This window comes from Petaurus breviceps, unplaced genomic scaffold (genome assembly GCF_028583685.1).
Source record: "Petaurus breviceps papuanus isolate PSGF00001 unplaced genomic scaffold, PetGlider_PUasm1.0 214, whole genome shotgun sequence".
Classification (NCBI taxonomy): Eukaryota; Metazoa; Chordata; class Mammalia; order Diprotodontia; family Petauridae; genus Petaurus; species Petaurus breviceps.
In genome coordinates, this window is record NW_027185863.1 from 8,784,566 (window position 1) to 8,856,654 (window position 72,089).

Sequence of the window (72,089 nt, forward strand, 5' to 3'; positions counted from 1 at the left end):
AATTATTGTTCTTCCATGTAGGAATGTTAATAGTTCAACTTTGATCAGTGGCTTATGATTTCTTTTCCCTGTTTACCTTCTCATGCTTCTCTTGCTTCTTGTATCTGAATGTCAAATTTTATATTCAACTCTGTTTTTTTCATCAAGATGTATATATTTTTTACGTACAAAAATGTTTTGCGTTATGTTCTGCTGCCCTCTCCCTACCTTCACTCCATACAATGTAAAATCCTTAAAAGCAGGGACTGTGTATTTTCCTTTCTTAGTATCCCCCAGAGCTTAGCACAGTACCTGGAACATAGATCTTATAAATTCTTTTGACTGACTAATATACACAAGTAAATCTACAGGATATACCAACCAACACAAAGTAATTTCAATGAGGGTAAAGAACGCTAACAATTGTGTATTGGAGAGGGGTACAATCAAGAAAGATCTCAAGTCCTGAGTGGAGCTTTGGAGGAAGGCAGGGATCCTCAGACCTTTGTTCCCTTGTCCTATTCTCATGTCTTTCTCCTCCTTGGACACTCCCATCCCCTACAGTCTCTACTCCTACTTACCCCCTGATAAACAGCTCTAAATTATGCTGCTTGAATCACTAGAAATATATCTAATTTTCAATGGGGTCTCACTGTTAGAAAGTCAATCATTTTATTCTTAATTGACTCTTTGAATCAGAATTGACTCTCCATCACACTTTCCAAAGCAGCTATTCTAAACTTTTCATTCTCTCTTTAAGCCTCCTATACCCTCCCTTTTTTCCCCCTTCAGCAGAGGACCTTTGTCATACCCCTGAGAAAAAAGATGCCATTTCATCATGAATTCCCTCTGCTCTGATGGAGATTTATTTGAGCTTTATCCCTCTGAGGGAGCTATGTTTCTTACATAGTATTCTCTTTCATGCTTGCTGTACTCTAATCAAACTAGTTTATTTCTTCCTTTTTTTTTTTTTTTTGCTTTTTGAAGGGCAATTGGGGTTAAGTGACTTGCCCCAGGTCACACAGCTAGTTTTTGTGTTAAGTGTCTGAGGCTGGATTTGAACTCAGGTCCTCCTGACTCCAGGCCAGTGTTCTATTCACTGTGCCACCTAGGCACCCCTTATTTATTTCTTGTATGTGATATTTTCATCTTCCATCTCTATACCTCTAAAGAGGCTATCCCCCATGCCTAGAATGTACCCTCTTCCCTTCTTAGAAGTCCTGGCCTGTTCTGAAACTCAGCTCAAGTACTATCCCTTGCATGAAGCCTTTCCTGATCCCTCTATCTGTGTTTCTCCTTCCTAATTATTTTATAACACAATACACACACATGAACTCATACAGACGTATATAAACACACATGCATATATTCATGTGTATACATGTATGTCCATATGCACACATACATACATGTGCATGTGTAACTATCTCTGCATGGAGATAGATATATAGAATGTAAGTTGCTTGAAGTGCCTGGTACATAGCTGATGCTAAAGGAACACTTGCTGAATGGATGGATAAGGAGGAGGAAGAGCCTTCCAGACATAGGGTATGGCCTGTACAAATAGAAGCAGAAAATGGAATGTTGTGAATAAGGACTATTTATTACAGTGAATGGTGTATATAGTTTAGCTAGAGTAGAAAGGAAAATTATTCTTATAAGATTTGAAAAGTGGGTGGGAGTCAATATGGAGAACTTTAAATACCAGGCTGAGGATTTTGTATTATTACATAGAGACAGAGGGAACACTGATGATTTTTGAGTAGGGGAGTGATGTTATTAGGTCTATAGATTTTTTTAATATTTATTTTTTCCAATTACATGTAAAAATTTTTAACATTTGTTTTTTTTAATTTCTAGTTCAAAATTCTCTACCTCATTTCCCCCAATCCCTCTTCATTGGGAAGGCAAGTAATTTTGTATAGGTTATACATGCTCAGTCATGAAAAATATGTTTTTATATTAGTCATGCTATGAAAGAAAATATGGACAAAAAAGGAGAAAAATAAAGAAGTTAAAAAAAACCCTATGCTTTGATATTCATTCAGATTCCATTGGTTCTTTCTCTGGAGAAGGATGGCATTTTAAATTATGAATCGTTTAGAATTGTCTTGGATCATTGTTGCTGAGAATAGCTAAATAATTCACAGCTGATCATTGTAGAATATTACTGTTATTGTGTATAATGCTCTCCTGGTTCTTCTCATTTCACTTTGCATTTTTTTCAAAGTTTTTCTAAGTTTTTTTTTAGCATCCTGCTTGTCATTTCTTATAGCACAGTAATATTCCATCACAATCATAGACCATGACTTGTTCAGTCATTTCCCAATTAATGGACAACCCCTCAGTTTTCCAATTCTTTGCCACTATAAAAAGAGCTGCTATAAATATTTTTGCGCAGATAGGTCCTTTCCCTTTTTATTTGTTTTTTTTTTAATCTCCAAGTCTATATTTTAAGACTATCAACTTGCCAGCTTTGTGGAGTCTAAATTGGAGAGAGAAGAGCCTGAAAGCTAGTAAATTAGAATGAGGGATAGTGGGCAGACAATTCATATCTTCTAGCGGTATCCTCCCAATGTCAAAAGAATACAAAGAAGGCACCTAGCACATCGTGTGGGCCCATTGTGGAGAACTTATGGGAGGACTTGAATGTGAGTAACAAAGGTTTGGCAGACAGAAGGATGAGCTGAGATCAGCACAGGTGGAGAGACTACCCACACATGTAGATCACAAATGTACTGGAGGACTGAAGTATGGATTGGACTAGAGATGACTCCTGAAGTATTATGCATTTCTAAGAGCATGATTTTGTGATTTCTCAACTCTTGCTTTGAGAATTTTCTTTCTTTAGGATTTCTTCCTCTTCCCTTCCTATCCTCCCTGCTCTCCCTGACACAAGCCTCTTTCTGCTCCTCTACGTTTGTTCCAATCATTTTTGTTCTTCTGGCAGATTATCTGGAAGTCATGGAGCATAACTTTACGAACCGGACCAGGAGCAGCCTTCCCTCGAGAAACAAGGAGGTTGCATGCAGAATTTGTGCTGAATGAGAAGCAACACAGCAAGTATCGCAGTCTCCCTCCATGTTCTAGCACCTGTGCCCCATGGCACCTGTTTCTCTCCCCGGCTAGTCGGGAACCTGTCAACCTGCTGGCCAGGAATGGCCTTGGCTACTTTATTTCTCCTTCTTCTTCAAGGAAAACCTTTGGGTTCTGAATGATCAGGAGTATAAAGATGGTTTTATGGGAGGCCATCCAGAGGCCACAATCAGCTTTGTTTCAGTGCTGCCCAGCCTGAGGCTACCTGTCATTTTGTTATTGTTTTTGTTGTTCAGTCATATCCAACTCTTTGTGACCCCATAAATCATACTGTCCATGGGATTTTCTTGGCAAATATACTGAAGTGCATTGCTCTCATTCCCCAGGGGATTAAGGCAAACAAAGGTTGAGTCACTTGCCCGGGGTCATACAGCTAGTAAGTACCTGAAGCATTTGAACTCAGGTCTTCCTGACCCCAGGCTCAGTGCTCTATTCACTAAGCCACCTAGTTGCCTCCAAGGCAAACAGAGGTTAAGTGACTTGTCCAGGGTCACACAGCTAGTAAGTGTCTGAGGCTGGATTTAAACTCAGGTCTTCCTGACCCCAGGCTCAGTGCTCTATTCACTAAGCCACCTAGTTATTCCTCTTATTATTAACCATAATTATGCTTCCTCTGTTATTAACCATGACTGAGAGAAGCGGGATGGCTAGAGAGCTGGCCACTGGCCAGGAAGGTCTAGGTTCCAGTTGCACCTATGACACTTTGGTGTTGGCTATATGATCCTGATATCTCAGTGCCACAGCTGCTGTCTAGGACTGTAACATGCAGATCTGCATTGGCAGAGGAAATTCCTTCCCTGGAGGCCCCTATATCCATTCCAAAGGTGGGGAAAAAAGAGATGGCAAGAAGGACTGAGCCTAACCCCAGATTATGATACTTCCTAAAAATCTGGTCTGCGTCTTCACATGTATTTTTGTCTAGTGCCTGCAATTAGTACTTCCTCCATCTTCTCTAAGAATGAGAAATGCATTTCTTTTTCACACTTTCACCAATAACCAGTCTAGGAAGCCTGACAAGGTCCACTGGATAGTGTCTTTGGTTAGCTGCTTTCTTCCCAAGGCTATTTTCATTCTGCTATCAACTCCTTGGGATCAAATTAGGTGTGAGCCATCCTAGTTTTCCAGAGGCAAGGAGATTGTTTCCTTCAATATAGTTCTCAATGGAGCTTCAGAGGATGCTGGGAGATAAACTCTTTCTTCCTAGGTGGGATTAATTTTATTGCTTATTTCTCAAATGATCCTTCTGGGTTCTAGACAAATCCAAAATCCCCCACCCCTCAAATGACCAAAATTCTTATATGTGTGACTTTTTCCCCCTGGAGAGAAGTAGGGAGTAAAAGGTAAGTAAATGACCTACCATGCAATCATCCCTTATAGGGAGAAGAAAAGGAAGGAGGGGAAAAAGGTCATAAGTTTGTTTTTCCATCCTGAACTAGATTATCTTAGCAATACCCTGTGGACTTGTATCTGCCACAGTTCATAAGTACACATAACTGCTCTCTACTCTCTATAGTATCTACTTTCTCTCCCTGCTTCCTGTTTGCTTCTCCCATCCTGCTTACTTGACTCCTTCATTTTCTACTCATAAGCACTCTCCTCCAAGGTCAGAATGAGTGGCACTGAGTAATTTTCCCTCATGTCAAGAATCAAAGTCCATTCATAGCTTAGAGAATGCTGATGAGGGGAGACCACCTGCCAAAAACCAGACCTACCTGCCTCCCCTTGTTCTTTGTTCAAGTCTTTTGGGTGAGCTCCAAGGTTTGGTTTACCCAACAATGACAATTCCAAACAAGTCTTGTGCTTGCTCATACCATAACAATTCAAACAAATGAAAGGACCTTGGCTTATGGCAGTTACTGTCATGCTTATTGGCATTAAAATATAAATTCTGGGGGTGGCCAGGTGGCACAGTGAATAGAGCACCGGCCCTGGAGTCAGGAGGACCTGAGTTCAAATCCAGCCTCAGACAGTTGACACACTTACTTAGCCATGTGACTTTGGGCAAATCACTTAACCCCAATTACCCTCCAAAAAAGTGAAAAAAAATATATATATAATATAAATTCTGGCTCTAAGTTTTATCCTTTAACTCTCCTAAGTGAGAAGATAATTCTTTTCAAGACCAAATTTGTGTCTTTTCATGACCTAATGGAGATTGCTTCAAAGCTGGGAAGTTCAGTGTTACTTCTGTGTTATTCTGAAATTAAATGACTCTCATTATGAGACTCCTATGACTCTCCTGATGAGTTTATCCAAGGTTGCAGGTTGGGCAGCTAGGTGGTGCAGTGGATAGAGCGGTAGGCCTGGAGTCAGGAAGATCTGAGTTCAAATTTGGCCTTAGATCTTTACTAGCTGTGTGACTCTGGGCAAATCCCTTAACTCCGTTTGCCTTAGTTTCCTCATCTGTAAAATGAGCTGAAGAAGGAAATGGCAAACCACTCCGGTATCTTTGCCAAGAAAACCCTTAAATGGGATCACGTAGAGTCAGATGTGACTGAACAAGAACAACATTAGGTGTGTAGAATTTTTTTTAAGCAATTGGGGTTAAGTAACTTGCTCAAGGTTACACGGCCAGTTATTTCTGGGTGTGGTACTAAGTGTCTGAGCCATATTCGATCCCAGGTCATCCCGACCCTGGAGCCGGTGCTCTTACTCGCTTGCTACCTGGCCGCCCCAGGTGTGTAGATTTTAATCAAGCATTTGACAGAATCTTTCATGGTGTTCTTGTGGAAAGCATGGAGCAATGAGGATCATTTAACAATATAAAGAGGTGGATTAGGAACTAGTAGACTAGCCAGAATTGTAGTAGTATTTACTAGTTTAATGTTACCATGGAAGGAGGGATCCAATGGAATGAACCAGGAATTTCCACTTGACTTCATGCTGTAGATGGTATATTTATCAGATTTACAGATGACAGAAAGTTAGAAGAGAAGCTAACACTTTTGATTGCAGTCATAATTTAAAAAGATTTTGATGGGCAAGAATATTGGGCAGATCTAACTAATCAGTCAATTAATTAATAGAATGCATTGTGTTTAATTTATTAATTAATAGAAGTTATTAAGTGTTTCCTATGGGCCAGCCATCATATTAGATGCAGGGGAGGGGGTAGAAGAATACAGCACAGGGTCAAGCATAGATTGTTGGATAATTCCATTAGAGTGACTGTGGCTCAGGTGAGAAAGTAGGGCTGGATAGATAGATCTGGGAGTCATCTGAACAGAGGTAATCATTGAAACCATGGGAGAGCCAAGGACAGAGTCTTAGCATGTACCCCATATTTAGGAAGCAGGATACAGGTGATAATACTGCCAAGAAGACTGAGAAGAGGTCCAAGTGTCACAAAAGGCCAGAGGCAAGAGTATATAGGAGGAGAGGATGGCTAACAGGGTCAAGTGCTACAGAGAAAACTATGAAGACTGAGAAGAGACCATCAGATGTGGCAATTAAAGTGAGATCACTGGTAACCTTGGAGAGAGCAATTTCAGTTGAGTGATAAAGTCAGAACCCTAGAATTACCAAATATTTGAGTAGAGGGTATCTTAGTGGACATTTCCTTCAATCTTCTCATTTTACAGATGAAGAAAATGAAACTTGGAGAAAAAAAGTGACCATTGGGAGATAACCCAGTTTATTAATGACAGAACCTAGAATCAAACTTGTCATCAGAGCTATGACCTTCTTGCTGTGACCAAGCCTTAAGCCAATGATAAAGACGTTCTATGAAGGGTTAGAAACACTTTTTCTGAAGAAGGATGTGGGGAGGGTACTCAGAGATTCCTTTTAGTACAGACAAGGTGGTGTTTCCCATGATCAAAAGGAGAAAAAAAGGGCCTATCAGAAACCTCCCATTATCCTTTAAAGAATCATTGTATTTTAATATGGCCATTTTCTAAGCTGGTTCTAATTCCAGGTCTACATTGTATTACTTTGTTCTTGAATGTGACATATTAGACCTGAGTGTTTAGTCTCTGTTTTATTTTTCAGTGCATATATACACACATGCATGTATAGCTATGTATCTTTGTACATGCACATAACTATATATATAACATACAACACAACAGATGTATATGTACATTCGTACTTTAATGTGCTCACATATATGCATCCATACACAAAGACAACACACACAAGTATGTTCATGTTTATATACACATGTGCAAACACATCATGCACACATGCATACATACATATCTGTGTATCTCACTATTTTTATGACTTCATTGGCATAGGAGGCTACCAGTAGGAAAACTCCTTTTACCGATGTAGGTCTGCTAGCCCCTGTTCTGCATCTTCTCATCTTAGTGATTTGCTGAGAGCACTGAAGGGTTAAGTGATTTGATCAGATTCACGCATCCATGTGTTAGCTTAGATTTAGGGAGTGTGGCTTGTATGGGAGGGTAGGCTATATTTGGGCCAAGACAATAAACAAACCATTCCATATGGTATTATAAACACAGAGAAATATATCAACTCCTCCTCTTGGTATTACTTAAAATCCCAAACTATGATGGTTTGGGTTTTTGTTGGGGTTTTTTTTTTTTTGAGATTAAAAAAAAAGTAATTGGATTTTGAAGTGACGCATCTGGTGCTTCTATATAAAAAATGAAAAGCTTTTAGTATTCAGGTCTATACTTTGTTTCTGCCTCAGCAAGACAGGCTTTAAGAATAAAATGAAATATATTCATTCATCTGAAAGATGTTATTTTCCATCTGATGTGCCTGAGCAAATTGCATTCACTGGGCCATTAAGTGTTACTGTGGAAACTTGCCGGATCTTCATGCAAATTATCAGTTAATTTTGTTAACTATTTCAAATGATCCAAACTTGTGATTGTTGGTGTGGGAGAGACAGGAGGGAAGCAAACCACTAAGTAATGTTTTGAAAGAAAAAGAATGAATATTTCTGTTATTAGGTACTGCATGGAACACTATAATCAATGGTCTAGCTTTTCTTACAACCAAATGGATGCTTCTTTATATCTTTAATGTTGCAAAGTCAATGAGACAAAGTAGAAAAAGCAGTGAACCTGAAATAAGTAGATGATTAGGTTTTGATTTTAGTTCTACAGTTAACTAGCAATGTGAGCAGAGACAAGTCACTAATTCTGAGCCTCAAATTTCTCATCAGTAAAATGGGGATTACAATACTTGATATGATATCACAGATTTTATAAGGAAAATGCTTCATAAATCTTACAGTGCTTTATGTATAATAATAATAATATTGGCTATTATTATTATATAAAACCATCATTTGGCACAATGCTAATTTAGGTACTCATCACCTTCCTCGGTGGCCTCCTTGAGTCAGGTGTCTTCCCTTTTCCTAAAGAATAGGTCTGACCATGCCATTCCTCTGCTCAAAAATTTTCAGTGGCTCCCTACTGCCTCTAGAATAAAATAAAAACTCTTCATCATGATATTTAATGTCTTTTAGAATCTGACTCCATCCTAACTTTCCAGTCGCATTTTATTTTACTGTCTTTCATGTACCCTATATAATCTAACTTCCATCCTAGCTGCATGGTATGGGGCAGCCTTGTGTTGCATTATTATCGACAGAATACCATCGACAGAATGTGATTTTGCACTGGTGAAGAAAATGCTAACAAAGCCCTGTTTGACTACAGGAAAGGCAGAGCTGATGGGGAAGTTTTGGAGAGGAGAGATTCACGATTCCAGACTCTTTTGGGGAGTGACTCTAGATCCACAGAGAGACAAAGACAGAGAAACAGAGACAAATACAGAAACACAGAGAGGGAGAGAGAGAAACAGAGAGAAATTTTAGAAACTCCAGACATATCAGGGTAGCTGACTTTTTAATATATCCCCGATTTCCACTTTGCTTCCCCAGAGACTCTGGAGAATTTCCCGTTGGCTGAGATTGAGGCTTTTTTCTTGGTTGAGCTGAGATCTCACTCTCACTCTCATATAAAGAGCTCATTCATTCTTGTGTATTTTCTGGCATATTTTAATCCATAGAACTTCAATTTTTGTTTGCTATTTGTTTGGATAAATGGGTTTAATTGCTATTCACTATTTGTGATGATCTTTTGTGTAACTAGCATCTGATGAGGAATCCAACCTGTACGTATAAGTTTGGGTTACCCTTTCCATATAAAGAATAGCTACTAGGCAACCTAAATTTTTTTTGTTTTAAACCTAAAAAAATTACATCCCCAGAAGAGAAATATTTAGGGAGACTAATAAAATTCTAGTCTGGTATCCATATCACTCCGAGGAAAACAAAATAATAGTGTCTTGTGGCATGTTTGAATACCCTTAAGACAGGAACCACACAGTCCTCTTTGCAGAGGAGTGGGTAAGATTTCTGAGATACCTATCCATGCCTAACCATGAGCCATTTCGACAACCCATGTGGCCATTCACAAATGACATGGACAACACATACTTTACATGCCATTACAACCAAACTGAACTGTTAACTGTTTCTTTAACTCAGAGTCCATCTCCAGCATCTGTGAATTCACACAAACCATCCTTCATCCCTGGAATACACTCCTTCCATATCCCTTGCCTTTTAGAATTGTCGGCTTCTGCTAAAGCTCAGTTCAGGTGCTACCTTGAAACTTTCTGTTGTGTCCCCAGTTTTTAATTCCCTATCCTGGTGTAGAGGTGACCCAGGATATTCAAAGGTTATGCCAGCCAGCTCCAGCTGGTCTAGAAAGGTCAGAAAGCCTTGGAAAGCCTGCTGGTGGTTGGTATATCTTTTCAGATGAGATCATAAGATTGTAGATCTAGAGCCAGAAGGAAATCCAGACCTCCTTCACTCTTTTTTTTGGCAGTTGAAGAAACTGAGGTGCAGAGAAGAGTAAATGATCTAAGGGGGTGGCTAGGTGGTACAGTGAATAGAGCACTAGCCCTGGAGTCAGGAGCATCTGAGTTCAAATCCAGCCTCAGACACTTGATGCACTTACTGTGTGACCTTGGGCTAGTCACTTAACCCCAATTGCCTTGCTTTCCCCCCTCCAAAAAGCAAAAAAAAAAAGAGTAAATGATTTGTCCAAAGCTATATGGGTAGAATCTGAAGCCGGATTTGAACCTGGGTCCCCTGATTGTAAAGCCAGTATTTTATCTACTGAACAACACTGCTATTGAAGGTCCCTTCACCAATCCCCCCCTCTTTTTTTTACTCAGTCAATCCTGAGATTTCTTTAACATAAGGAAGTCTCCAGAGGACTCTCTGCCTTAATGCTAAACTCCCTCCTCTGATGTGGATGGACAACTCCTCTGTAACTTGGGGAGCACCGAGGGCCTTTGGTTTGCCCACGGACACACCATTGGTGTGTGTCTGAGGGGGAACTTGACTGCAGGTCTTCTTGTCTCTGACCCCAGCACCTCATATCCACTGTGTTATGCTGCCTCTCTGAGGACTTGAAGGTTCCTAAAATTTAGAGCTGAAGCTGAAACAGACCTTAGAGATCTAATCCAACTCCCTCACTTTGCAGATAAGGAACCTGGGACCAAGAGAGGGAAAGTGACTTGTCCAAGATCACATCACTAGCAAGTGGCAGAAGGGGACTAGATCCCAGAACTTCTGACTTGTGGTGTATTGCTCTTTGACCTTTACCCTTTTGCCTGAGTATAGAAAGAGTTATTGCCAGGGGCAGCCAGGTGGCGCAGTGAGTAAAGTGCCAGCCCCAGAGTCAGGAGGACCCGAGTTCAGTTCCAGCTTCAGACACTTAACACCCACACACAAAAACTAGCCGTGTAACCTGGGGTAAGTTACTTAACCCCAACTGCCCTCCAAAAAGCAAAAGAAAAAAGAATCAGCAATTCTAATATCGGGGCGGCTAGGTGGCACAGTGAATAGAGCACCAGCCCTGGAGTGGGGTTCAGATCCAACCTCAAATACTTATCACAAAAAATAGCTGTGTGACCTTGGGCAAGTCATTTAACCCCAATTGCCCTCCAAAAGGCAAAACAAAAAAAAAACCCACAATTTTTTTTTTTTAAGAAAGAGTCATTGCCAAAGGGTTGGTCATCAGGTGATGAGGTGTATGAAGTGTATGTGAATAGATACACAAACTAATGAATAAATGAATATTGGTCATGGCAAGCCATCTGTTATTGAACTAACAGAGTTATTCAGTGGAATTAGAGATACTAGGTTATAATCTAAAGACCCATTGTGATTACAGTGAGAGTAGAGGAAAAACTTCATATCTTTATGACTTACAAAACAAAGCAACATGTCTCAATGAGATAGCAGCAGTGCATTTAAATACTGACCAAGCTGTGCAACTTTCACTTTAATACACATGGAGTATTGCGCCAATCACTCAAACTGCAATTCCTTTATTAATACTTCCCCTGTTAGTTGTCTTTTAAAAATGCTCGTTCCATTCTGAGACCAGTGTAGCAGTACCCCTCCCTATAATGTTTGTGGGTTTTTTTTTTTAAAGAAAGGTGTTTTGGGTCTTGATATGTCTCATTTTGATTTCTCTCTTTGCTTTTCAGAACAATTGCAGAATGTGTTTGGCAAGAAGGTTCTAGAATATGCTTTGAATTTATGCCGTGGGCATTATGATTTTTTAGTTCGAATGCCTGACCACCTACTCATACACATCTTCTCTTTTTTGGATTTGTATGACATTGGACAGTTGTCAAAAACCTGCAAAAAATTCCAAAAGGTAACCTCTTGTAGTATTTTGAAGCTAAAAAAAAAAGTTCATTTAGGAAACATTAAGGAGCTCCATGCAATGAAATTTTTTACTAGGGTAGTAATTACACCACCTCTTTCTTTTGATGTAGGCCTCTGCTGGAGGAATTGGTTCCCCTAGCTAAATAGAGTCTTCCATTTTGGGGTTACCAGCTGCTTTATATATATATCTTGTATCTTATTAGGAGTCAAACAGCTTCCACATTCCTCAGTTCTATACATACTCAGGTATTTCCATGTACTTAACAATGCCAGAGACTTCAACACTTTATAGACTTTTAGTTTCTTCTTGAAGGCATGGACTGGTTTGACCAGACCCTTTGGAACCTCCATCTCAGCTTTGTTTCTTGCTCTCTACACTTTGCCCCCATTCCCCATCTGGTCATCTTTTCTACTCATTACCCCCACCTTCAGACCTCTTATTTCATCCTCACCTATGAGAATGTAAGTTCCTTGAGGGCAGGGATTTAAAAAAAAATTTTATTTGTATCTCCAACATTTAGCACAGCACCTGGCCCAGTAAGTACCTGATAAATGCTTATTACCAGCAAAGGGGAGCTCATTATTTCCTGAGGAAATCTATTATATACTTCTGGTCTGTTCAAAGTATTAGCAAGTTTTTTCCTTATATGGAGCCCATCTATTTTTCTACAATTTCAACCCATTGCTCTCATTTTTTTTTCTTTTTTTGTCCATTGGCACCAGGCAGAGCAAGTATTATCATGGGAGCCCTTTAATGACTTGATGACATCTATCACTGCCTTCTCATGGATTCTCTTCTCAAGGCTAAACATTCAAGTTTTGGGGTGATTCTTTTTTTCAGAAATTTAATCCTTACATGGCATGTTCTTCAAGCCCCTCATCATCTTAGTCATGCTCTTCTGTACCCATTCAATTTGTGAATGTCTTTCCTAAACTGTGATGCCTAGAATTGGAAACCATATGCCACATGTCAGTTAATGAGTATAGAGTATGATGGGATTATGCCCTATCTTATCAGAGACACTGAACATACTCTCTTTTTTGTTGCTATCACAAAAACTGCTGGGAAAACTGGAAAATAGTATTAGTGCTATCACACTGATTTTTTTTCTTTTAAATTTATTTATTTTTAATTTACAACATTCAGTTCCACAAGCTTTTGAGTTCTAAATTTTCTCTCCCTCTCTCTACTCCCCCCTCCAAGGCAGCATGCAATCTGATATAGGTTCTACATATACCTTCACATTAAACAGTAGTCAAGTTGTAAAGAAGAATTATAACCAATGGAATGAACAACAAGAAAGAAGAAACAAAAGAAAACAAAGCAAAAAAAGAAAGAGAACAAGTAGTTTGCTTCAGTCTGCATTCAGACTCTGTGATTCTTTCTCTGGATGTGAATAGCCTTTTTCATCATAAGCCTTTTGTAATCGTTTTATAACCTTGCATTGCTGAGAAGAGCCCAGTCTATCAAAGTTAGTCATCACAAATACAATGTGTCTGTGATCGTGTACAGTGTTTTCCTGTTTCTGATCCTCTCACTCAGCATCAGTTTATATAAGTCTTTCCAGGTCATTATGAAGTCCATCTGCTCCTCATTTCTTATAGCACAATAGTATTCCATTACATTCATATACCACAACTTGTTTAGCCATTCCCCAATTGATGGACATCCCCTTGATTTCCAGTTCTTTGCCACCTCAAAAAGAGCTGCTACAAATATTTTTTGTACATAGGGTCCTTTTCCCACTTGTATGATCTCTTTGAGATACAATCCTATAAGCTGTATTGCTGTGTGACAGGGTATGCACATTTTTATAGCCCTTTGGGCATAATTCCAAATTGCTCTCCAGAATGGGTGGATCAGTTCACAACTCCACCAACAAAGAATTTGTGTTCCAATTTTCCCACATCTTCTTCAGCATTTATAATTTTCCTGTTTTGTCATCTTAGCCAATCTTACAGGTGAGATGGGGTACCTCAGAGTTGTTTTCATTTGCATTTGTCTAATCAGTAGTGATTTAGAGCATTTTTTCATATGATTATAGATATCTTTAATTTCTTCCTCTGAAAACTACCTGTTCATATCCCTTGACCATTTATCAATTGGGCAAAGACTTGTATTCTTATAAATTTGACTCAGCTCTCTGTATATTTTAGAAATGAGGTCTTTATCCTAGACATTGGTTGTAAAGATTCTTTCCCAATTTTCTGCTTCCCTTGTAATCTTGGTTGCATTGACTTTGTACAAAAACTTTTCAATTTTGGGGTGGCCAGGTAGCGCAGCGAGTAAAAACACCGGCTCCAGTGTTGGGATGACCTGGGGATTGAATCCTGGGCTCAGACACTTAGCACCCACCCAGAAACACCTAGCTGTGTAACCTTGAGCAAGTTACTTAATCCCAATTGCTTAGGGGTGGCCAGATGGCTGACATGAGGATCAAATCTGGGCTCAGATACTCAGCACCAAACCAGAAATAACTGGCCGTGTAACCTTGAACAAGTTACTTAACCCCGATTGCTTTAAAAAAAAAAAAAAGAAAAAAACTTTTCAATTTAATGTAATCAAAGTTATCCATTTTGCATTTTGTAACACTTTCTATCTCTGGCTACAAAGTCTTCCCTTCTCCATAAATCTTACAGGTAAACTATCCCTTGCTCTCCCAGATTGCATATAATATCAGCCTTTATATCTAAATCATGAACCCATTTTGACTTTATTTTGGTATATGGTATAAGATATTGGTCTGTGCCCACTTTCTGCTATACTATTTTCCAGTTTTCTTCAGCAGGTTTTGTCAAATACTGAGTTATCTCAGAAGCTAGAGTCTTTGGGTCTATCAAACAATGGATTACTAATAGTCATTGACTACTGTGTCTTGTGTATTTAATGTATTCCACTGATCCACCACTCTATTTCTTATCCAGTACCAAGTAGTGTTGATGACTGCTGCTTTATAATACAATTTAAGATCTGGTATGGCTAGGCCACCTTCACTAGCATTTCTTTTCATGAATTCCCTTGTTATTCTGGATCTTTTGTTCTTCCAGATCATATCACACTATTGACTCAGATTGAGCTCCCAGTCCACCAAAATGGGCCACATCTTTTTTTTTAATTAAATTTAATGTTTGTTTTTAGTTTACATCATTCATTTCCACAAGATTTTGAGTTACAAATTTTCTCCACATATTTCCCCTACCCACCACCCCAAAACAGCAATCCCACTGAATACTCCCTCCCCCAATCTGTTCTCTCCTATATCTTCCCCCATACCCTCTCTGACTTTCCAGTAGGGCAAGATGGATCTCTGTGCCCCAGTACCTATATAACTTATTTTACAGTTGCATGTAAAAATAATAATAATAATATGTATATTTTTTAAACATTTGATTTTAAAACTTTGAATCCAGATTCTTTCCCTTCCTCCCTAGTCAGTCACCCTTACTGGGAAGATAAGGGAATCAATATAGGTTGTACATGTGAAGCTATTCAAAACATTACCATAGTGAATATATTGTGAAAGATTGACTATATTTCCCTCCATCCTATCCCACCCCCCACTTGTTCTATTCTCTACTACCTGTCCCTTTTCAAAAGTGTGTGCTTCTAACTTTCCTCCCCCACAACCTGCCCTCCCCTCCATTATTTCCCCTCTCATCCCCTCCCTCCTACTCTCCTGTAGGGTGAGATACTCTATTTAGTGTATATGTCATTCCTTCCCTAAGCCATTCGCTTTTGCCTTCCTGTGCTTCCCCTCCATTGTAAGTTTTCCCTTGCCTCTTCTATATAAGATAATTTACCCCATTCTGTTTCTCCCCATCTCCTCTCATTTTATTCCTCTCTCACCTCTCAATTTCACCTTTTAAGCATTATCCCTTCCGATTCAATTGGTCCTTTGCCCTCTGTCTATGTATACTTGCACACACATATATATACACACACTCACATATGTATTCATATGCCCATATACCCTCCTATATAGACATATATGTATGTATACATACATACATTATAGACATTTATATTCCCTTCAACTATTCTCATACTGAGAAAAGTTTCATAACTTACAATTATCATTTTTCCATGTAGGAATGTAAATAGTTCAACTTTGATAAGTTCCTTATGATTTCTCTTCCCTGTTTGCCTTCTCATGCTTCTCTTGCTTCTTGTATCTGAATGTCAAATGTTCTATGCAACTCTGTTTTTGTCATCATGAATGCTTGAAAGTTCTCTATTCCATTGAATGACCATATTTTCCCCTGAAACATGATACTCAGTTTTGCTGGATAGGTGATTCTTGGTTTTAATCCCAGCTCATTTGACCTCCAGAATATCATATTCCAAGCCCTTCAATCCCTCAGTGTAGAAGCTGCCAGATCCTGGGTTATCCTGATTGTGTTTCCACAATATTCAAATTGTTTCTTCCTGGCTGCTTGTAATATTTTCTCCTTGATCTGGGAACTCTGGAACCTGGCTATGATATTCCTAGGAGTTTTCTTTTTGGGATCTTTTTCAGGAGGTGATCGGTGGATTCTTTCAACCTCTATTTTGCCCTCTGGTTCTAAAACATCAGGGCAGTTTTCTTTGAGAACTTCCTGGAGGATGATTTCTAGGTTCTTACTTTGATCATGGCTTTCAGGTAGTCCAATAATTTTTAAATTCTCTCTCCTGGATCTATTTTCCAGGTCAGTGGTTTTTCCAATGAGATCTTTCACATTGCCTTCTATTTTTTCATTTGTTTGGATCTGTTTAATAGTATCTTGATTTCTCATAAAGTCACTAGCTTCCATTTGCTCCAATCTAATTCTGAAGGAATGATTCTCTTCACTGAGCTTTTGATATTCTTTTTCCATCTGGAAAATTTGTCTCTTTAAGACATTTTTCTCCTCACTGGCTTTTTTGAGCCTCTTTTGCCATTTGAATTAGTCTATTTTTTTAAGGTGTAATTTTCTTCAGTAAGGTTGTTGACTGTCTTCATGATTTTCTTGCATCATTCTCATTTCTCTTCCCAGTTTTCCCTCCACTTCTCTTATTTGGTTTTCAAAATCCTTCTTAAGCTCCTCTATGGCCTGTAACTAGTTCATATTTTTCTTGGAAGCTTTTGGTTCAGGAGTTCTGACTCCACTGTCTTCCTCCTGCTCCGTGCCTTGATCCTTTTTGTCCCCAAAAAAGGAATCCAAAATTGGATTTCTGTGCTTGCTCTGCTTCTTTTGCTTGCTCATGTTGCCACTCAGTTACTTTGCCATAGTAGAACTCTGCTTTCAGAGAGGAGAGCTTTGTCCCAAATCTCTGGGGTTTTCTCAGCTACTGGAGGTAATTAGTTGGGTGCCCTCTCAGGAGCCTCCACTGGCTCTGGCACACTCGTCATGCACCCCAGGATGTCCACGCTAGACAGTTATCCAGATCCAAGCAGATTAAAGCAAGAGTGATTACCCCTCAGACTGGTCACTTGGTCCCCTACAATCTGCAGGCCAGGAGCTCTGAAGAGCCACGCAGTGGCTGCCACTCCTCAGCCACTTCTTGCCCATGGGGCAGAGGCCAGACTGCACTCCCAAACTCCCTCCTCCCAAAGTTCACTAACCTCTCACTTTGTCTTTGGCATTTTATGGGTTGATAATTCTGGAATCCACCACAGCTGCTGGTGGTCCATTCTTCTGATGTCCCTCCAGCCACCGGCTGGTTGGGCCACCCTGAGGCTAAAACCTCAGGCTCGTGTAGGGCTGGGCTCTGCTCCCAGAGCGCTGAGCTGGACCCTTCTTGGTTAGTTTCTCTCTGTCACTTTGTGGGTTTTGTAGCTCTAAAGTTTGTTTATATGTATTTTATGTATGTATGTATGTATTTTTGTATTTATGTATCATTTTTTACATGTATTGGAAGAGGTGAAAGCAGGAGCCCTGTGGAAGTCCTGTTTCTACTCTGCCATCTTGGCTCTGCACTCCCCTCACCCCCATCTTTTTTTATATGAACTATTTCCAGTCCCACCTCCTCCATACTGGAGCTGTTACTGGTTTCTTTTAATGGCTTATAATTATTATTAGTATAATTATATTCAAATATAAGCCATCATTTCAGTTAGACTCTTGACAGGGAAAAATAAGAAATAAATTAAGAAAACTATGGATGAGAGTTAAACAGCTTCTAGATTCCTCAGTTTCAGACTTAACTCAGGCATTTGCATGTATTCAACAATGCCAGAAACTTCATCTAGTTGAGTCAAGGTTAAAAAAAAAAGAACAGGGAATGGGGAGGAGGGAAAGAACTGCTAAAGAATTCCACAAATATTTGAAATAGCTATCATAGGTAGTAGAGGCATTGTGACAGTGGATAGCCTTAGAGACAAACTTAGAAACTGAAGTTTGGGTCTAGCCTCTGAAACATACCAGCTGTTGTAACCCTGGAATAGTCACTTAAATTTTCAGTGCCCTAGGCTAAGACCTGTACTGGCAGAGGGAGTTTTCTCACCTTGTAGGTCTCTATACCAATGAAACCAAAGGTCCTGTTCCACTTTCTACTCCCTTCAACCAAAAATGTTAATTACCATTGAAAGCTGTCACTGAAGTTTAACACCAGATGCTAGGTAGTTTGCTTGCTTTTAAATTAGGAAAAACATCAGTTGGTTTAGTTTCCATCAGATTAGTGATAATGTTTCACTGAGTCATTCAATCAACATTTATAATTATGCTATGTTTGTAACCATTTATCTTTCAAATGGTAACATTTTTCTTTTCAGATGTGCAACAGTGAAGAATTCTGGGAGAAAATTAGAATATTGCAAAACAAAAGTGCCTTCGACATAAAGAGAGTGGGGCTAATGGTTTATAAGAAGCTGATAAATTTCCATCAAAAAGCAGACCATCAGAGGCAGCCCATGCAGAGGAGACAAACTGCATTCTTCTAATCACCGAAATAAGAATTTTCTTTCAACAACCAGGATCACAATTGTACCATGTTTATGGATGTAACAGAGGTGGCACATTTGAGCAATGTGATTTACATACATAGGTGTGTGTGTATGCACACAATCTTCTGCATCTGAAATGTTTTCAAAATAAAAATGAACTTTTTCAGCGCTTAGCATGTAAGAATTTTTCATTTGTTTGATCACTTAAATTTGGGGGAATAGCAATATCCACAGCCATTATTTGACAAAACATGTCAAACATGGAAAAGTTTAATATTAAGGTATAGCACAACTTTCCTTAGATCAGTGGTCTCTAAAGCTAGTCCCCTGGGGGTGGGTTGTGAAATGACCACCCAGTGGTAGGTGGTTAATCACTCAGAGATTGGGAAGATTGGCTATATCCATCCCCATTTCCCCATAGCCAATTGTGGGCTTGTCTCCAATGCAAGTACATCATATCCTTTAATATTCCCCTACTAGAGACCCCTTCAGCTTTCCTTCCCTAGTATCAGCCTTCTCAGGATACCTAAATACAACTCAGGCACCTACAGTGGCTGAGCAGGCAAATTCTGTCCTGTTCTCTCTGCCAGCCCCACTCTACCACATCAGGGTTCTGAGTTCTGAGGTGGTGGCTGGAGAATAAGCTTCACTCCATCCACTCTGCCTTTTTTTTTAAGTGGAGAAAGATGAGTGGGCATAGATGTTTTCTTCCCCCAACCCCATCTGACTTTTGTATTTCCATGAAAATACCTTTCCATTATCTTTCCAGTCTCCTGGGTTCTCAACCAGCCCCTTATACTTGACTCCTCAGTTGAGACTTTTCTTCAAAGTTACCGGCAATCTAATGGCCAAAGCTGAAGCCTTAGTTTTCATACTTCCCTAATTCTGTAGCATTGGATCTTGTTGCACTCTCCTCCTGGACATCTACTTTCTTCTGAGTAAGACTTTATACTAGCTTGCTGGTTCTCCATCTCTCACCATTCCTTATTCACTTTTGCTGGATGATCATACCATGTCCTCTAATTACAGTTATGTACCCCATGGATCTGCCTAGGGTTTTTTCCCCTTGTACACTCACTACATGACTTCATGAGTTTCAGTGGGTTTACTCATTGGGTCTATGCAGCTGACTCTGACTTATGTCACCAATCCTAATGTCGCTTTTGCTCGTTCTACATCACAAACACCCGCTGGACATTTTGAACTGGATGTTCTATAGACATCTCAAACTCACTATGTCCAAATTAGAACCCATTCCTTTCCCCAAAAAACCCCCATTTCTACTGAACAAAACATTCTTTTCTGGTTGCCCAGGTTGACATTATCCTTGATTTCTCACTTTGTTGTATCTGACTCTTCATGACTCCATTTGGAGTTTTCTCTGCAAAGATACTCAAGTGGCTTGCCATTCCCTTCTCCAGTTCATTTTACAGACGAGGAAACCAGGATTAAGTGACTTATCCACAGTCACACAGCTAGCATCTGAGGCCTGACTTGAACTTATATAGATGAGTCTTCCTGAAGACTTTAGGCCCAGCTACCTACCTGTCCCTTGTTACACATATTCACATCAGCCACCAAAATCTTGTTTCCATTTCCACATCTTTTATAACTTTCCTTCCAGTTACCTAGTTCAGGACCCTATTACCTCTCACCTGGACTATTGCAATAGCCTCTGACAGCATACATAAGTTAGGAGACCACTGCTATAGTGAAGAAAAATGTCGTTTACATCTAGTAAATTAGAATACCATAATAAATGTAAACACACAGAAGAACACTGAAGGACTATAGGTGATTGAAGTCTTGTATTCCCTATACTGCCTTTCTTTATAACATGGCCAAATCATTTAACTTGCCAAATCCTTTCACAGGACCAGTTTTTAATAAGCTGAGAAACTGAGCAGACTGTTAAGTATTCTGAGCTAGTGAGGTGAAGGGTAGCATGACTCAGTAATTTTTAATCCCATGACCTGGGTTTTACAGTTAGATCTGGATGTAGATGTGATTTCCAAACTGCCCTACCCCCCCCCCCTTTTTGTTTAATAAAAAAACTACCCCCTCCCAATTTCCTAAAACAAACCTGGCTAGTATTTTATTAAAATATAATTGTTTTCTTGTAACAAGAGGTGAGATTTGAATCCAGTCAGCACTTTTTGATTGATCTCCAACAGTGCAAAATTCAGCACAATTTTCCTACGTTATATAATTTCCAGTAAGTATCCATTAGTTGTATTGAAATTTTACTTAGATGTGGAATTGCCCTCAATATGTTTGTCCCCCCCCAAAAAAAACTTCTCTGGCACATGCTATGTGTGCTTAATGTTCATTAAATGATTCCCTAATCAAATCTTTAACCACATCTATTATTTCATAAATGTATACAAGATAAGGCAGTTTTAGTTTCTCAGTTACTTGGTTACAAAGGTCTTCAGATGTGGGCAATTCTCTTTCCAGTAGGCTCTCTGCAAATAATCTAAAATTGCTTGTGATATCATTTGACAAGCACCACGATCATTGTTATTAACAGATACAGGAAATACCAGTTTTCTTTTATTGAATGAGACTTTTTACATTTAGCTGTTTTACAAACAACTTTTTATGATGTAAACAATCCTTTTGATTCCAAAGATAAGGTTTTGAAATTGTCTAGTTTTGCTTATGTATCTTTTCCCTCAAAAATTTCTCATCCTCTCAAGTGTTCTGCACACAAGCTTTTAAGATGCTGTTTAGTTTATTAATTTCATGCTCTTTCCAGGTAAAGCATTTATTCACACAAAGCTAACCCAGGTCATTTTCTTCTCCATCACTAAAATATTTGTGAATCTCAAAGATCAATGTAGCTGAAAACTTTTTGGATAAGGGTCCTTTACATCAGGTTTCTGTAGTTCCAGTACTTTAAACTGTCTCTGTTGTCTTAGATAGGTTTCAGTTGACCCAGTAGATTTTTTTCTCTGAACTGGTTATGTATTTATCCAACACAAATGGGTATTTTTCACTTCTTAAGTTAGAAACAACAAAAAATTTAAGAGATTTACATTTAAATGTCATTGTTGACAATTTAAAATATTTTGGATTTTTAGTTATTTCAATTAAAAACATTCTGTTTGTTATAGTTTACTCAAAATGAGTGCCATTATAAAAGTAACAGGTATTATACTTTTAATTTCCATACTGATGGTTAGCTTTCAGTCTGCACACTTTATGTCCAAAGATGATGGCAAATCAGTATCAGACAAGTGTGAACTCAAATTTCACACTGTGCTTATTATATCAAATAATCACTGCACTTCCCTCATCATTGAATTCACTGTCTCAGTCTCAAAATTGTTGACTCTGATATTTGAAGCTTGCTTTGACTCAAAATAGGCAGACATAGTTATATGGGAGTTAAACTAAAAATATTCAATAAATTTGAATATTGCTTTGTATTATTTCCCCCTTTCCTCCCCATCCCTGTTAAGAAAATTCTGCTCTAGAGAACAATCATGGGCACAATTATAAAGGGTTCAGTTTCACTGTGGCTAAGGACTCCTTAAGAAGGAGGTTAGGAAGGTGTTACTTTGGAGTTATGAGCAATTCAATTCCACCCTCTTCTTCCCCCCAGTCTCATTCTTCTGGTTATATTTATAAAATTGTGGCAACAATGTCAACTTTAAGAGATTGGGAATTGGCATCCCCAAAAAACTCATTTCAAAATGAGGGTGGGGGGCAGAGTCAAGATGGCAGAGTAGAAGCAGGACTTCCCCATTGCTCTGGCTTCCACCTTCCCCAATCCATGTAAAAAGGGGACTCTGAACAAACTTTGGAGCTGCAGAACCCACAAAATGACACAGAGAAGCTAACCTCCTGCTGAGGACAGCCCTGCAGGCCGGCAGGAATCGGCCAGCGCAGCACTCTGGGAGCCGAGCCCAGCTCCATGCCAAGGCCTTAGCTGCAGGGTGGGCCTGACCAGCTGCCGGCTAGAGGAACTCCAGATCAGCAGTAGCTGTGGCCATTTCCAGATTTATCAACACATAGATGCAAAGGACAAAGTGACAGGTTAGTGCAGTCTGGACTTTGGGACCCAGTAAGTGGGAGTGCGTGGCTTTTGCCCCCCTGGGTGAGAAGCCGCTGAGACCCCTGGCACAGCCAGCCAGCACCACGTGGCAGCTTCAGCTCCTGGACTGCAGAGTGTAGGGGGACCAAGCACCAGTCTGAGGGGTAATCGCTCCTGCTTTAACCTGCTTGGATCTGGATTGCAGTCTAGGGTGGAGGTCCTGGGGTGTGTGTCCAGCTTGCCAGAGCATGTGGAGACCTCAGAGAAGGCACCCATCTAATACCTCCAGCAGCTGAGAAGTGACGGAAAACTCTTAGGGACAAAAGCTCCCCTGTCTGGTGATAAGAGTCCTACTGTGGCAAAAAGCCCAGGGGTCAAGTGACTGAGGGGCAACATGACCAGGCAAAGGAAACAAAGCAGACAAAAGATTCCAACATTAGACTCCTATTTTGGGGACAAAAAGGAGCAAAGCATGGAACAGGAGGAAGACAGTGAAGTAAGAACTCCTGCACCAAAAGCTTCAAAGGAAAATACGAGCTGGTTACAGGCCATAGAGGACCTTAAGAAGCAGATAAGAGAAGTGGAGGAAAAACTGGGAAGGGAAATGAGAACAATGCAAGAAAATTACAAAATGAGAGTCAACAGCCTGACTGAGGAAAATCACACCTTAAAAAACAGCCTAACTCAAATGGCAAAAGAGGCTCAAAAAAGGCAATGAGGAGAAGAATGCTTTAAAAAGCCGAATTTACCAGATGGAAAAAGAATCTCAAAACCTCAATGAGGAGAATCATTGCTTCAGAATTAGATTGGAGCAAATGGAAGCTAGTGACTTTATGAGAAATCAAGATGCTATAAAATAGATCCAAACAAATGAAAGAATATAAGGCAATGTGAAATATCTCATGGTAAAAAACCACTGACCTGGAAAATAGATCCAGGAGAGAGAATTTAAAAATTATTGGACTACCTGAAAGCCATGATCAAAGTAAGAACCTAGAAATCATCCTCCAGGAAGTTCTCAAAGAAAACTGCCCTGATGTTTTAGAACGAGAGGGCAAAATAGAGGTTGAAAGAATCCACCGATCACCTCCTGAAAAAGATCCCAAAAAGAAAACTCCTAGGAATATTATAGCCAGGTTCTGGAATCCCCAGATTAAGGAGAGAACATTACAAGCAGCCATGAAGAAACAATTTGAATATTGTGGAAACACAATCAGGATAACCCAGGATCTGGCAGCTTCTACACTGAGGGATTGAAGGGCTTGGAATATGATATTCTGGAGCTCAAAGGAGCTGGGATTAAAACCAAGAGTCACCTACCCAGCAAAACTGAGTATCATGTTTCAGGGGAAAATATGGTCATTCAGTGGAATAGAGGACTTTCAAGCATTTTTGATGAAAAAAACCCAAGTTGAATAGGAAATTTGACATTCAGATACAAGAAGTAAGAGAAGCATGAGAAGGTAAACGGAAAAGAAATCATAAGGAACTTATCAAAGTTGAACTATTTACGTTCCTACATGGAAAAACAATCATTGTAACTTATGAAACTTTACTCAGTATTTGAAGGGAATAGAAATATATGTCTATATATGAGGGTATATGGGCGTATGAGAATATGTGAATGTGTGTATACATGTTTACAGGTATACATAGATAGAGGGCACAGGACCAATTTAACAGGAAGGGATGATACTTAAAAGGTGAAATTAAGAGGAGAGGAATATAGTGAGAGGAGATGGGGAGAGACAGAATGGGGTAAACCATCTCATAGAAGAAGCCAGAGAAAATGGTTACAATGGAGGGGAAGAATAGGAAGGCAAAAGGGAATGGGTCAATGTTATTCCCATTGAATTTGGCTTGAGGAGGGAATGAAATACACAGTAAATAGGGTATCTCACCCTCCAGGAGAGTAGGGGGGAAGGGGATGAGAGGGGGGATGATGGAAGGGAGGGCGGGCTGGAGGGGAGGGAAGTTGAAAGCACCCACTTTTGAAAAGGGATGGTATCAAAGTAGAGAATAGAACAAGTGGGAGATGGGATAGGAAGGAGAGAAATATAGTCAAGTCTTTTACAATATATCTACTATGTTATTGTTTTGCATTAGCCACACATGTACAACCTATACTGAACTGCTTATCTTCCCAGTAAGGGTGGGTGACAAGGAAGGAAGGGAATGAATCTGGAATTCAAAGTTTTAAAATAAAATATTCAAATATATATATGTATATATGTGTGTATATATATATTATTAATACTATTTTACATGTAATTGGGAAATAAGATATACAGGCACTGGGGCATAGAGATCCACTGGAAAAGTTGAAAGGGATATGGCAGAAAATATGAGAGTGGGCAGATTTGAGGAGGGGATATCCTGTGGGACTGCTATTTTGGGGCAGTGGGTAGGGGAAAAACGGGGAGAAAATTTGTAACTCAAAATCTGGCATAAATGAATGACGTAAATCAGAAATTAATAAAGTATTTGGAAAAAAAAAAGAAAATGAGGGTGACTAGGAACAAGAGAAAGTATCAATCAGAAGCCTTGGGTTTGAATCCAGGTTCCAACACTGTGAACCTATTTCCTCAATTGTAAAATAGAAATAACACAACCTACCTCATAGATTTGTTAAAGGGAAATAACTCTGTTGACCTTAAACTACCATATAAATGTTGACTATTCACATAATTATAAGCAAAGCTAATCACAGCAGACCTAAATACATGCCATTCTACAAGGGGCCTATCAGTATTTCAAAGGCTGAGCTGCCAACTCTCTTTTCTTTGAATATTAACCGCTTAATTCTCAGTTTTGCTCAGGCTTTTATATTTTAACAACTGTGTTAAAAATATAGTAAACTTGTTTTGAGTACAGCTGTGTAGTAATGTACCCCTCTGGATCTGCCTACTCCTCCCTGCTTCTGGGGCAGAGGTGTATGCTCAAGGTCAGCGACTCCAGGGCACAAGAAAGGCAGGAGTGGGCTCCTCTTGGCTGGAGCCGCTGATTGTGTGATTATTCAGCTGCAACCCAATGTCAGAAGTCTGGGAGACTTATGTAGTCACTGAAAATGATGGATTTGCAGATGTTCACATATTTACTATGCATTATGCTTTGGTTATTATATACTGTTTATTTGCTTGATTCTGAATAAATATGGTATTCAGCATCAAAGCAAGCTTCTGTAGAGAGCTAACATTACTATGCCAAGGTCACACACCTAGCATCCCTGAAATCTATCAAGTACCAGAAAGGAGTTTTGCAACTGGGTGGAGACTCAGAGCTAAATTTTCATTTGGTAGATCTATAAATTCACATATCTAGTGACACTGCTCCACAGAAGCAGAGCTACAGGATAAACAGATCAATGACTTTTAAAACCAAAGAGTAGATTTAAACAGGACTTCAGCCCATGAGGGCATGAGCAACCTGCCAGGGTGTGTGGAACTCTGCAATCATGTGATAAAACATTTACAGTAAGTAGCCATGTGACAGCCTTTCTGCAACAGCTCTCAGACCTAACAACAACTTGTTTGCTGTGTCTATAAGTCTATCAGTTAGGAAACTCCTTCTGCCAATAGGTATCAAAGAAAATTTGTCTTTGACTAAGATAAATCCTAGTGACACAAAGGTTAAGTGTGATTTATCCAGAACACAAAACAATTAAGTTCCTGATTAATTCCAAGCTCAGCATCTAAATTCTATCCTTTCTCTCTAAGCTACCCTTCTTATAAGACACTAAACACAAATTATTTTGTATTATGGATATGTGAGGCTCAATTAGGCTTTTACCTGGCTGAGGACAGAGACCCAAACCCAGTCTTAATCAAAATTCTCTTTCTCTCCCATCACAGTACTTTGCAAACATGTGTAGAAACAAAATGTTATTGTTGCTTCTGTAATAATGAGAAGCAATTTAGTTGCTAAGAGATCTTTAACTCATGAACCACTTAAAGACTAGGGTAGTTCTGCTTAAATAGTTTTGTAAAAAAAAAAATCTTAACTTAAGAGAAATTAGGTGATTGGTTTTTTTTTTCTTCCCTTTTTGGAGGCGGGGAAGGTAGGGCAATTGGGGTTGTGACTTGCCCAAGGTCACATGGCTAGTTTTTGTGTTGTATCTGAGGCTGGATTTGAACTCAGGTCCTCCTGACTCCAGGGCCGGTGCTCTATTCACTGCACCACCTAGCAGCCCCTAGGTGATTATTTGAATACATGTACATGCAAATTTGCCAGAGGGACACATGTATCTATGTTTACAGTCCTCTCTAGGTGCCTTTAACATTATCCAATTTATAAAATTTTACTTTAATATTTTCTTTGGAATACGCTGATTGAATTTCTTGTTAAAATTGTGAATTGTTTCTGACTTAATTTCAGTGTCTATTTGCTAATGGATACGTTAGAAATATTTTACCAAGTTTTCCAAGTAGGAACATCACTTCACCATGGGACTAACTATGCAAATTTAGTGCCAGAGTTGTTTTATCAGGAGATTCTTTGCTTATCAAGTATTTTATTATCATTATGACTATTACTATTATTATTATTGGTACTAGGCCAATTTTGAGATTTTACTGGCATAGGGGCATATTGTGATAACTCTTTCCACCATGGCAGATGAGTAGTTGATCTGTAACTTCTGGTTTTGGAGTTGCCTGATACACTGAGAGGTTAAATGCTTTGCACAGGGTCACACAGTCTGGTAACTGATCAGATAGTGTTGAGACCTCCTGCCTTTCAGGATCGTTCACTATGCACCAGCATTGTATGGAGAGAAACATATTACAAAAGAGAAGAGAAAGTCAAGGATTCTAAGCATTTCAACTTAAGCTTGAAGAATGACTCAAGTGTTTATTCATAATTTACTGGTAAGGCTCTAAGTTAATTTAATGATGATTTGAATTCTAAACATAGGGCTCAAAAGCAATGAAAAAGATTTTTTAACAAATAAATTGCCAAGTAATTAAATTAAACTAAATACTGGAATTCAAATTGAAAAAGAAAGTAAAACTTTGGGGAAAACTAAATGAAATTACCATAAAACCAACCATATCTGGTTTACTGACAAAATAGCCCTGGGGCCCCTTTGAGAATTTTGGTTCTGGCAAAACCTGATAAACTAGAATTCCCAGACTCAGAATTTTTTCTTGGGCATTTTTACTATGTGACACACAATATAAACAAAGGTTATATGAGAAGATCTTATTTAAAAATAAAGGTGTTAAAACTGAATTATATTGTCACCAATCATGTGTCCCTGAACAAGTCACTTAAAGTCTTTTCTTCCTGATCTCCTTTGATTCTCACAAAAACCCTGTGGCAAATCTAGCATTATTTTCTAGACAATGTATTCAAAAGCACATAAATGGTAAAGGGCAGTACAAAAAGGAGGCACTAAAAAGAACATTCTCGAAAATGGTTATTAATATTTGGCATGCTTCTCACTTAAAAACCATTTTGGCAGGGGGTGCTTACACTTCCTCAAGAGGAGCCAAATCAAAACGAGCTATCTGGGCATCTAGAGATAAAGGTGGAGACCAAGAATCAAGGAATTTCTCTTAGTCTTCTAAGTAGTAAAACTACAAACATCATTTCTTGTCTGGAGGATCCCTAGGTGGCCCAGTTACAGGTTTGCTACTACTGGTTTTTGTATATTCAAGAGAACACAGGATCATTGATTCAGAGCTGGAAGAAACCTTACAGGTCATCTGGTTCAATCACATTTTACAGCTAAGGAAGCCAGAAAAGTTAAGTGACTTGGCCAAGGTTACAGAGTAAGTGGCAGTCATAATTTGAACCCAGGTCCTGTGACTCCAATTGCAGCACGCTTTCCCATATGCAGACTTTCAGGACATATGTGAGTATCCTAGAAGCATGAAAGGTCCAAGAAAGATTTGTCTGAGGAATACTCTAGTTTGCTAGGGTTAGCCCTATGGTGGATCACTGGGACCTTTTTGCATCTTGAACTGTATATTATACAGTGTAACCCCAAAGTACAGGAGTTGTATATAGAGAAAAGGCAAAGGAAATGACATCCTTGTGGCTTTTCTGATATATGCTGACCACATACTTTGTAGGTCATCAATTTCTAAAATCTAACTCCCTATAGTACTTTGATTTTATAAGAATTAATACTAAAAATTTTATTAGCGGACTTAAAAAATTCTAATTGGATGAATTTAAACATAAGTAGGAGAAATAATTTTCAATCTTGATATATTACATGTCTTGAAAAATACAATAATTGGAATTTCAAATCTATAACACTAAAATGTTATATTTAATAAAACATTCAATGCACAGTGCTTAAGGTAAACTAACATTTTTAAATTTAGCTAAAAGGACAAAATACTGTAGTTCATAGTTTCAGACAATTGAAAAAGACACAGTGCATTAAAAATATCTAAAAACTGCAAAATGAATTGAGAGTAGCCATATTTAATTCCTACCCTTTCCTCCCCCCCAATTTTATTACTTTGGGTAAATCCTACTACCAAAGTGTATGTAAAACATGAACATAAGTGTTCATAAGTTTCTATCAAATCATCTCTTTAAAAGTCAGTGCCCCAAACATAAAATAAATAAAATCAGGTATCATACTGTTGAAGTGCTGAGATTTATGTTAGATTGATTTGTTTTAAAATGTAAATGTCAGAACTTAGGAAATATTTACAACATAAAAGGCAAAAGTGGCTGAATTACAAATTCCATAACAATATGAGAACTGGAAACTTTGTGCCACACTAGGGTTGTCTGAAAACTAACACAAACACAATGAGGTACTTGTATCAACGTGTCATGTTGTCACAAATGTGCAAACAATGAAGTTATTGTTATTCACAGAACAGATTTAAAGTGCCTCAGATTTCAAACTGATGCAACACTAATTTTCTTCATTTTTCTTGTCATAATATTTTCTGAAGGAGATCATTTTCTCTCTTTTAGTTAAATAAATACTAGTTTACACTAGCAGAGTAAATTTAAGAAAATGCCAGTCCAGAAGTGGACAAAAAGTACATCTTTGTCATATAGGATGATTACTAGATGCCTTTTTTATGGGTTTTGGCTTATTTCACTGGAATCACTTTTAGTACCCTTTTCTAACTATGTAAGAATGAAACTTGTTCACAACCATGACAGATCTGCCTCGCATGGTGTTTTACTCTGCCTCTTCACTCTTCTCAGAAGCAGCTCCTGCTGGATTCTCTGCCTCACTTTTTCTATCACAAGCCTCTTCAGGGGGCTTTGCAGTGCAGTCAGGAGTTTTACTTGTAGAGCCCGTACGTGTTCGAATGCGAGCTCCTGGCTGGTATAACTGCATGGCTGGACGATCCTGCGTTGAAAGAAGCGAACACAATGAATTTACATTAAAGAAATCATCACCTGAAACTAAGATTCAGAATGACCAACTTGTAGGTATATTATATCATCTTACATTTTTATGCATTGATAATAAAGACTAGTAATCATGGAAATAAAAAAAAAAATCTTGCAGCCAAAAAAATAATCTAGCCTTTAAAAAACACTTTTCTTAGAAGCCAAGCATTCTGAGAGGGACTGAAATGAACCTGTGAATATATGGGTAGATAATATTTAATTGATGCTAAATTGTTCTCTAGGAAAATGCTACTACTTAACTCAAGAATGATTTGTGGAGAACATTGGTATTATCCTAAGAATTCAGTTTGTTAAGGAGTTTTCCCACCTACTTGGAGAGGGATAAAAAACTCAACCCTTTACCTTGGTATCAATCCTTACAATTTACCCCTCAAAATTATAAATATTTGTGGGCACATGAGGCAAAATGGGACAAGGAATACCTCAAATGTGCTTCTTCCAGGGCCACAAACCAACTCATACTGACTAATGAATCAAGAACCTTTACTAAACATGAAATGTCAAAAGCTTCAATATGGACTGCTCAATTCTACTTATCTGTACCGTGCAACTTCAAAGGTTCCTTCTTACAAAAAAAACTAAGTTCAACAATTTTATTAAATAAATGAAAACAGAAGAAGGAAGCTGGTATATAAAGCTCAGTATTATGAAAAGAATGTTTTAAGGCTAGAGAATATAATTGGGATAAAGGACAGATTGCTGAAAATTGTGCATGAGACCAATTCTTACCCCTTGGACATGGAGAGATGGCTTATACAATTCCATCTGGTAATATGTACATCAAAAAAAAGGGGAAAGAGTGCCTTTCTCTCCATGCATGAGTGGAATGGCCCTGTGTTAGGGCCCTCAGCCCAAATAAAGTACAAGTAGCATGTTTTTTCTTCATACATAGGTGGGAGAAAGTACAAGGATTTTGACTTGGCTGCCATTTGCAGGTTGGCTTATCATACCTGTGTACAATCCTGGCTGGCAAAAGGCAGGCCTGAGACTGTACTAGTCTGGCCATCTCTGTACTCTTATCTTTTTGGTATGTACAGGGCTATCTATAGACCTAAAGTGTTTGACTGGGGAGAATATTCTACAGGTCACAGCACAGATCCAGTGCAATATGCAAAGTGGCCAATTTCTTCTCTCTTCCTTTGTTGTAATCCTGATCAAAAAGGACAATGTGGGGGAGAGTGGTAAAGAGGAACTTCTAATCCCCTCTGTGCTTGAGGAATGTAAATTCTTCAATGTAAGGAGGCCACTCTAGCTACTTCATGTGCTGTGGAAACTAGTTTCAATTTAAATGTAATTGCAAATAGGTCTAATCTGCCTGGGTAAATAAGAACTGTTGGTAGTTCTGCTTATTTCTTACTATTTTTATATATGGATCTGAATGCGAAATCAGATCCAAAAAATATATGATTGGTCTTGTACTTACCATTTGTAAAATGATTTCAGATCCTCATTAGAAAGGGGCTATTAAATACAAAGTACTATTATTACTATCACATTGTCATTAGATTTAATCCACAGAAGTATTTATGTGCTCCTCTAACAGAAATTGTGTAAATATCTTACTGTTATGCCATTACTAAAAATAATTGCTTAGACCAACAGTATACAAATTACATTCATATCAATTGTACAGAGAGTACACTTGTTTTCTCAATCAAGCCAATTCGAGAACTTTACATGTGGTTGAATTAGACCACCAAGACCTTTAGATTATTGTGGGCATTAGTGAGGCAAGTGTTGAAATTTTAATCTGGGGTCTATTCTTTTTTTAATGGATAAAATTTAAAGTCAACATAAGCACTATTTGGGACATTGCTCAACAGGTTATCCCACTGTAACGTCATAGTTTAGCTCTAGGTTTACTAAGCTTGCTTGTATACACTAAAGAAAAAGAAAGGTAGGGGCGGTAGGTGACGCAATGAATAGAGCACCGGCCCTGGAGTCAGGAGGACCTGAGTTCAAATCTGGCCTCAGACACTTGACACAAAAAGTAGCCGTGTGACCTTGGGCTTAACCCCAATTGCCCTCCTTTAAAAAGCGAAGGAGAAGGAGAAGAAGAAAGGTAAGATTTAGTGAGAATGAAGTTTTATGCTGAGGCTGACAGCTTGCAAATCTCAAAGAAAAATACTGATGACTCATGTATTCTCTATCAAATAATTTTTCTTTTGAGAAAACACACTCCCTTCAACTGTAACCCATTAGTAAGAAAACATATGGAGATAGTGTAGTTTTTTCCCCTGAAATTGGTATACCAGCCTTGGCACAAAACTTTAAACTTTTTCCTTTGACTTGCTATCCTTGTCAACCCTCACCTCCTATTTTTGAGAAATTTCACAACAAAAAACCGTCTTCAGCAACTTTCTCCCCCACCACACAACTAAACACCATTTATTCTTATGCTTTAACACAGGACCCCAATTTTTACTCTCCAATGCTTCTGTTTACTTTCCCTGTCACCCATCCACCTTCACCTCCAATTAACTTTCCTCTTCAACTCTACTGTTGGTCACATCAATGGAGTTTTGAAAAGAATGCAACACAAGTGACTGTGTGGTTCTATAATCCAGAGCCCGACACATGCAGAGAACAATGGAATCTTTTTTTGGGAGAGGAGAGGGAGGAAGGTGCTAGACGGAGCATGAGCCCAGTGTTCTCCCCTTTGTCATATAGCAGGCAAATATGCCTGGTTCTACTTCACAAGGCTAATTGAGAAAACAAAGTACACCAATAACTAAAATAGAGGCACCAAATACTCAACTAGAAAACAGCAGTTTCTACAAGAACAATCTAATTCCAACAGGATATGTAAGGGAAGGTACTCTCACAATAACAACTTGATAATCTTGCTGACAAGAAATATTTTTGGCCTTGTTACTATATATTCTTCAAGGCTAGTCAGTGCATATTGTAGAAATTTAGGTTGTAAAGCAGGCATGTAATACTTTCTAGTCTGGGGTTTCTTTTTGGTTTAATAAGAGTTGCATATATATTCTCTTACAGGCAACTCATTTCTTTTGGGTTTGATTTATGCAATCTTCATATGAGCTATGCCCTTGGAAATTTTTTCTTTTTTTCCTTGGCTTCTACTACCATAAAATAAGTAAGTCTGAGGAACTAAACATCATCTAATTAATTTTGCAAATTCAATAAAAAGTTTTTTGGGGGGGTGAAGAGCAAGACCATTAGCTAAAATTAACAACTACTACCAGCAGCAGACTTCTTTTAATTATCTAACTTCTATTCCATGGATAATTTAGTAATATATCCAAGAACTTTTAGATAGACATAATTTTAGAAAATGCTTTTATAAACTTTTTATGACTCTCTAGGCCCTCCTTTTTAAAGTAATCTATATGGAACCTAACATTAGATGCCCATACCCAATATGAATCATATAACAGAGCTAATTATTTGGAATAAGAGGAGAAATATTTTAATTCTATGTTTTACATTGGCTATGCAGATCTTGTTCTTGATTCTTAGTTCAATTATTCCTTAATAATCTTAACAGCAGTAATAATATGTAACATCCGTTACTAAAATGCCAATTATGCTCTCCTCATTATACTGGAGGATAATATTCTCACTGGCTATGGTTACTGAACTCCATAACTGCTGGCTCCATGCCTAATGAAACCTTTTATTAATGAATAGTTAGAACCTTATTAGAACAGATTTTGGTCGGCTTAGTTTATACTTTGACATTTACAGTTCTTTAGTGGATAATGCTGACTGCTCCAGTGACTACTACTGAAATATTCTCAGCACTCGGTTCCCGAGGATAATGTTCTAAGCTCCAGGTCTAAATTCCCACTAGATCTAATGGGCCGTGAGCCCCCACGCTCCGCCCTCCCAGAGAGCAGAGAATCACAACCAACGCTAGTTTTCTTCCTCTTCTTCTTTTAAAAGAAAGTAAACCTGGTATCGTTTTTCTAAGACACCATTTAAGCAGAGAACAATTGCTGGAAAAGATTGTTTTAGATTGCAAAAGTAACAACCATTGACCTTGAAGTATAGTTTTAGAAATGAAAGATTATCCTAAATGAATAAAAGAACCTTATTTCTTATGCGCTCCTTTTTGGATGCCATGTCATCACACTTGTCCTCTTTACCCAGTTTGTCTACTGCCTCCACAGTGAAGCTGTAGTTGTGGTTCCCTTTCTTCCCTCTGTCTTGGTTGTATCCTTTCCCCCATTTCAGCTCGTCTTCATTCCTTCTCAAAAACTTGTCAAACTCATAATGAGTTCTATGTTTTCTGCCATCGTCCAAGCGATACCTTTGTCTTTCAGGTTCTTTTTCTCGAAATCTTCTATCCATATCCCTTTGTTCTTTATCACTGTCATTTTGTGACCTGAGGTTCAGTAACAAGTTAGTAGAAGTTTAGTTTCTGCTCAGTTTGGTCAAAGACATCTGAATTTTTCATGGAACTGAAGCAAGTGCAATTTTACCATACACAGGTATAAAATTGTAGCCTGATGGTCGCTCCTTAAACCATTTCATTCCATGGATGATTTTATGCCAGGCAAAAGATACAGTGGACATTTATTCCACATACTCCTTACTTGCCCCTCTAAATTATCTCACAATGAGAAGACTTGCACTGATTTTGATTAGGCAAATGAGGGATATTATAACTAAATTATTAATTCAAACAATATGGTGGAGTCAGAGGGCCTGGGTTTAAATCTTTCCTGTGATGCTCCTTACCCTTCCTGGGCCTCAGTTTCTTCATTTGTAAAGTGAAGAGCTTGGCTAGATGACTTCTGAGGTCCCTTTCCATGTTAAATCTATGATCAATTTATTGCTATAGAATAATGCTACAAGAGCCACCCCATCATCAGCAAGTGTGAGACAGGTGCCTGGGGGTATGGTTATGTACAGACACTAGGGGATAATAGGGAAAAGGTGCTGTTACCCACCCCCCACCCCCCTCACCTGCCCCATTCCTATGCTCTCTGGTCCTTTGGGAGAAAAGAACCTAGAACCTGGGTCTCCAATGCTGTACTACTATATCATTGACTCCGAGGCCCATGATTCATCTATTCCTGGAGTTTTGTACTGATTAAGTAGCTATTGGTTTTGAATAATGGAAATAAACGATTTAGTGTGAAATCACTTCAGTCTGCTATTCTCAATGGAAAAACCATTTAAAAATGGTAATTTGTACACTGTTAATGTTATTTTCTACAACAGTGGTTCCCAAACCTTTTGAAAACTGTTAGAATCTACTGACTAAGAAAACACAGGATAAAGGGTGGCTAGGTGGTGCAGTGAATAGAGCACCAACTCTGGAGTCAGGAGGACCTGAGTTCAAATCTGGCCTCAGATACTTTAACACTTACTAGCCATGTGACCTTGGGCAAGTCACTTAACCCCAATTGCCCTGCCTTCCCCCCTCCAAAAGAAAAACAAAAACAAAACACAGGATAACAAAAAAAAATTAATTCAGTAACACTTGAGTGAATTTGTATTTGGTTACAATCTTATCTATATACATTTGAAAAACAGTAATACATTGGTATGTTTATTATTGAGTCATGCTGCATACTTTATAGGACCTAATATTGATCAAAACAGCAATGTTGACTATAGTATGGATCTGCAGGCCTCACGTAATATTTGAGCTCCCTAGGACTCCAGATGCTAGGATTTCCCAAGAACCACTATTCTAGGACACACTACTCTTATTATTTGGGGGCATAATAGTCAAGGAATTAAATGGACTACTATTCCATCAGGATTATTTTTCCCAAGGGATTTAGATGGCATATAATAAGAACATCCTGAAACGGAGGCATGAGCACACATATTAGAACTGCTCATTTTCTTGTTCTCACATAATTTGGTAAAAAAATAAACTAATGTTCATTAAACAACAACCAGAGCCTCGGGTTTCTTGTGATGGTGATTAGAACTTACTTGTCCTTGAATTCCTTCAGGGAACTTTCCAAGGCTTTGGACTTTGTGCTTCCAGAGCTGGACGATTTTTCCCATTTCCCTTCTTCACCATCAGCTTCCTCTCCTTTTTCTTTTTGCTTCTCTGCTACTGGTTCCTCTCCTTTGTCAGGTTTTTTAAGAAGCTGAAAAATCATACAGCTATTTAAACATCAACCACACATCAAAATATAAAGAAGCTACTCAGCCCTCAAGGCTTTAGATGTCAGAGAATCATTTTAATAAGGATTCTTAACTTCCGGAGTATATGTCATTTTTAAAGTCTGAGAACTTAATTTCAGTTATCAGGGGAAAATTTCCTTTCTAACTCCAATGTATTTTGTTTTCTGCCTTTAAAAACATGGTTCTGAGAAGCGTCCATGAGCTTCACCAGCCTATCATGGGGGTCCACGAAACAAAAAAGGTTAAGAATCCCTGGTTTAAAAAGACTCACTAAAACACAATTCTTTTTCTTGGTCTATATACACAGAAATAGAATTAGTTAGAGAGTAACATGAGAAACATTTCACTTGACTTTAAGTTCTATTGGACGATTTTCCTCAACATTCCCCTTGCTCTTTGTTACATAGTCTTAGAAACTTTAGTATCATAAGTAAATTCCGATTTTGAAAAAACTTTTTTGGGGGAGAGATCTGTGTAGGTTTTAAAATCCTTCAGGTCTACTACACTTTGAATTGCAATCTAGCAAAGTGTTTTGGTTTTTTTTGGAAGGGGGAAGGCAAGGCAATTGGGATTAAGTGACTTGCCCAAAGTCACATTGCTAGAAAGTGTCACGTGTCTGAGGCCACATTTGAACTCCAGTCCTCCTGACTCCAGGGCCAGTGCTCTATTCACTGTGCCACCTAGCTGCCCCAATCCAGCAAACTGATATAAAGATTAATTTTTATTGAGTTACAAACACATATAAAGCAAGGTAATATTTATTTCAGGCATGCGTGCACAATGTTAACACATAGAATGACCCAATCTCCTGACTCTGAGGAAAGATTCCTTCAAAAGATTACCAAGTTTCCACAGAGAGAAATGCCCAGACTATTACTGAAAATCAACAGGGAATAAATAGCACAACCTTTTAAAACAAATAGATATGTGATCTATAACCTACAAACTTCAAAGTCAGGAATTTTCTCTGTAAGGTTAATCTGACCTCCTGATGCAATTTATACTTATTACTTTTTTAAGTCCTCAGAGGAAATGAAAAATGGATGTTTGCTACCCTCTGTCTAGTCCTTTCTTCGTGAAAAGTAAACGCTTTGTCAGTCTTCTGCCTCTTCTCCAATTCCTTAATCTTTTCCTAGCAGAGGTTATCAAATCTGTTGCCCTTCTCTGTAAATTTTCTGAATTCATCTTAAGTTAGGTTCCAATATAGACCAAAGAATTCTTATAATGAACTAATAAAGGATGACTACAAGTTAAGATTACCTTTAATTTCCTATATGCTCTTATAAATCCATTTAAAAATAACAATTCTGGATTTAATGACAAAAGCACATTATGACTCACTTCAGCTTGTAGTGTACTAAGCTTCTAAAATTCTGTTCTACCACACTTGCACAAAACACTATTTTTTCCAATAGTGACTCTGTATATTCTGTCTTCTACCTAGCCTTCAATGACATATCCCCAGAGGAAGGAACCCTACTGAATTTTATACTATTTATTTCTTCAGCTTCCAATGCCATTTTGGATTCTGATCATATCCTCCAAGATGATACCACCTCACTTGGTTTGCTGTCATCTACAAACCGGTATCCAGCATCTAAGACAATGGTGAAATAATGGGAATTATGCAAATCACGCTTAGGTGCTCAAAAGGCGGAAATTAAGGTAGCAGGTTTCTACTAAAAGAAGCTGTGCCACTTTCATCAAAAAAATAGGATTTTAGTATTATCATGTGGAATTTGTTTATGTAGTAAATTGAAAAAGATGTCCCTTTTTGAGGGTAATTATACTTTATTACTGTGACTGGACTATTGCAACAGCCTCCTGATTAGCTTCCCTGCCTCCAGTCTGTGGATTTCAATCTTCCATACAGCTGACAAAGTGATTTTCCTAAAACGAAGGTCTGACCATGTTACTTTGCTACTCAATAAACTCCAGTGGACCCCAATGACCTTTAGGATTGAATATAAACCCCTTTATTGGGTATTTCAAGTTCTTTACAACCTGGTCCCCTCCTATCTTTTACCTTTCCAGTCACATTACTTCCCTCTGTGTACTCTATAGCTCAGCCAAATTGGTAATCCTGAAAGTCTTCACACAAAACAGGTCATTTCCTATTGCTGTACCTTTCAAAGTTGCACCCTCTCTTCACCTGTTCTTCTCAGAAACCTTGTTTTTTGTTTTTTTAAAGACTCAGCTCAAGTGCCACCTTTGCCCTCTCCTGGTCTCTCCAGCTGAGAGTACTTTCTGCCCAGCCCACCAATGTCACCTTGTTTCTATTTGTATGTGTTCTGTATGTATATTTATGCTATCTTCCCTATCAGCATGCAGCCTTGAAGACAGAAGCTGTTGTATCCTCAATACCTAGCACAGTGTCACATACAAACAAGACGCTTGTTTATTGATTGGGGAATATCTGACTGAGATAGGTTAGATGTATGTTAGCTCTAGAAGAGAAAGAGTATGTAAGCACATTGATGAGTAAGTAATAAAAAACTTTAAAAAGGCTGTTAGCATCCATTGATGTTCACCTAGTTGATATATACTTCCTCAGGCCAAAATTTAAGTTGGCTAGTTCAGTTGGTTAAAACAAAGTACTACTGGAAGTCAAGCTTGAAAGTCTGATTTTTGTGTGAGTCAGTTCATTATGCAACAAGAAAAAGTGTTTTACACACACAAACAACATCTTTAATCCTAGTTATTTTTAAACATATGCCAGCAGTCACAAAGGGAGCAAGGTATTCACCCACTAACTACTGACAAAAGTTATCTGAAGCAGTATCTTTTTTTTTTTTTGGAAGGGGGAGCAAAACCAAGTGTCTCAGGCCAAATTTGAACGAAGGTCCTCCTGACTCCAGGGCACCATCTAGCTGCCCTGAAGCAATATTTTAATGATCACAGATCAGTAGTGTCCATACAGAAATACCTTGAAAACTGCAAGCCAGTAGTTGAATATATTATTTTTTATTAACTTTAAAAGATTTCTGCCCAAATTACCTTGATTCTTATCTCTTTCTCAGCAATTTTCTTTTGCTTTTCTGCTTCTTTTCTCTTACGTCTTTCCTCTTCTCTGCGTTTTCTCTTCTCTTCTTCTCTCAAGCGTTTCTTTTCTAATTCCCTTCTCCTTCGTTCTTCCCTTTTTTCTTCTCGAATTCTCTGAAGAGGTGGAAAATTGTTTATATAAATGGCCCAAATAGAAGTAAGCACAAACAGAAAGGTCGTTCATCGGATGAAAGGCCAAACCTACCTGCTTTTCTAATTTTCTATTTTTAATATATTCCAAAAGAGGTGTTGTTCTTCTAGCTAAAACACAAAAAAATGTGATGTAGTATGGAATTCCTAAAAGAAGTAGTCTTTTAAAAACAATACTTGCACTTGTTTTAACATTTAAATGAAAATAAGTATTATATAGTGCTATTCACTTTGTCTCACGAGCGAACGTATTCTGAATGTGGATAGCACTCACAACTAGGTCAAACAATCATGGTAATTATCACCGATAATTACAGAGATAGCAAAATTTTAAAAATGATTTGTTAACTGGCCTATTAGTGTTTTAACATGCCACTAAAATAAAGTAAAATGCATTTGACTTTTCAATTGTTCTACACACGTATCACCTGTATATTTAATTTGGACATCTGTGCTTATTAATAATATACTTTTTAAGGACACATTTCGGCAATAACATTTATTTGTTCTTTATATGTATTATTTTCCCCCGGGATCTTCCTTTTCTGGTCTCCAAAGAAAATGGTATGAACAATTTCATGTCTATTTTATATACACACACACACATCCTTTTAAATCCTTGCAATATATATTCTAATAAATCAACCTCAAATCTTTTATAACCATATAAAAAATACACACCTTAAAATATTTCTTCCAACCACGAAGAATATTTTTAATGACTCTAAGTGACAGTAGTATCTCACAAAGCACCAAACACTATGGAATGAATGTCCCAGGAAACATGTCATGCCCTCACCCTAGAGGTAGAGTTTGATTTGGTTTAGGTGAAGGTCAGAGAATACAAATCCATAGCAAAGTAGGACCACAGGCGTTTGTTTCCAATCAGAGTGGGTGACTCATTCTTGTTCTGCAGAATCAAAGTCTTGACATGTGAAAAGATATGGAAGATTGTTTAGATCCATTCTATTAGTGGGTCTGGGTAGCCTCAGGGATCTACAATTGGGAAAACGTCTCTAAAGCAATCCCCTTCCCCAGGTATTCCTAGGATCCAAACTGATCCAAGGTCAAAATGAGCTAGCCAAAGCAACCCTGGCTTTGGGGGTTATTCTCCCCTGGGCCTTTTGGGGAATAAGAGCCAGAATTTGTAGAGCACTTTAAAATTTGCAGCATGTTTTATATACAGTATCTCATCTGGTCTACAAAACAATTCTGTGAGGTAGATGCTGTTATTAGAGTAATTTTACAGATGAGGAAATTGAGGCACAGATAAGGCAAATGACTTGTTCAGGGTCACAAAGCTATGAAGTGTCTAAGGTAGGATTCAAACTCAAGTCTTCCTGACCCCAAATTCAGCACTGTATTCACCATATCACCTAGTTAAGCAGGAAAATCATTATTAGAAAAGTAGTACTCCTTTATTAGGTGCACATTAAATGAAATCTCAGCTGAGGTATAATGCTCCCTGAAATTTCATGCATGGCATAATAGACTACAGAAGTCCACAAACCCATGAAAGAACCCTGAGTGTTTTGGGTTGTAGGCTGACTGTATGCATTAAGTTGACTAAGGTCACCTAAGCATGTCAGTTAGACAGTACTGAGGTACCCTATTTAGAAAGAAGGGACAGGTCTTGTTGTGAGACACAAGACTGAGCAAGGTCTTTTCAGGATTTGGTGACTTACATGCCAAATTCTTCACAATGGGTTTTTTTCTCTGCTGCAATGCATACATAAAAGTTGTGAGATTATGATATTTATTGCCCAAAGGTAAGAGATTGACCCAATATGGTTATATGACATTACCATTTAATCCTCATTTTCTACACTTGGTCATAAAAATTGCTTAAGAAAAAGGAACAGCAACCTGCACTAAGATTAAATTCCATATTTAAATATGTAGAAACAAGATAACAGAAAGGGAGAATATTTTTAGCCCAATTCCATTAGGTATATACTATTATCATTAAAGTTAATGGATTTCTGAACATGTACCTGGGTGTAGATAACCGATTTAAAAGGAACAAAAGTATCTCAAAATAGCACTGGAATGGTAAAAGAATCAAGAATTAAAGTTTATAATGTCTTTTACCTGACCCACTTCATTTAAAGGAATATTTTAAGGGCAGTAAGAAATGAAAAGTAAGTTTTACAAATAACTTTTATTTGTTTTCCTTTTAGAATTTTTCATACATAAAGAAGGGCAGACAAGTCAATTAAAAGGGTGCCATATGTGAGAGTGCTCATGGTACTCTATATTTCAAAGTCCTCAAATTTTTTATTTGGGCCAATATTCTACTTAAGATAGTTCTATTTCAATTACATCTTCATCCAAGAAGTCTAAAATATTCTATTTACAGAATTTACTCAAATATTCCCCTCTCTGTTCACTTCTCTTGATATTTTATTCTAACATCGAAGATTATCCAAATATTTTCATTAACAGTGACAAAATTAATTAGCATCATAACTAATCAATATCTAGATTTCCTAATATTTCCCAATTCCTTAAGCCAATTCTGCCAAGTTCCTGGAAACATTCAAATTAGAACAAAAGCCTCTGATTCTGAAAGAGAGGCAAAACGAAGGAATTCTCAAGTGAATGGAAGAGAAGAGTTTATATTTAGGACTTTCTTTACTTTCAAGTTTCAAGACTGGGGATAACTTTACCCAAGTCATACAGAAAATTACTGAAATATTAAAAAAAATGAATTTTAAACCGAAGACAGAATTCTTAGACGATGTCAGTCCTTTGATGATTCCTCCATAAATTAAATGATTCTATATATTTACATTTTTTCCAACAGGAAACATTTTAAAGAAATTATCATCAATCTCTAAAGATATTTTGGATCATTGATGATAATAAGCATGACCAGCAGTAGCATTTACACAGCACTTTTAAGATTTACAAAATACTTTAAATAAATACATTAACTCATGTGATCCTCATAACAAGGATGATGCAAATTACGTAAGAACTTCTGAATCTCAACCAACCACTCAGTTTTACTGTATGGGATGAGAAACTTTTGTTTTCAAGATTCTACTTTTTATTGGGCCCTTCTGTTTGCCATTAATTACTTATCCTTTGCCCTGGGATAGATTGGTAGCAAATTCATATTGGATCAACACAATTGCTGAGCACGTAGCAGACAGATCAAGGAACACTTTTATAATTAAACTGAAAGAGGCTTGTGTGGGAAGATAAAGAATAATGTAAGAGTAGACTGAAATGATATTCATTTCTAGTATCAAGAGAAAGATCCAAATGCTATTTCTTAGTCACCCTTGTTTTAATGGAAAAGAGACAAATATCATTATTGTTAAGATTTAAAGTTCATTAACATATACCATTAATAAGACATAGTAACCAATTAAATTGTTACTTGAAGACCTTTAGATACAAGAAAAGTATATATGCATGCTTAAATGGCAAGTATGAAAATTAACTGGAAGCATATTGTCCTTAGATTTTAAATGCACATGACTCTAAGTCAAGGGTTTTTAACCTAGGGTCCAAGAACCTCCCATTGGGTCTTTGGAAAGATATCAGAAGTTATGTGAACCCAGATGGGAAAATGACTACATCTTTACTTCCATTAACCTCTAACTGAAATTTAGCATTTCCTTCAATCATTTTAAAAAACATTATTCTGAGAAAGCATTCACAGGCTTCACTAGACTGCCAAAGGGGTCCACGACACAAAAAAAGGTTAAGAATCCCTATTTCAAATAAACTTCCCCCCACCAACTTTCTCATAAAGTATAAGTAACTTGATCTTCAGAGCTTGTACATTTTTTTCCTAAATGGGGATGCTAAGAGTTATTTATTTCCCAACACCGTCAACTTTCAATAGGAAAGGCAAAAGCATATAGTCAAATCAGAATTTTTAGTAATGGTTAATGCTATTCCTTAATTTACTAGGTTTGACCAATGCGTCTCTTTTGAAAAAATGCAAAATAGCAACTCTGAGTTAAAAACTTTTTTCAGTGAGAGGCTACTATGATTACCTTCTTTTCAAAGAATGCCAATTTAGACATCATAAACATTATATTTCTCTTCTTTCATGAAAAAACAAAACAAAACAAAACTGCCCAGGAATAGGAAGTTCAAAAGGCCTAAATGAATGCTCATTTGTAATCATTCATGACTTTTTCTACCATGTACCAACTGAAAATTCATGTATTTTCCACACTGTAAGATTTTTACAAGCTGACAGCCTTTCATAGTCACTGAGGGGGTATGCTTAATTGCTTCCAATCCAACAGTATATTTTTATTTCCCCATAACAAAGAAAAATGAATATCTACCTAAAAAATCTGTATAAAAGGGAAAAGGGGAAGGAAAAAAAGCAAGCAAAACAGACCAATGAGTTCCCGTGTCTTTGCCTCAATCTCTCCCAAAAGAGTTTCAGGATTGGCACTTATTTTCTCCTCTTCAACACAATAGGTTTCTAGAAACTTCCTATACTCTGGATCTGTAAATAAGAATGAAAAATTATTTCCCAGAAATTTGACAGATGCTACCAGATAAACTGAATCTATTTTTAATTAAGCATTCTTTAAAACAGATTACCTTCTTCAATGCTCCCTGCTTTGGCATCTTTTTTCTTTAATTTCTTTTTGGAAATCTTTTGGAATGGAGCAAATTCTACTACAGCAGGATATTCCAGACCTTAGGAGCAAATATCACAAAATTTTTTACATTATATAACATATCTTTTTAAAAACATGAGCTACATTTGTGAGGAAAATTAATTACCTACTTGAATAATAGGAATTAAGCAGAAAAGGGAGAACTGTATGACAATGATAATTTATTAAAACTCCTTAAAATGGTTTCTGGGCTACTCACACATCACTTTAAGGAAACCTGGGACATATGAATACATATGAAGTGCCTGAGAGCAAGGAAACAGACAGAAAATCTATAAAAAAAAAAGAGACCCAAGAATTCAATATGTATAACATTCTGGTATTATTTTTTATATAGAGGCCTTCAGCTGGCCCAAGGATTCCCACTATATTAGAGCAGAGCAGACTGTCACGATGACACTTAATCACATACAAAAAATTAAATTATTTCCAGTATACTCTGCTTACAAAAGGAAAGTATGCAATACATTTTATAAAGTTTATATATAAAATTTGTAATTTTTTTTTAATGTTAAAGGAATTACGTTTCAATCATCTGGAAAACTCACTTATGAGAAATGCCACATTCTTGAGTAATGTCAGATAAAAGTGCTGGATAAAGAAATAAATGCCAGATACGACCATGGTCTATAAAACTTTTGATGGCACAGTTAGTATTGTCACATAATCACAAGAACATTAATTTATCTAAATTACTGTCTAACATTCAGGATGGAATCAAATTAATAGTTACAGAAAACCCTTTAGAGAAGTTTTTTTTTAAAAATAGCTCTCCTTTTAGATGTTAGAATTACTCATATTAGATACTTAGAAATCAAAACTAATTCAGCAAAACATTTTTAAACTCAAAGTTTGTAACAAATTCAAAAATGTCAGTGATCTAACCTTTGCTATCAATGAAGACATAGCCATCAAAACGGTCTCTAAAAAGAAGGATGTCATCAGGATTTCGAAAATTAATGTACGCTCTTGAGTAAAGATGAGGATAAAGACTGAAATAAGAAAGAATAGTATAATGAATTAGGGTATGATATTAAAATAATAAAAAAGATTTAAGGCAATGATAATCTTGAACATCTAATTCAGGTTTCTTTGATGAAATTAATAAATAGAATTTTCATGTCAAAGATTTTCTCTCTAGAGAAAAAGGATTAATTTTTATGTATTATTAGAAAAAATAAACATTAAACATGACAATTATATGTTTAGGAAATCATATTCTTATTTTTCTCATGAACTCATGGAAATATTTTTATTCATTTCATCTGTCAGATTCCTATTCACACTGATGAGACCAAGGATAATAAACCTAATTATGGATTTTAAAATTGGTCTAAGTGCCACTCTACCAAATATTTGGATTATCATGTTTTATGGTGTAGCATGATAAAAGAAAGCTCTGGTTTTGACTCTAGCTTCCTCCCTGACTAGTGATACTTAACCTTAGGGAAGTCACTTAAATCTGTTAGAGCTTGTTTTCCTCACCTGGAAAATGAAAGAGGCTGTGGGGTGGAGGGTAGGGGAAAGACGGGGAGAAAATTTGTAACTAAAAATCTTGAGGAAATGAATGTTGAAAAGTAAAAATAAATTAATTAATTAAAAAAAAGAAAATGAAGAGGCTGAACTAGATGATGTCTAGGAGGGTCCTGATAGCTCAAATGTGTCATGATTTTATATTTCTGGTCACAAAGTATAGCCATTCAATTATTAAGAAATTCCAATGTTAATTTAGGAACAAGTAAAGGAAAATGGATAGTCACAAAATCATAGTCCTTTAGTGTTCTTAGTATTAAAAATATAGAAAGATAAAACATTTGAAAAAGTAGAGGAGGGGAAAATAAACCTTTTTATATGAGTCAATTTTTTGACTAAACTTTAAATGATAACCTCTCCTTTCAAGGTAAAAAGGAATGATATCCTTAGGCAATACATAAGCCACAGTTGAGATCATTTTTAAAAATTTTTAATTTTTTTTTTTGTTTTTTGGAGGGGGGAGGGCAGGGCAATCGGGGTTAAATGACTTGCCCAAGGTCACACAGCTAGTAAGTGTTAAGTGTCTGTGGCCAGAATTGAACTCAGGTCTTCCTGACTCCAGGGCTAGTGTTCTATTTACTGCACCAACTAGCTGCCCCTGAGATGTTTCTTATATTGTCAAAGAGCTGTTTTGGAGCCTATTTCCCTGGTGAGAGATCAGGTTGGAAACATTAATGTGTAATGCATAAATGAAATACTTTATTATCAATACTGACTAACAGTAAAACTCTTTACTAGGTGCTAAGGAGAAAAAAATGGCCAGTTAAGTTGGAAATAAACAAAACATTATTCTATAATTAAAAATTAATTCCATATTGAATCTTCATTTGGAGTAATACAAGCTAGTTCTCACTGCCATACCTCAAAAAAATAATAATATAGAAGAAAATATTCAAAGTGTACAACTAAAATGATTGAGGATCAAGGTGATATGGAGACTATATTAGAAAATGCTTAAGGAATTAGAAATCTTCGTATTGTAAAGAAGACAGCTGTTCACGGATGGTGAACCCAGATATTAGGGTTCCAGGATATTAAAATAAGAGCAAGGAAAGAAAACAGAAAGCTTACTTTACATTTTGGGCAATAAATTTATGGACCTTGATACTTGAGATGTCAAAAATAGTTAACACAAATGAATGTATGAAAAAAAACCATAACAAATTCCCAAGAGACTCTAGGATATCTAGAGTGAACCCCTGGCCTTTGCATATGATCCACAGAAGAATAATCGTACCCTTCCCCCAAGACTTGACACTTCTGTCAGAAAGAAATTCTGAGTTCAATGGATCCTTATGTTCTCACATAGACTAGAATTTACTGATTGCTTTTTTTAGGTTTGGCCATTCAAGATGACTCAGAATCCCGCTGCTGCTTCTCTTGTCACAAAGGCATAGAATGGTGTGAAGGTCACCTAATCAGTTGTGATGGCCCCCCTGGGAGTCACTGTACAATGTGTATCATGCTGCTTCTGGAGAGTCACCAGAAAAGAAGTCTGTACAGATCTGCTACTTTAAATTAAAAAACCAAAATTTGTAAAGCTTTCTGAAGAATAGCCACATGAAAAGGTTTATAAAATAAAAAGTTTACCTAAAATGTTACAAAATTGTCAAGGATACAACTTTATTCTTTTTGTTCCAAAGTAAAGGTATGAGATAAATATTCTAGTTTGCCTTCAGAGAAAATTTAATGTCCGTTTAGTCATGGTTTACTTTTGAAACATCAACAAACTAGAAGGGAACTGCCAATACTAAAGGGAAAAAAAGTAATTTTACCATGACTCCACCTCTGTTTATATTCACCAAAAAGTTCAACCTTTGGAGAAAAATTCATTCTCATGTCTTCTGGGACAACTGAAACAAATCACTATCTAGTGATATGTATGAAGAAACACATGTTTAAAAAATATTATTTACTAATTTAGAGTGGTAAGTTATATAGAAAATATGCAAAGAACTGTGAAGAGATATGAAAGGGATTACAGGAAGAGGGAAAAATTTTTGTTATCTATGTAAATTTTATCACTAGACAATACTTCTTGGCTTCTCTGTGTTGAAAAACAGATCCTCCTCACCTGGGATCAGCTGTACAAAATTCAAAGTAATCATGAGCAGGAAGTGGATGCAACTGTTCCTCTAGCTGCTCCTTGGTTAGACTGGGAGGAAGTCGACGAATAACTACCTGAAAAATACAAGAAAAAATATTTATTAATATACTCAGATCCTGTCCAGATTATGACTTAATTAACAACACCAAATCTTAGGAAAGGATGAAGACTATATTAGGAGATAAAAGGCAGAGAGTCCTTTAGTCTCCAAAATTTGTTGATGATGTTGCTTAAATAAACATTTCACCATAGTGAGGTTCTTAAGAAATGAATTCTACCTATAACCTTTTTATTATTACAGAATTGTTAAAGGTCCTGCAACAGATTAGAGTGCATAAATAACTGAAGAATCTGTGTATAAGTCTATGACACAGTGGGTAAGAGTTAAAATGACTTGCCCAGGGGTACCTAACTCCTACGTATTAGAGGTGGGATTTGAAACAAAACTTTTCAGACTTCAGGATCAGCACCTATCCATCATTCCACACTACCTCTGTAAAAGATATAGGTATCTTTTTTATGCTTGATACAGACATGACTACAAATATTTCCACAAAAATCACTGAATCAAAATACATTAAATACTTAATTCTCAATAGACCTCTTAGTCATTAAGGTTTTCCATTTGTCTGGAAAGATATATAAAATGTCATCCACTTTCCATTCAACTCAAGAAGACCTTTACAGGGTCATAGTACCATAGATTTAGAACTATATGTGACCTCTGAGGTCATCTAGTTCAACCCCCTTATTTTAATGATAAAGAATCTTTGGCCCAGAGAGTTAGGTAACTGGCCCAAGGTCCTTTAATGCATTTAATCTCTGAATCAATTAGAGATTATTTTGAAAGGTGTTTTTTTCCCCACTGTAAGAGTTATGGGATTTAAAGATCTTCCATGCCCCGCTGGACTTGCTGACGTAGCAGGAAGGGGCGGAGCAAGAGGAAGCGGAAGCCAAGCTAGCGTTCCTGTGGTGGCTGGCGGTGGTGGCGACGGCGGCGGCAGCAGCAGCAGGGGCAGCGGCAGCGCAAAGCCCTTTTTGACTTAGCCAGAATTTCTGCTAAGGACTCCTGCTGAGGACTGCCAGGGGCCGGAGCTGCTGGGAGCGCGCTTCCCGGACGCTGGGTGGTTGCTGTGAGTGGGGAGAGGAGGACCTTTGCCTGAGGTAGCCTGTTCTGTTTTAAAGGCTTGAAAATGTGGGTGCTTTCTACTTTATCTACCTGTGCCAATATCATAACTACTCTGATGGCTTTCACTTTCTGGTTTTGGGACTCAGTCTTTTGGTATCTTAATAAATTTTCTAGTTTATTTCCCCATATGGCAAGCATGACGTATTTTGTAATGGATAATTATATCATCATATTTGTAATCTCCATAGGCATTGTGAATATGGCATTGCTGATACACCCACAAAATACTCTAAGTTTGTTATTTGAACAAGAAACTGTCATTCTCTGTACTCTAAATGCATTTATTTGTATTACATTATGAAATTAGAAAAGACTAGGTGACCAGAGTAAGAGAAGATAGTCTAATTAAAAGCATATTTGTTGGTAACTAGATTTAGGCAAAGCATTTTGACACTGTACCTTTGGATAAGATGAACATATATTGACTAGTCAGTATGATTTTAGGCTGCATGAAGACAAGAAAAGAGATCAGAACAAGGAAGGCGACCATTCTGCTGTACTCTGCCCTGGTTAAGAGTAAATCTGGAACACAGTGTTCAGTGTGGGGTATTTTAAGAAGGACACTGATAACTTGCAGCTCATCTGAAAGAGTGATCGAGATGGTGAAGGGATGAGAAAAAAATGCAATAAGAGGCTCAGTGGAAGGAACCAGAGCTGTCTAGCCTGGAGAACAGATGACTTAGAAGATATATGATAGACTAGTCTTCAAGTGTTTGAAGAATTGTTTTGTGGAAGAGGGATTAGATTTGTTCTGTTTGATCCCAGAGGGCAGAACTAGAAACAACAGAAGTTGGGGTGAAGCAGATTTAGGCTAGATGATGCTTCCTAACAATTAGTCATTCAAAAACAGGGTGGACCACCTGGGAGGTAGTAGTGATCTTCAAGCTCTTCCTGGATAAGGACTTGTCCAGAATGTTATGGAAGGGACTCCTATTTTGGTACAGACTGGACTAGATTGCCACCTCCCCTGTAACTCTTTCCAACCTAGGTCTTTTAAATTCTGAAATACTGTTGCTTTTTTTTAAACTAGCCAGACTACAATGTGAATCTTCTTACATACAAAGTAATTATTTTGGTTCTTTGTAACATATTCCTCATCTCTCATGGCATCATTAATATTTTTAAAAAATTCTCAATCGTATGAATTGACCACTTTTCAGGTATGGTTTTCTTTACAATTGGGAGTCCGTTTTACTAATGTTCATCATATCAATTTAAAATCTATATTCTCAGGTCATGCTGTTATTTGCAGCTCTGCTTCCTTTTTTGTTTTTAGAGTATAAACTCTCTGCCAGTCTTCAAGAACCAAAGGGCAGTCAGAGCTTACCTTCTTTCTCTGCATTTGATAGCCTGAAATTTGTAACCGTGGGAGCTTCTTAATCAATCTAGAAACATTTATATTGAGCTCTTTCTATGTGCAAACGTCAGTGCCAGATGCTGATGACACAAAGACAAAAAAGACACAAGATTGTCTTCAAGTAGCTTACATTCCAACTGGAGGAGTAATTACTACTGGTATGCCGGCAGCTTGGAACCGAGAGATGCAGGATATAGAACAATTCTGCCTTCTAGAGGGCAGCAACTGCATCTTTTCTTTTTTGTCTTTGTGCACCCAGACCCTAACACAGTTAATTAAACTGTTTGCCGAATGAGGGTGGGGAGAGGTGGTCACCACGAACTGATTTCTACAATGCCGCAGCAATGGAGAACAATATTCGAATTTCATTTTAAAGCCAAATTAGACGTTTAAAAAAATGTCTTAAGTGACTTCCACCTTGCCCTAGGAGAGGGGAAAAAAATCATGCGGAGCAGAATACAAGGGATTCAGTGCCCGGGGTTCCCTCCCTTTTCTGGGGGCAGTTTTTTTCTTACACGTAAGAGACCCTTGGACAAAAGCCACTGCGGCCGGGCATTTCTGAAGACCAGCCTGTCCAATCCCTGTCCCTCCTCTGCTTCCCCCCGGCTCTTCCTTTCGGCTTCCTCCGGCTGCGCCCCCCGCCCCTCCCCCACGGCCGCCTGCGTCCAGGGCTCCCGGGCGCTCTCCCCGGTCCTGAAAGCTCGCCCGCTCTGCCTGGCTCCCGGGCCGCGGCTGCTGGCGGCTGCCTCCGCGCACTCCCTTACCCCCACCGCGAGACCCTTCCCCGCCGACCCCCGGGCCGCGCGCCCCTCCCTTCCCCTCCCCCTCCCTGGATCCCCCCCCACCCCCGACCTTGCTCAGGACCGTTTTCTTCTCCTCCCGCGGCTTGCTGCCTCCGCCGCCGCCGCCGCTGCTGCTTCCGCCACCCCCGCAGCCCGAGGCCGAGACGGCGGTCGGAGGCGTCTCAACTTCGCGCCGAGGCGACTCGCGGCGGAACTGGATCTCCATCGCTGTCCCTCCGCGGGAAGATGCCGGGGGTGGTGGCAGGGGCGGAGGCGGAGGCGGTGGTGGCGGCGGCAATGGCGGCTTCTCCTTGCCGCCCGATCCCCGCCCGGCCCCGCCGACGCCAGAACCCCCGGCCCCGCTGGCTGCCTCCTTCTCGGACCGCATCACGCACCCGCCGCTGCCTCAGGCGCTTTCTCCCGCCCGTTCGGGGAGTGTCCGGAAATCTCGCGAGATCTCCGCCTACGCTCTCGCACCACCCTCTCCCTCTCCTTGGTCCCGCCTGCTAGTCGAGCTTCTGGCTGACCGTCCCGCTCTGCCTGGTAATGAAGGGAAGGAGCAGACCCGCGGATGGGTTAGGGAAGCTGGGGGACTAGGAGCATGTCAGAAAGGAGAGGCATAGGGACTTGGCAAGAAAAGACGGTCTGGGGGTTTCTGGGGATGGAGACCATAGACCCGCGGTCCATCAGGGGAATTAGAGCGGGTGGGGTGGGGCAGGGCGGGGCCGGACGGAGGGCCGGTGCGCCTGCGCCAGGACCGGGGAGGCGAGTTCCCGCTCCGTCTGCTGCAGTGCTGTCTCCCGAGTGGTGGGCGGCCAGCCAGGCGACCTTAGGCTGTGCTTGAGGTTCGCACTAGAAAATATCCGAGCCCTTCCAAGCTCACCCGTTCTGGTGTCCTAGGGGGGATGTGATGAGATTGGTTCAGAATTCCAGGCTATTAAACGTAAAGATGCGGTGTGTCGGATATTAAACATTGGTGCATGCAATCCAAAAGGTGTTAAGAGCGTAGGTAGGCACTTACGGATTCAACTGGCCAGGAAAATCATCCCCAACCCTCACCCACCCAATCTCGGGGACAGGAAGGGAAAGAGTGAAAACGACAACCATCAGCAGCACCCTATGATACTCACAAATAACTTCATCTCCCCTGTATTCAGGTGCTTCCAATGACAGGGACACTAACAAGAAAGATCAAGTTCATATCTGTTTATTTTTTACACATGCAACTACTAATAAATGCTTTGGGTTAAAATTGACAAGGAAATCATTTTAAAATTATTTTAAATAATATTTGCGGTTTATTTCCATTTTATTCAACTTGGCAATAATGTTGTTGTATTAATAGCACCTTTCTTCCAAGCACCTCAAAGACGTGACAATTTTTCTCATGACAATTAGCAAATAAACGAGACACACAGATAAGATGAGGTTTCAGCGGCAGGAAAATGGAAGAAACCAGGGCCATTGACTTTAACTATATTTTGAATGTTATTTATATGTGACATTAATAATCGGCTCATGGAAATTTAACATGAAAATTTCATGGTGTTTAGAGTAAAATTTCCAAAAAATTTAAAAATGAGATACTGAATGGTCAATATTTTAAAAATATCACATGGTCTGCAGTTCTTCCCTCTCCAATTACTACAAGCTATTCACATTAAACTCAACTCAGTTTTTAGGATGAGTAATTTGGATGGATTTTAAGATTATAAAGCAACCATCCACAATGAGATGTTAAGAGATTCTGGGCCTTGGTTCTTCTGTCACTTAGATAATAAGTACATAAATAAGTAACTCCTTGGGGGAAATATTTGGAGTAGAAAACACTGCTCACTTCTCATGTGACTATCAGGTTTGTGTTTTTATCTTTCTAGTCCACCATTTTGTCAGCAAAAAGAATTCTGTTAAAAACTTCATTTTTCTGTCCTAAATGGAGTTACAAAGATTTGCATGGCTGCATTCGTACACAGAATGGCTACCAAATTAACCCTAAGTAAAAGCAGAATGCCTTTATTGCAGATAGGAAAATGACTAACAGTATTCATCAATGATACCTAAATCTACATTACTTAGCTAGAATTTAATCACATTTCAACAAACAAGGGCCATCTACAAGCAAAACATTATATTAATTAGCTTGGGAAATAACATACATTTATAAAATGCTTTATTATTTACAAAGCACTTTCCTTACAACAACCCTTAAATGGGTAATACAAGTATTATTTCAATTGTACAGATGAGGAAAGGAGGCTCAGAGGTGAAGTGAATTTGCCCAGGATTACCCAGCTAGAATCAGAGGCTTCAAGTCCAGTGGTCTTTCCACGATATTATGTGTAGTATACGTGTGTCTGTGTATATACACACACATATGCACATACATTTGTAAATATATTCCACTATACTATAAACAATTTTGCCTCTCAGATAGAAAATTTAGATGAGTGTGGTTCCCTAACCTCACAGAGTGTATCAGAAGATTATGATACAAACACAAATAATGAATATGACAATATATTAGAGCACAAGAGTGCTACAGATAAAGGACTAAAGGAAATCTGAAGTGGGGAAAACCATGACCAGGATCATGGAAAGATTTCTGCACGAGTTGTCATTTGAATTAGTCTTTAAAATATGCATAGGAAAAAGAGGCCAGAGGAGGACAGAATTCTAGTGTGAACAAAAGTATTCTTGTACTGTTACTAACTTTTACTGTGTTTTGTTTCCTCAACTAGATTGTATACTCTTGTGAGGGTAGACATTTGTCTTATAATGCTTTGTGTTCCTTAATAGAATCTAGCACTATCTTGTGAAATTGTAAATAAATATTTGTAGGTGATTTTAAAGTGCATGGTAATTTAAATACTGACATAATTGAACTTGAAAAAGACAAAGCTCATCTCTAATAATTTTAATACTGATAAAAATGAAATCACAAGGACAAAATTCACTTCTTGGAGCCAGAATAACACAGACTTGTTTAATGCTTTCTGTCTACCAAATACTACTAACCTAACCTGATGGACAAGTGGTTTGAGAGCTCAAAAAGAAATGTTTTCAAATGCTTTGAGTGGTCAAGATTCTAACATGTTGACTTCATGGAAAAGAATTACAAAATGCTTATCTTGAAATCATGTTTCATCTAAAGAGAAGTGAGTAGTGAAAGCATTTTTTTTCTTTACTGTTGGTCTTATCTGGCAAAAAGCTTAAAAGAATAGACGTATCAGATTACCCCTCAAAAAAAAAAACTCTCAAAAATGTGAATACTTCAAGTTATCTTGCACTGCCTAGAGGAGAGACTGTGAAATAAAAGTCAGGAGACCCAAGGGATAAGTCTTATTTCTGCCCTTAAATAGTCATTACTTCTCTGGCTGGTTGTTTCATTATCTTAGTATGATAGGGTTTAAATAAATGATCTCTAGGGTCCTTTCCAGGTCTATGCTAAGAGTAAACATTTTTAGTGTAAATATTCCATATTGAATATAACTGCCTGAGTCTATATTATTATGAGAAGTTAAATTCTCAAAATTTTTGACGGGAATCACAGAACTAGAACTGGAAGGGTCAGTAAGTCCAATTCCCTCCTTTCTAGCAGTAAGTCAAGTAACTTGCTCCAGGTCATAAAAGTAGCAGCGGCAGTATTTGAACCCTGGTTCTCTTAAATGACAGGGGAAAGGTATTCTGAAAAGTCATGTTGTGAGGACAGAATCCATGTTGCTGCCCATCAAATGCTTTGTAAACAAGCATGTTATAAATAATAAGGGGATAGGATTGAGAGCCAGGGGAGCCATGTCCATGTAACCAAGGTCACTGTACCTGTAGCTGGGGGTCAGGCTTGGTGTAGGTTTCTAAGAAAGCCTGGGGAGAAAAGGTGGCATAGTGGACCCCACACTTAATAGCTGTGTGACTCTGGGAAAGTCATTTAAAACCTCTCTGCCTCTGTTTCTTTACCAGTCAAATCAAGGGACTGGATTTGATGACTTCTAAGGTCTCTTCTAGATGTAAATCTATCATGCTATGACTTAAAAGATCTTTAGCAGATGGAACATTTTCAGGACAACAGAAAACGGAACATATATTGTTAATTTTCAAACATCAATTATTTCCCTTCATTCAGTCAACTAGTCACTTATCTAGTATTTATTATTAAGCACATACTATGTGCCAAACATTATGCTATGGGCAGTCTCTATAATCCAAATTGGCTTTCCTAATTTAGTTCCTTATACACATTCCTTTTCCTGCCTCCACAACTTTGTACAGGCTGTTCCCCACGTCAGGAATGAACTCCATTCTTAAAATCCTTAATTTTCTTTAAATATTAATTAAGACAGAAAGCCTTTGTCTTGGTGCTGGCACCTTACCCTTGAAATTAATCTATATTTACTTTGCACATACTTTTCTATACATACATGTTTTCTCTAATGTAATTTAAGCTCGTGAGGTCAGGTAATATTTCTGTCTTTATTTCTAGAAACCAAGTAGAGTGCTTAGCATATATATGTTAAGTGCTTATTGATGTTGTCATACCAGCTATTCTTAAGCCTAGTTTATACCTTTCTCTACTCTCTCCTCTGTAAATTGTATTTCATCTGTCAGTTTTCATACAAATCCACTAAAAGAATGAGATAATTCTGTTTTTGCTTCTTCACAAGGAACTTTTGATCCTGCGAGTCCTGTCGGACATCATGGTAGAGAAATCACAATAGATGGGGGAAAGCAGGAGTTCATTTTATTTTCATAATTTCAATTCCCAACAAACATAAGAGCCTGGTTATAGCAACTCATGTCTGTGCTGTGATTCATGGCTTATAAAGTGCTTTCTCAAAACCCCTGGAGGTGGGTTGTCATCATCCCCATTTTACAGTGGAGCAAATGGAGACTCCAAGAGAAGTGATTTGTTTAGGGTGATCCTTCAAATGTCATAGAAGGGGTTTAAGCTTGGACCTTTAAACTCAGTCCAGTGCCCTTTCCTCTACATTTGCCACAATGCCTTTTTATTGCTTTGTTTTTTGCTATTAATGATTTTAATTATGAAACAATTTACTCTTTTAAGACCTCACAGACCAAACTCTTCTTCCCTAGTTTCAAAATATGATTTGAATATATCTGTGATATAACCTCTTTCCATTTAAAATACATTTTAATGAATCATTTTTAAAAGAGGCAAACGAGGAGCACCAGCTTGAATCTTCCTTCAAGAAAAGAACTTAATGGAAGAAAGGTGCCTTTTTTTGGGAAACTAAACTGGTTCTGTCAGATGTTTCTTGATATTGACATCTCAAGTTTCCAAGACCAAAATGAAATTATATTAACTCCTGGCCAAATGTCAACTGTAGATGTGGATGACTTCATGTTGGAATGCATTATACCCCAGTCTTATTTCTGTCGAAGGAAGTACCCAAGAAAGAAATGCTTATCCAAAGAAAAGCTCTTGCTTTCTAAACAGACATAACTGGCAGATGTTATCACCATTACAACAACAACAGTTTCTGTGACCATAAAAATTTCCCTCTTTTTTTCTTAAGAAAACTAAGCAGTTGCTCCAATTTTAAACATTCTTTTAAGATAAATTTCTAGCAAAAATATGAATCTGTCTGAACTATTATGAAAAATAAGCAACTATGAAAATAAAAAGTAGTAAAATTAGAAATTACCCTGTTTGCTTTTCTTAATAACTCACTATCAGAAATTATAAGCAATGACATCAACTGTTAATTGATGAGAAATATAAGAAACTTGAAGTGACTTCTGGAAACTTTTTGTCAACTTAAGGCAGAACTTCATTTGGTCTAGCAACCTTAACTATCCATAATACAGCCAAGAATAGCAGCCAAAACAAAAGTCACAAAGCCCACATACTTTAACATTTATGTACATTACTTATCAGTAAGGAGCTCTCACTATGAACTCATTCATAAATCTTGCTTTAGAAATAATTTTAACAAGTAACTTCCACCAACTATCTATTCACTGTCAACTCCACCCCCCTCCCCACCCAACCTGGACTTTAGTTTTATCATCTTTAAAAGGAGGTAGGTTGAATTAGATGACCTCTAACGTCCCTTCTATGATTCCAGATCTGATTACATGATTTCTCCGCAACTGCTTATAAGGGGGGTAGGACAGAGACCTGGAAGCAAGCAAAATAATAAACACCTTGAGCACAAGGAAGGGTAGAAACAAAATCTCAAACAATGGTGATAGACTGGGAAGAGAGGAAGAGAGGAAAATGGCCCTAAACACTACAAAAGTCCCTAAAGGCACCACTTTATGTTTATGATGATGGCCCTAGCTTATTTAAGAAAAGGTTTAATAAAGTTAATTCATTAAGCTAGCTAAAAAGAATATAACACATTTTAGAAAGATTCCTTCACTTCCATCCATGTAAGTGCTAGGTATCATTATCGCCACCACCACCACCAATTAAAATCCCTTTCTTCCTTCTAGGCTTAGTTCAGGTGCCACTTTTGCCATGAAACCTTCATTGATTCTTCTCCCAAAGTTGAAAGTAACCTGAACCTCCTTGAAGCTCCCTGGGAACACTTTGTACTTTTTCTTTGCTCCATTAAGCTCTATTTTGCATCATACTTACATTGCTACCCCCCACCCTCACCCCATTAAACTATAATAACCTCACTGGAAGCAAGGACTATGTCGTTTTCCATCTTTATATCTCAGCCACTAGCACCATGCCTTGCACATAATAGATACTAATGTACTGAGCTTTTTGTTGTTGTTGTTGAATATGGTTCACTTTTTTTTTTTTTTAAAGCAATCAGGGTTAAGTAACTTGCTCAAGGTTACACCACCAGTGCTCTTACTTGCTGAGCCACCTGGCCGCCCCTAAGCAATTGGGGTTAAGTAACTTGCTCAAGGTTACACAGCCAGGTGTTTCTGGGTGGGTGCTAAGTGTCTGAGCCCAGATTCGATCCCCAGGTCATCCCAACACTGGGGCCGGTGCTCTTACTTGCTGTGCTACTTGGCTGCCCCATGGTTCAAATTTTTTAAAAAAGTTTTAGCATTTACAGGGGTAAGCTTCTTTTATTTGCAGAATTTACTTTTGTGGAACATCTTATTACCTGATAACTTTTTTCTACCCAAAAGTGGGGTGTAGCCCTTTTCTTAGGATTGGCAACAAGCTGGAAAATACAGAATTTATTTTACATGAATGAAAACAAGACATTTCCCTTTTTTTTTCTATTAAATTACTGGTTTTAATCTGGTGGACTGCAGCTGTATCAATTTAAGTCCTAGGTATATGGTAAATTAGGGCTTCTTTTTTTTTTGTACACAAAGGAAAATTCCCAGAGCTGTTCAAATCTAGTATCACCAGTTTTGGAAATCCAAACACTGATCTGGCAATTCCTTAAATTAGAGAAAAAAAATCACCATTCACAAAACTTTGAGGGGATGTATATCAAAGAATTCAAATTAATTCAACAAATACTAATCATGTAATAAGTACAAAGTATATGTACTGAATGAAGCTTTTGTGGACTTAGGGATATTTTGGTGTTAATCACATTCAACAAAGATGTTTATAGAGTTCTACTCTAAAGCCCCATTGTTATACAAAGTGATCCTGAGCTTTCAAAGGTTATGCCAGTGGACTAACTCTGCAAAGGCCTACCAAGCCAGAAAGACTTCAAGACCATTACTAGCCAAGAACTGTTACTTAAAGACTAACCATGAGGTTGCTTGAAAGTGAAAGTAGGGCTACAAGGGAACCTCGGATAGACATTATAGGATGTCTGAAAACCATGACTATTTTTTGACGACTATTTTTGGCCACAGCATTTCATAAAAACCTACCAAGATAAGGAGTGCACACACTAGTGAAATTATGAAAGAATTACAATAAGGGATATTGGCACATTTTTTGAGCATCAAAATGTATAGCTTTGAATGAAGATATTAACCTGGAATATCTATGTAATCTAGCAATCAGATCAGTAGGCTTTTATTCTCCCTTACTTAAAATCACATGTCTACCAATGTTGAACTTTAATGCATACAGTCTAGCAAAAGCATAAAACTGAGTTCTTTATATAACATAGTTTAATAATTCAGAAATAAATGTATATAGATTTATGGTATATTAATGGGAAAATGCAAGCCCTAAATTTTTTTTGAGGTAGAAGGGGAGAGTTCAGTTCTGTGATTTCATTGGCGTGAAGAACATCTAGTTTGGAAATTCCCTCCATTGATGCAGCTTGGTAACTCCTGTGTAATTAATTTGTGGCCTGTAGAAGGTGGGTACTTATTTTTTTTTGGTGTTATGGACTCCTCTGGCAGTCTGGTGAAGTCCATGGATCCCTTTACAGAAGAATGTTTTTAAATAATTGAAAGAAATGCTGTACTTCATTTTAAGTTAGGGAAAATAAGTAATTTCCCCTCTCCCCCAAATTCTTTTTTTTTTTAAGCAATCGGGGTTAAGTAACTTGCTCAAGGTTACACGGCCAGTTATTTCTGGGTGTGGTGCTGAGTGTCTGAGCCCGGGATTCGATCTCCAGGTCGTCCCAACACTGGAGCCGGTACTCGTACTCGCTGAGCCACCTGGCCACCCCTAAGCAATTGGGGTTAAGTAACTTGCTCAAGGTTACACGGCCAGGTGTTTCTGGGTGGGTACTAAGTGTCTGAGCCCGGGATTCGATCTCCAGGTCTTCTCAACACTGGAGCCCGTGCTCTTACTTGCTGTGCTACCTGGCCGCCCCTCTCCCCCAAATTCTTGGACTCTCTGAAACTTATTCACAGGTCTGGGTCCTTAACCCAGCGTCCACAGTTAAGATTTCCTGTTTTTTTTAGTTGTTGGAGGCATGGCGAAATTAAACAGTTTGCCTAGGTTCACATGTCAGAGGAAGTACTTGAAACCAAAATGTCCCGACTCTACCTACTATGAGTCAATCTACTCTACTATACGACCTCTGAATTTTTTTTAAAAGAAATTTAAATTTTCTAATGAAAAACTTATTTTGAAATAAGTGGGAGTTTCAAACTAAGCTAGTGAAATGTCTTTTTTTTTTTGGAGAGCAACTGGGGGTAAGTGACTTGCCCAACGTCACATGGCTAGTTTTTGTGTTAAGCGTCTGAGGCTGGATTTGAACTCAGGTCCTCCTGACTCCAGGGCTGGTGCTCAATTCACTGTGCCACCTAGCCACCCTGAAATCATGTCTTTGTAAAGAAAAATCTGGAGAATTTTTTTGGAAATGTTAATCTAGATCAGAAAAAGATGCTGTTCCATCAATATATTTCTTTTTAAACCTTACAAATTCTGAAAATTAGCTGATGATATTTAACAAAATAAAATCTGAATAGAACTGGTGAAAAAAAAAGACTATAACTTCAAAATCTTCTAAAGTAAGTGACACTGGCAATTCTTAAACTATAAGTTACATATGAGTTAGTTGCCCAGGAAAAATAGTAGAGGGAAGCTCCATGCTGGAAGTTCTAATGTTAATTTGTTAGTGTGGTTATTACACTAGTGAAATCAATAGTGAAATCATTCTAGACTACACCTCCTTTACCTGCCCCTTCTCAGGCCTCTCCCCTCTTTTCCCAATCCCCAACAAACCACATACATCTTTAAAAATCATAAGAACAAGAACTATTTCCATAAGGAAGCTTCTGCAAAAGTAAAGCAAAGAGGCTTTGTAAGGGTCAAGCCAAAGTCAAATAATATGCTACCAGTTTTGGGACTTAAAAATCCAAACAGGCAACAACATCACCATTACCTTCTGTACATAGTTCTATATGTCCCTCCTGACAAGTTCTAGCTCACCAACTGTCATTTTACATAATTTCTTAAAACCATTTTTGGTTCTATAGGGTCATGGGACCACAGATTTAGATGTGGAAGGGAGCCTTTAGGCCATCCAAGTCTAGCCACCTTATTTTAAATTTGAGGATATTTGAGGTCTAAAGATGTTAAATGATTTGCCAAGATCACACAGCTGGTAGGTGGCTGATATGGGGAGAAAATCTGAGTAGATGTGGTGGTAGCCAAAGTAACTGTATTAATGATACTAACATGCATTATAAACTGACTGGTTATTACAGAGTAGAAATTAAAAAAAATAAACTGGCAGTGGACTTAGAAATATCATCAAGCAGGCAATATATCTGTATCTATGATGTTTTCATAAGTGGAAATGGACACGACTAAATTTCAAAAGGAACAAGGGAAATAAAAAATACTTTCTAAATATATACAGTGGTATTTGAACTACCAAAGGGGTAATATATAAAGCTTAACATTTGAATCACTGCCGTCTTCTTTTGCTTCCCTGACAAAACAAATTACAAATCTTTTCAGTGAATTCACAGTATAATTATTCTTGCTAACTAAAGTGACTAAACTACAAAAAAAAAAAAGATCACAGTTTCAGTTTCAAAATCAGCCATACTACACATTTTAACACAATATAGTATTAGGAGACTTCTTCTTGCTATATACCAGAAGAAGAATGTTCTACACTTTCTAAATCAATTTCAGATAATGTAACTAGATGTCATCTGTTCATAACATCAAAATTATGTACCATTAAAAATAACTGCCAGCTAATATTTTACACAATCTCAAAATTATCTAAGTACTAAAGATGCTAAAATTAATTGCCAAAAATAGAAGAGAACCTAACATTTAACACAGTTTAAAAACTTGGTCATCAATTTAATATGCAAAAATGAGATGAAATCAAACACATTTTGCCTCCCATATACTAGGACATAGAAGTTAAAAAGATCAAGGGATTACTTTGAAGTTATTTATTTTAAAGAACAAAATGCTAATTTTACACTAAGATTCCCTATAATTCTTTTGGCTTTTTTAAAATGACAAAATGTGCTTCACTGGCAGGCTAGAAATCTGGTAGCCTTAACACTATAACAACCTTTAGCTGTTTTAAATTAATTTTGATATGTATTGTAAACAATTTCATATTAATTTCTTAGTATTTATCACAGTTTAATAGCAGTCAAAGGGTCTCATTACAGTTTAAAAAACATAAGATGGTTTACCTTCTTTATTCCATAATGTGTAACTTTTTTTTTAGAATCAGTAAAACTGGAAAACCATCTGTTGTGAAGGTGTGCTATCCAGTCTTTTAAGGCAGGCATTAGTTCTCTGATGCTAGATGTAGAGATGTAGTTTGAATTCATATAAAAAAATAGTAAATTCTTCAAACATGACAAGGAAATGACAAAATACTAACATATTAGAACAAAATGAAATTTTGATCAGGGTTCTGCATCATGTACTATGGTCTGACATGGATGTTTCTAACATCATGTCACTTTCATTCATTTCAATTTCAAAGGTTTCTTCCAACGGAGGCCTAGAATCTGTGTTCTTCCTTGAATGATGTGACGTTTCTAATGGTATAAGCCCAGTTTCTTCTAGAGTCTGTCTTTCTATATCAAATTCTCTGAAATCCCATGGAGGTGAAATGATGTTTTTCAGTGTCTTCATTGTATGTACATCAAAGTCATAACACCTCAATTTGTCTTTGATCTCTGTACCTAAAAAACAAAGAAAAAATTCAAGTGATTATTGCCACAATGCCTAGATTTGAGATGTGTAAGGATAGGGGACTAGACTTGTAATTTCATTAGAACTGGGAACTCTTGAATGAAAAAACTCTATCGATACAGGTTGGCACCTACTCTACAATTTAAAGTCTTAGAGACTTGCTTAGAGCACAGGTGTCAAACTTGCAGCCCACAAAACTCTTGGGTGCAGTCTGAACCAGATTAAAACATAACTGGGAAAAATGTAACTGGGAAATGTTTAGTAAACAAAAAATAAAATAAAACAGAGATAATGCTAATTTGTGGTTTTCTAAGTTAGCATACTGCCCACAGGGATCCACTTCTATTTGAGTTTGACCCTACAGGTTTAGAGCACTAAGAGGTTAAGTGATTTTCAAGAGTCACAACATCATTATGTGCCAAAGGTGAGACCTGAACCCAGGTCTTCCTGATTCTAAGGTTGACTCTATTTAAAAATAATAAATGGGAGACATTACTGCCTCCAACATTAAAGGCAGAGGGAAAGATCCCATGTATACAGAAATATTTATAGCAATACATTTTGTGGAAGCAGAGAAATGAAAGCAAAGTAAATCTCCACTGACAGGGTAATAAGCTAATTGTGGTAAAATAAAATATTATTGTTCCACACAAAATGATGAATAAGAATCAGGAAAAACTTGAGATGATATGTAAGAAGGAGAAGAATACAAAAAGATCTTTGATCAATGCAACGAACAGTCTTATTTTAGAAGACTGATGATAAAGCATGTCTTCCTCCTTTTGGCAGAGAGATGGATGACTCCAAGTATAGAGCAAAGCATATACTTTTAGACACGGCCAATCTGTTGATTTGTTTAGATTAATAATTTTTGGAAGGATTTTAACTGCGGAGGAAAGTCACTAAGAAGTGACAGAAATGTAAAAAAATAAAAACTTTTTTAAAACAGGAGATGCCATTTACAATAATGATGAATACATTACATATATCAAAATATATATTTATCTATATATCTGAGTATCAATCTATCAAGATTTACACAAGAAATTCAGAAGGAAAATTATAAGACAACTATACAGAAATAAAGAATTAAATAATTGTACAGGCATTAAATGTACATACCTAAACGGAGTCAAGAAAGTAAACACGGCCATTATATTTTTACAAATTAATTTGTAGCTTTAAAGCAATACCAATTAAAATACCAATGGGCTACACATCTTAGAATCAGCTAAAACAACAACAAACTGTCAAAAATATTGAGTGATATTGTAAAAAAATGAAAGAAAGAAAGAAAAAGATTTGTCCTGATGACCAGACCTCATGTATCTGTAAGGATTAAAATGATCATGTAATAGATAAAATAAATAGGCTTAATAGAACAAAATAATTAAGCACTAGAACCAAAGTTATACAGTAGCCTAGTAATAGATAAATAAATGTAAGACTAAAAAGTAGAGGCTGAATTAATAATAACAAAAATTAAGTGGAAAACTGATGAAAAACTATGATGAAACTATGATTTTAAAAAATGGGACTAGAGCCATGTCTCACATTAACAAATTCCATATAGAGGACTAATTTATAGAGGGTGTTCCAAAAAGTCTTGGTGCAGATTTAAGCATTAGTAGCTTAAGAAAACATATGACATTCCATTATCTTCTCATTTTTTTCATACCTATTGCAAATGTCTGGAATTAGAAAATTCTTACCTGTTCAGAAAATATAAGAAATTATGGAAAATAGAAGTAGGTAAACTTGATTATACAAAAATAGCTTTTATGCAAGTAATTCATAAAAAAAAAAGGAAAACGATTGAGAGAAAATATTTGTGATAAATACTTCTGATTAAAGTTTTAAATCCAAAATCTTTATGTAACCAAGAAACTTAAGAGTAATCTCTATTTCCACTCCCCTCTGTACAGAAATACTTTTTGTATCAAAGGATACAAATAGTTTTTAAAAGAACACAGATTACCAATAATCATGAGGAAATATTCAAGTTTTTTGATAATTAATATAATGCAAATGTCACCATGTAACCAGTAAGTTGGCAAAAATAATTTAAAATGGTAATTTAGTGTTGATGGCCTTGTGAAAAGACAGCTTCAGCACTGAATTACCCTGATTACAAAATTGTGAATTGGCACAATTTTGGAAAACAATATAGAATGATCATAAATAATAAGAGTTACAAAACTCCCATTTGATCCAATGATTAATTTTTAGGTTTGGTTTCATGAATCTCAGCTCTGCTGGTCACTACCTGTGTGAATTTGACAAGACTCTTACTTCTCTACAAATGAGGAAACCTGAGAACCAAATTGTCTCTGAACCTAATTGTCTCTGAAGTCCCTTCTAGCTCTAGATCTATGATTCTGTGATTTCACTGGAAATGAGCAACTCAGATGTGACTTTGTGCCTTAGAGAATTGTCTGGGTCCTGAGTGGTTTAAGTGATTTGCCCAAAAGACTACCCACTACACCACACTGCTTCTCTGTGAATCCACTATTGGGGTAGGATGCTACTGAAAATGAAAAAGAGATATGTCTGTACAAAAATACTTTTAAATTGCTTTTAATAGAAAACATCATAAACAACCTAGGTACCCAACAACTGGAAAGTGGTTGAACAAATAATGGTACATAAACCTAAAAGGATATTGCTATGTCATACAATGACAATTAATAAGAAATTACCTTGTATTTATTTTGTATATACAGATTGTCTCAAAAGGCTTATTGCAGTTTAAAGTTTTAATAACTTTTTATATTTAATTATATCAATATAGATAGTTTCTTTAATAGAATGTAAATTCCTCTAGGGGGGCTTTTTTAAAATTTTTTTGGGAAAATTTTGACTTCTTATCCTTAAGCAAATAAATGCTTGACTAATTTTTTTGTAAAAGGCGACATTCTGTAAAAGTCAATTTACATATTAATGTTAAATAATAGGAACTGCAAATAACAGGAATTTATGATTTCATGCACAATGTTTTTATTTGTATATCTAAAGGTCTCTTTGTTAGTGGCTGCCAAGTTTATAATAAAGAATATTTTTATAAAAACGATGCATAAAAAGGAAGGAGTAATAAAATGGAGCAAGGTTATCAAAATGATAAGAGGGGGTAAGATAAAAAAGAATAGAATGAGATGTTGGTTTGGAAAGTAAGGGACTTCATTTCTGGAACTAGGGGGAAAGAGGAGTGGATAGGTGAACATGTTGGTACTCTGTTGGTTCTGTCTGTGTTGATGTGACTTTGTCAGAATGAAGCATTGTCTGTTGAAAGAGGACTTTACCAGAAGCCCTGAAAGAGGACTTTACTCCTGTTTACAGAAGTCTTGGGATTTTACTGTTGATTTGTGTTTGATTTCTCAGACAGAAGCTTTGTCTGTTGGTTTATGTTACTTTGCTAGACAGTGAATTGAGATAACAGTGTCGCAATGTCTGTAAATATTGTTGTAGCTCTGTTAAGCTTTGTCTTCATAGAAAAAGAAACTGAGAAAGGCTTGGAGTGGAACAGTCCCCATAGGCTAAGATATAGAACTGGAGCAGGGAGCTGCCTACCTGTAAATCCAGGCAAGAGCTGGGAGCATGGAAGAAGAGCCATGAGGTTTGGAAGCTGGCCTCGCGTTAAGATGAAAAAAGACTTGACTTGGGTATGCAGTGCTGACTGACGACATTGTAACTTACTGTGACCTAGGGGTGGATGGTGTTTGTCCTTTCTGCTGCCCCTCAAGGATGACTGGAAGTCAATCTGGAGTCAAGGTGAAAGAGGACTTGAATTGGGTGCCCTATACTGATTGAGGAGATTGTGATTTACTGAATGATATGCTGTTAGACTATGTGGCCACCTTACTAATAAGTTGTTTTGTTATATTGTTGTGAATGAAGTTTTGCTTTAGTTTATGCCTGAATAGAGAGTTCACTATACTATGCAATTAGATCCTTAAAAGTTATTCACAGCAGCAGTCCTCAGGAGAGCTGCTCATGATTGGCTTTACAGATGAGAACCAAGAGAACAATTATGACAACCCAGAGATGAGAAAGTGTCCGGTGAGTGACAGTGTCAGATGCTGCAGAAAGGTCAGAGAGGATAAGGAGTGATAAAAAGCTATTTTACTTGGCAATTAAAAGATCTATGATAATTTTGGAAAGATCAGTTTCAGCTGAATTACAAGGTCACAAGTCAGATTACAATACCACTTAGAAGAGAGTAACAAGGGAAGAAAGGGAGGCACCATGTATAAATTACTTTTTCATGGAGTATAGCTGGGAAGATAATGAGATATAAAATGAAAGTTAGTGGGAATGATAGGATCAAGTGAAAAGATTTTTTTGTGTTTTTTAAAGGACAGGGCATATTTGTATATAACAGGGAAAAAGAGCCAGTAGATAAGGAGATTAAAGAATAGAGGGTAGGGATGATGATAATGGGGATAATATTCTGGAAAAGGAAGAAGGGGATGAAATCAAGGGTGCAAGTAAAGGGGCTCTGTAGGCAAGAATTAGGGTTACCTCTTCAGAGACTTGAGCAGAAGAAATGATGTAGATGGGGAAGGGGAGCATCTATTTTCAAAGATGTCAGTTTTTCAGTGAAGTATGAAGTGAGTTCCTCATCTGAAATGTGGTGCTAGAGGAGGCTTGAGGAGAAATGAGAAAATCTGAAACAGCTGCTGTGGTGCACTAGCTAGAGAACTGGTTAGAGAAGTTGGGAAGATGGGCTCACCACAGAGAACACCTTAGTAAGATTGATAATTAATTTTGGAGAGGACCCAATTAGAAGTTTCATGGTTCTCTAGTTCCATTTAACATCATATGAATGGGAATGAAAAAGGATTATGTAATCCATGACCAGGGTCTGGTGAGGCATGCTTGGCAGTAGGATTCAAGGGCAGAGAACAGAGTATGAACTACTGGTGCACAGAGTCAAGACTGAGGAAGAAAAGGGTAAAGACGTGTGCCTTGGGGTGAGCTGGGAAAGCAGTAGGGGATAAACTGATGAGGAGGTCCTAGAGAGGAGGGATAGCAGGACTACAGGTCATAAGACAAATGGAAAGCTGAAATGAAAAAAGATTATCGTTAGACAGGGAAATTTGGGAATCTGTAGAATTAGGAATTTGAGAATTGGAAAAGACCTTAGCAATCCTCTAGCTTCGGCTTTAGAGCATTAAGAATTGAGAATCCATTGCTTCTCAAGGCAAGCCACTCAAATATAATTTTTGTACAGTTCTAATCATTCAATTTCCTGCCATCATGACTAAACTGGCCTCTGAACACAGAAGGGGAAAAGGGCGGATAGGAAGATCAAGAGTATGAGCATTTTTGTGTGTAGCTAAGATGGAATAGAAAAGCAGGTCATGAGGCAGCTAGGGGGCATAGCCCTGGAGTCAGGAAGATCTGAGTTCAAATCTGACCTCAGACACTTGACACACTTGTTAGCTGTGTGACCTTGGGCAAGTCACTTAACCCCAATTGCCCTTCTCCCCTCCAAAAAAAAAAAAAGGCAGGTCAGGAAAACTGAGCTGAAGATTTGGGAAATTAGAGCATCTGTGGTCATATCAGTGGGAATGCTGAAGTCCCCTCGTATAAAAGCAGGAATTGGTATAGTTGTGTACTATATGTCCATGACAATAATTCTCTTTCTAGTTGTTTAACCTTGGTACTCATTTTTAAACATTTTCAAGAGTTAAAGACAAACTGTCATGACAGTCCTGCTCATTTTCTACCTTAGCTCATGAAGAGTGTCTTTACTATAACCTACACAGCGACTTCATGAGAGTGCTTTTATGTATCAATAGCAAAAAAGCATTTTTAGAAATATTTCAATATTTAAGTGAAACATTACATGAATAAGTGTTTGATGACTACTATCTCCTACAGCATCACTGTAGCAAAATAAAAAGGTATTTTGGGGTATATTAAGAATGCTTAGAAAGAGAAGCTCCCAATAAAATACGACTCTTATGTCGCATCATGATGAAGACAATCCCAGCCAGGTTTTTTAAACATGATGCCAGTGAAGTATCAGTTCTGGTATGTCTTTTATGTCAAGATGGAAAACCTTTAGAGGCCTGGGGAAGGAATGACTATATGCATGTTACCAGAAGATAAGCATAAGTTTAGATATATTCTTTACTAGGTTGTTCTTAAGGTGATACATTTTTTGGCCACAGCAATTTACAAAGATTACCTACTAAGTTAGAGACAGGTGTTGTGTGATCTGTAGAAAGAGAACCTACTAATACTGAAGTACTGAATTAAAATGAAAGACTTGGAATGGGAAAGTAGTTAACAAAAAAGTGACTGTCTACAAAAAGGAAACACTTTACATAGTTAAAAGAGTTATCAAGAATGATACCAATAAGAAAAATTAGCATCTTACCAATATAAGCTTCAGAATCACCAATGTACATTTCAATGCAATGCCCAAGCATGGTAACGGAAAATGTATCATCTCTCCTAAGTCCAAGAGCCTATCAAAAAGGGGGTCAGAATATTTACAAGCAGAAAAAGAAATACTTGTGAAATACTTATAATAAATCTTGTTTTTCCATTTTGTGTAAGTAGTCCCACCTAAGGTAACCTGCATAAAACCCACTGTTTATGAAGAATGGCCAATTAAAGCAATAAGAGCAAATATTATAGCAATATCTAAAAATACTAGTTGTTTTCATTAAGACCATAAAAATATTTGGCAGTAGCACCAAAGAATGCTTTGATTAAATTTCCCTTTAAGACACTCTATGGATACAAATAATATCCACATTTTATATGTGAAGTTCATATTTTTTCTTCCATGTCAATTTTAACTTCATGAATTAAATGGAATCAAGTACTACTAGTTGGTTGTGCATTTTGTCACAGATCCTTCTCTGCAAGTTATTAGATACATATAGATATATTAATTAAATTCTCACTGGTTTAAATGTTAAGGCAGAAAAAAATACATACACAATACTTGAAGAGTAATTTCATTATGCCTGCATTTGTTAACTCATTAATATAAAAATTATGACGAAAAGCAAATTAATCAATAATCATCAGTTATAATGGGCCCAGCACTATCTCAAACCTCAAACACAGGCTCAAAATTGTTCCTAAGTTTAATCAGTTACACATCCTACAAAATTATTTTCTCTTGCAAAGAGAAAATCTCTATCTGATGAAATTCAATTCATCCTTCAAGATTAAATTAAAATATTAAGTCCCATGAAGGATTCCTTATTTCCCAAATACTGCCCCCCACCCCAACTCCCTACCCCATGTCTTGTGCATAGAAGGTGTTTAAATACATATTTGTGGAACTAAATTTTGCAGCTTTAAAATAGGAAAAAGAAAAAAACAGACCTAGCAAAAAGAATTTTTAAAAATTGGGTGTAGCTTAATTTTAATTTTAGCAAGGTATAAATTGAAGATATACCGTGTGAAAATAGTCAACTGCACTTTCAAAGTTGCCCATTAGGCTGTGTATATAACCTATAGCAGAATAGGTAGAAGCATTCTGGGGAATCAACACTAAGGCTTGACGATGGTATTCTAGTGCCTCTTCATACTTTCTGTAAAAAATAAAAATAAGTTGATAGTGCATACATTTTAAAAAGCCTAAAATCTCAAGTTTTATTTCTAAGTTCCAAGAACACACATTTCCAGAAGAAATGTCACATAATATCAGTTTACTCAGCCTGTACAGTATTTTCTTTGCCATTGCCACCATGGACATTTTATTGAACAGTTTGGTTACTTTTCCTTTAACTATATCATGCTTAGAGATATAGCCTAAATATATACATTAGTTTATCACCACCTTCCTCAAAAAATTTGTATTTTTGGCCTGTTAACTTGTTAAGATAAGTTTCACACATTTACCACTTACTATATAAAGAAATATTTTCTTTTATTTATTCTAAAACCTTTATAGTATGCTATTTGTATCTAGCATTACTTGTTATTTGTACTAGCAACATAGTAAAGTGAAAAAAGGTTTTTTAATTAGAAAGATATTGGTTCAGCTGCTGCCTCTGACAGATGCTGGCTGTGTCAGAAAATGGAAAAACACCAAAAGGTACTGCAAGTTTATATTCCAATGTTCTATACTAAAATCCACAAGGGAATAGAATTTCTATTCAATAAAAACTACCAGAAAACTGGCAACCCCCACCCCCCCCACACACACAAGGGTCTAGATCATACTTATACTATACATAAACCCTTAACTTTGTTGCTACAAAGCATTTTTTAAAATTATTTTAAAAAACTAAGAAAAAGGAATATTATTTATCTCAATTATGGACAAATAAAATCCTTAATGATAACTCAATTTAATAAGTTCTATCTGGCAAAAGAATTTTTTTTTTTACATACTGGCAAAAGAATTTTTTTTTTGCATAACAAAAATCTACAATCTCTAAAATTAAGGGAAAAAATTGAAATAAACATATCCGATAAACGGAACTGACACATATATCTAAGGTCAATATTACTTCTCTCAGAGACATTTTTATGAAGAAATTAATAAGGACAGGAATAGGAAACATGAACTGGACTAACTAGAGCACTCAGAAGTTAGTGATTTGCTTTGTCACAAAGCTTTCATGTATTTGAAGAGGAACTTGAATCCAGGTTTTCCTGATGCCAAGCCCAGATTAGTAATTAGCTCTACTATGACAGGCTGTATCTCCAAAGAAGGAAACTGAAATGGTTAATGACCACATGGAAAGACTGTCAAACTCCCTCATGCAAAAAAAAAAAAATGCAATATAAGATAACCTTAAGATGCTGTCTTCTTCTACCTCCTAGAATGACAAATATCTATACTTAATAATATATACAGATAAAGTCTAATATGGGCAGGGTACCAAAGAAGAGGCATTTTCATACATAGTTGGTGAGGCTAGCAATATGCAAGAAGAATTACATGCAAAACTTTTGTTTGCATTGTAAGGACCATTATTCAAAAATAAATTATAAAAAGGAAAAATAGACCAATCTGTACAAAAATTTCTTAGCTGCTCCATTTGTAATGTCAATAAACTGTAAACAAGCTACATGTCTTAAAAAATTAAGAGAATGGCTGAATTATGGTATATTGATGTGATGAAATATTATAGTACCATAAAAATAAATGGAAGTTTTTCTATATAAAATGAATCAGGATAAAATCAGAAAATTAGAACTGTATACACATACAACTACATACTTTTTTTAAGAAAGGAAAGTTAGTAGGGCCAAAAGTTATAATTTCACATTGACATGAAATGAAAGTATTGTTTGTTATTTGTTAATTCCTTTGGTTCTGCCTTGTTAAATGATAAGGGATTTGACTAAGATTTTGCCCCTTGATTTTTGAGTTTGTCATTAAGTTTATAATAAAATTCTTAAAAAGAAAACTGATTATATCTGGTTCACTGTCTTTCTCAACAGTTACCTCTGTTGTTAAAATACCAACAAAGATATCTGTTTTTGAAGTGATCTAGATGCTCAATATCATACTTTACACTTGTAATTTGAAGGCCTAGACATAAGTAATACCTTCA

The 72,089-nt window shown here is 37.3% G+C and overlaps 3 protein-coding genes across 8 annotated transcripts in view; 1 reads left to right on the top strand and 2 right to left on the bottom strand.

The window, feature by feature from the left end:
* Window positions 1-18,825, top strand: part of LOC138165740 (F-box only protein 36-like) — a 32,750-nt gene extending 13,925 nt beyond the window's left edge. The window contains exons 3-5 of the mRNA XM_069094051.1: window positions 2,930-3,038; window positions 11,566-11,738; window positions 18,481-18,825. Of these exons, the coding sequence (XP_068950152.1) occupies window positions 2,930-3,038; window positions 11,566-11,738; window positions 18,481-18,648 (450 nt within the window). The 3' untranslated portion in view covers window positions 18,649-18,825. The remainder of the gene's footprint in view (window positions 1-2,929; window positions 3,039-11,565; window positions 11,739-18,480) is intronic.
* An 8,687-nt stretch (window positions 18,826-27,512) lies between these two features.
* Window positions 27,513-51,464, bottom strand: UPF3A (UPF3A regulator of nonsense mediated mRNA decay). 6 transcript variants are annotated; one of them, XM_069094053.1, is made up of 10 exons: window positions 51,091-51,464; window positions 47,660-47,766; window positions 44,938-45,044; window positions 43,973-44,071; window positions 43,764-43,874; window positions 39,450-39,505; window positions 39,200-39,358; window positions 36,005-36,165; window positions 34,142-34,436; window positions 27,513-30,020 (listed from the first exon to the last, which is right to left on the bottom strand). In XM_069094053.1, the coding sequence occupies exons 1-10, from the start codon at window positions 51,406-51,408 to the stop codon at window positions 29,847-29,849; spliced, it is 1,587 nt and encodes a 528-aa protein (XP_068950154.1). In that variant the 5' UTR covers window positions 51,409-51,464; the 3' UTR covers window positions 27,513-29,846. The 6 variants fall into 6 exon arrangements, 5 of the variants coding, with proteins under 5 accessions (XP_068950154.1, XP_068950156.1, XP_068950157.1 ...); XM_069094055.1 differs by having other exon boundaries at window positions 34,362-34,436; window positions 51,091-51,462; XM_069094054.1 differs by having other exon boundaries at window positions 29,807-30,020; window positions 34,198-34,436; window positions 51,091-51,463.
* A 10,311-nt stretch (window positions 51,465-61,775) lies between these two features.
* The window catches only part of CDC16 (cell division cycle 16), a 61,732-nt gene continuing 51,418 nt past the window's right edge, over window positions 61,776-72,089 (bottom strand). Inside the window, exons 16-18 of the mRNA XM_069094052.1 lie at window positions 69,977-70,112; window positions 68,939-69,029; window positions 61,776-62,543 (exon numbers count right to left, since the gene is read on the bottom strand). Of these exons, the coding sequence (XP_068950153.1) occupies window positions 62,275-62,543; window positions 68,939-69,029; window positions 69,977-70,112 (496 nt within the window). The 3' untranslated portion in view covers window positions 61,776-62,274. The remainder of the gene's footprint in view (window positions 62,544-68,938; window positions 69,030-69,976; window positions 70,113-72,089) is intronic.

What these genes read in the sequence shown, in the direction of transcription:
- UPF3A (XM_069094053.1), bottom strand. Translation starts at nt 51,408, where the DNA reads ATGCGGTCCGAGAAGGAGGCAGCCAGCGGGGCCGGGGGTTCTGGCGTC. An exon ending in AGCAGGGAGCATTGAAGAAG is followed by an intron (nt 43,875 to 43,972) that starts GTAATCTGTTTT and finishes TCTTATTTACAG; the next exon opens with ATCCAGAGTATAGGAAGTTT. An exon ending in AAAGACACGGGAACTCATTG is followed by an intron (nt 39,506 to 43,763) that starts GTCTGTTTTGCT and finishes TTTGTGTTTTAG; the next exon opens with CTAGAAGAACAACACCTCTT.